The 72,089-nt window shown below is 42.4% G+C and overlaps 1 long non-coding RNA gene across 3 annotated transcripts; it reads left to right on the forward strand.

The window, feature by feature from the left end:
- The first annotated feature begins 21,224 nt into the window (after positions 1 to 21,224).
- Positions 21,225 to 30,834, forward strand: LOC109577997 (uncharacterized). 3 transcript variants are annotated; one of them, XR_011563835.1, is made up of 3 exons: positions 21,225 to 21,588; positions 22,386 to 22,515; positions 27,407 to 30,834. It is a non-coding gene; the product is annotated as an uncharacterized lncRNA (long non-coding RNA). The 3 variants fall into 3 exon arrangements; XR_002183641.2 differs by having other exon boundaries at positions 21,226 to 21,588; positions 22,425 to 22,515; XR_011563836.1 differs by lacking the exon at positions 21,225 to 21,588 and adding an exon at positions 21,595 to 22,197.
- The last annotated feature ends 41,255 nt before the right edge of the window (positions 30,835 to 72,089 follow it).

Below are 72,089 nucleotides of genomic sequence, written 5' to 3' on the forward strand. Positions count from 1 at the left end.
GTTAATACTTAGTAAATATAATCTTTTATAATCATTATCTTACTGTCATTATATTTAAGTCATGGATAAAAGAACAGTGAACAACTATTTGTTGTAGGATGAGAGAAAAATGATATGACCATTGGTCAAATGGATTATCAGTTCAGTTCAGATGCTCAGTTGTGTCCAACTCTTTGTGACCCCATGGATTGCAGCACACCAGGCTTCCCTGTCCATCACTAACTCCTCGAGCTTCCTCAAACTCAGGTCCATCAAGTCGGTGACGCCATCCAACCATCTCATCCTCTGTTGTCCCCTTCTCCTCCTGCCCTCAATCTTTCCCAGCATCAGGGTCTTTTCCAACGAGTTAGCTCTTCGCATCAGGTGGCCAAAGTGTTGGAGTTTCAGCTTCAGCATCAGTCCTTCCAATGAATATTCAGGACTGATTTCTTTTAGGATGGACTGGTTGGATCTCCTTGGTGTCTAAGGGACTCTCAAGAGTCTTCTCCAACACCAAAGTTCAAAAGCATCAATTCTTTGGTGCTCAGCTTTCCTTGTAGTCCTACTATCCCATCCATACATGACTACTGGAAAAACCATAGCTTTGACTAGATGGACTTTTCTTGGCAAAGTAATGTCTCTGCTTTTTAATATGTTGTCTACGTTGGTCATAGGTTTTCTTTCAAGGAGCAAGCATCTTTTAATTTCATGGCTGCAGTCACCATCTGCAGTGATTTTGGAGCCCAAGAAAATAAAGTCTCTCAATGTTTCCATTATTTCCCCATCTATTTGCCATGAAGTGGTGGGACTGGATGCCATGATCTTAGTTTTCTGAATGTTGAGCTTTAAGCCAACTTTGTCACTCTTCTCTTTCACTTTCATCAAGGGACTTTTTAGTTCTTCTTAACTTTCTGCCATAAGGGTGTTGTCATCTGCATATCTGAGGTTATTGATATTTCTCCTGGCAGTCTTGATTCTAGCTTGTGTTTCATCCAGCCTGGCATTTCACATGATATACTTTGCACATAAGTTAAATAAGAAGGGTGACAATATACAGCCTTGACATACTCCTTTCCCAATTTGGAACCGGTCTGTTGTTACATGTCCAGTTCTAACCGTAAATGCTTCTTGACCTGCATACAGATTTCTCAGGAGGCAGGTTAGGTGGTCTGGTATACTCATTTCTTAAAGAATTTTCCTCAGTTTGTTGTGATCCACACAGTCAGACTTTTATTTAGTCAATAAATAAAGCAGAAATAGATGTTTTTCTGGAATTCTTGTGCTTTTCTGATGATCCAGCGGATGTTGGCAATTTGATCTCTGGTTTCTCTGCCTTTTCTAAATCCAACTTGAACATCTGGAAGTTCATGTTTCATGTACTGTTGAAGCGGGGCTTGGAGAATTTTGAGCATTACTTTGCTAGTGTGTGAGATGAGTGCAATTGTGCAGTAGTTTGAACCTTCTTTGGCATTGCCTTTCTTTGGGATTGGAATGAAAACTGACCTTTTCCAGTCCTGTGGTCACTGATGAGTTTCCCAAATTTGTTGGCATATTGAGTGCAGCACTTTCACAGCATCATCTTTTAGGGTTTGAAATAGCTCAACTGGAATTCCATCACCTCCACTAGCTTTGTAGTGACGCTTCCTAAGGCCCACTTGACTTTGTATTCCAGGATGCATGGCTCTATGTGAGTGATCACACCATCTTGGTTATCTTGATCTTGAAGATCTTTTTTGTATAATTCTTCTGTGTATTCTTGCCAGCTCTTCTTAATATCTTCTGCTTCTGTTAGGTCCATACCATTTCTGTCCTTTATTGTGCCCATCTATGCATGAAATGTTCCCATGGTATCTCTAATTTTCTTAAAGAGATCTCTAATCTTTCCCATCCTATTGTTTTCCTCTATTTCTTTGCACTGATCACTGAGGAAGGCTTTCTTATCTCTCCTTGCTATTCTTTGAAACTCTGATTTCAAATGGGTATATATTCCCTTTTCTCCTTTGCCTTTCAGTTCAGTTCAGTCACTCAGTTATGTCCAACTCTTTGTGACCCCATGGACTACAGCATGCCAGGCTTCCCTGTCCATCATCAATTCCCGGAGTTTACTCAAACTCATCTCCATTGAGTCGGTGATGCCATCCAACCATCTTATCCTCTGTCATCCCCTTCTCCTCCTGCCTTCAATCTTTCCCAGCATCAGGGTCTTTTCCAGTGAGTCTGCTCTTTGCATCAGGTGGCCAAAGTATTGGAGTTTCAGCTTCAACATCAGTTCTTCCAGTGAACACTCAGGACTGATTTCCTTTAGCATAGACTGGTTGGATCTCCTTGGTGTCCAAGGGACTCTCAAGAGTCTTCTCCAACACCACAGTTAAAAAGCATCAGTTCTTCAATGCTCAGATTTCTTTATAGTCCAACTCTCACATCCATACATGACTACTGAAAAAACCATAGCCTTGATGAGACGGACCTTTGTTGGCAAACTAATGTCTCTGCTTTTTAATATACTGTCTAGGTTAGCTTCTCTTCTTTTCTCAGCTATCTGTAAGACCTCCTCAGACAACCATTTTTCCTTTTTGCATTTCTTTTTGTTGGGGATGGTCTTTATCACTGCCTCCTATACAATGTCATGAACCTCTGTCCATAGTTCATCAGGCACTCTGTCTATCAGATCTAATCCCTTGAATCTATTTGTCACTTCCACTGTATAATCGTAAGAGATTTGATTTAGGTCATACATGAATGGTCTAGTGGTTTTCCCTACTTTCTTCAATTTCAATCTGAATTTGGCAATAAGGAGTTCATGATCTGAGCCACAGTCAGCTCCCTGTATTTTTTGGTGACTGTATACAGCTTCTCCATCTCTGGATGCAAAGAATATAATCAATCTGATTTCGGTATTGACCATCTGGTGATGGCCATGTATAGTGTGTTCTCTTGTGTGTTGGAAGAGGGTGTTTGCTATGACCAGTATGTTCTCTTGTCAAAGCTCTGTTAGCCTTTGACCTACTTCATTCTTTACTCCAAGGCCAAATTTGCCTGTTACTCCAGGAATCTCTTAACTTGTTACTTTTGCATTCCAATCCCCTTTAATGAAAAGGATATCTTTTTGGGGTGTTAGTTCTAGAAGGTCTTGTAGGTCTTCATAGAACTCTTCAACTTCAGATTCTTCAGCATTACTGGTCAGGGCATAGACTTGGATTACTGTCATATTGAATGGTTTGCCTTGGAAACAAACAGAGATTATTCTGTCATTTTTGAGATTGCATTCCAATACTGCATTTTTAACTATTTTGTTGACTATGAGGGCTACTCCATTTCTTCTAAGGGATTTTTGCCCACAGTAGTAGATATAATGGTCATCTGAATTAAATTGATCCATTCCAGTCCATTTTAGTTCACTGATTCCTAAAATGTTGATGTTCACTCTTTCCATCGCTTGTTTGACCACTTCCAATTTGCCTTGATTCATGGACCTAACATTCCAGGTTCCTATGCAGTATTGTTCTTTACAGCATTGGACTTTACTTCCATCACTAGTCACATCCACAACTGGGTGTGTTTTTTTTGTTTGTTTTTTGCTTTGGCTCTGTCTCTTCATTCTTTCTGGAGTTATTTCTCCCCTGATCTCCAGTAGCATATTGGGCTGGGGAGTTCATACTGACCTGGGGAGTTCATCATTCACTGTTCATTTTGCTGTTCATTCACTGTTCATTCACATCATTCATTTTGCCTCTTCATACTGTTCATGGGGTTCTCAAGGCAAGAATACTGAAGTGGTTTGCCTTTCCCTTCTCCAGTGGACCACATTCTGTCAGACCTCTCTACCATGACCCATGTGTCTTGGGTGGCCCTACATAGCATGGCTCCTAGTTTCATTGAGTTAGACAAGGCTGTGGTCCATGTGATCAGTTTGATTAGTTTTCTGTGATTCTGTTGGCCCTCTGATGAATAAGGATCAGAAGCTTATCGAATCTTCCTGATGGGAGACACTGACTGAGGGGGAAACTGAGTCTTGTTCTTATGGGTGGGGCCATGCTCAGTAAATCTTTAGTCCAATTTTCTGTTGATGGGCGGGGCTGTGTTCCCTCCCTTTTGTTTGACCTGAGGTCAAACTATGGTGGAGGTAATGAAGATAATGGAGATAACGGTGACTTCCTTCAAAAGGTCCCATGCATGCACTGCTGCACTGAGTGCCCCCCGCCCTGTAGCAGGCCTCTGCATGCCTGCAGCTGACCCACGCCTCTGCTGGAGACTCCTGGACACTTACTGGCAAGTCTGGGTCAGTCTGGGTCGGTCTGTTTTGGGGTCACTTGGTTCTGGTGCGCACAGGGTTTTGTTTGTGCCCTCCAAGAGTCTGTTTCCTCAGTCCTGTGTAAGTTCTGTTGGCTCTATGGTGGGATTAATGGCAACCTCCTCCAAGAGAGCTTATGCCATATCCAGGTCTGCTGTACCCAAAGCCCCTGCCCCTGCAGCAGCCCACTGCTGATCCGCTCCTCCACAGGAGACACTCAAACACAGTTCTGTCTCAGTCTCTGTGGGGTCTCTGGGTCCTGGTGCGCACAAAGTTTGTTTGAGCCCTCTGAGTGTCTCTGGCGGGTATGGGGCTTGATTCTAAACACAATTTCATCCCTCCTACCATCTTGCTGGGTTGTTTGTTTCTTTTGCCCTTAGACGTGGGGTATCTTTTTTTGGTGGGATCCAACATTTTCCTGTTGATGGTTGTTCAGCAGAGAGTTGTAATTTTGGAGTTCTCACAGGAGTAGATGAGCGCATGTCCTTCTACTCCACCATCTTCCTCTGCCACTCTACGGACTATAAGAAGTTTTATAAATGGGGATATGCAAGGTGGATGGACAAGCTTGTGCTGACACAGTTGCAAGGAGCTTGTACCTCCAGAAATAGTCCTTGGCCACTAATAGTAATACCAAAGGGCTATGGCTCCTCCTGGTGGTTATTTCAAGGATGACACGCGTCGCTGTCCGACTCTCTGTCATGACTCTTAAGTCATGTCTGACTCTTTGCGACCCCATGGACTGCAGTACTCCAGGCTTCCCTGTCCTTCACTATCTCCTGGAGTTTGCTCAAACTCATGTCCTTTTTAGGATGAATCCCCCGATTATTTATTTATTAAATAACTTATGTAATTATTTATTCAGTGAAAAATAAGAATATTTTCAAGAGAAAAGAGAGAAGTATAATATTTATTATATAAAATATCATGAGACTTCCCTGGTGGTTCAGTGGTTAAGAATCTACCTGCCAATGCAGGGGATCCAGGTTTGGTCCCTGGTTGGGTGGGGAAGATCCCACATGCTGAGGGGCAACTAAGCCCTTGGGACACAACTACTGAGCCTGTAGAGCCCGTGTGCTGCAGCCACTGAACCCACATGCCACAACTGTTGAAGTTCACATACCCTGGAGTCTGTGCCCTACAACTAGAGAGTTGTCCCTGCTTGCTGCAACCAGAGAAAGCCCTTGTGCAGCACTAAAGACCCAGCACAGCCATAAATAAGTAAGGAATAATTTTTAAGTGATTTTTTAATTGGAAAAGTTGAAATGATTATTACTACAACTTAAAAAAAAATCATTTCTTATTAACTTCCATGACGTATTTGGACAATTCCTTATTTATATTTTAAAGGGAAATTTCAAGTATTGTGGAATTTTCTGTGACTCAATTTACTGATCCAGTGTTCCACAGCAGAATCATCAATGAGGCAATCCGTGAAGATTCCTTAAGAGCAGATTTTCCTGCTGTCTTTGGAATCCAGCACTGCATGTGTAATGGAACCAGTGGAATTCCCAGTCCTGTACAACAAGGCAATTTCCTCATAGAATGGCACATGGCTGTCAAGACAGAGTGGCAAAATCTTCTAGGGTGGGTCAATGGTTTTCTGAATTTTTTGTGTCTGTTGGTATACACGATCAGGAGCCAAGGAGGAACTTTGCCTCTTTTCTTTGTAGCAAAGAGCAGCTTTGATTGGTTATTAAGCTGGAATGATCAACTAAGGGTTGCCATTAGAGAAAAGATCCCCCTGCTGAATTATAGCATCATAGGAGAAGGCAATGGCACCCCACTCCAGTACTTTTGCCTGGAAAATCTCATGGATGGAGGAGCCTGGTAGGCTGCAGTCCATGGGGTTGCAAAGAGTCGGACACGACTGAGCGACTTCACTTTCACTTTTCACTTTCACGCACTGGAGAAGGAAATGGCAACCCAATCCAGTGTTCTTGCCTGGAGAATCCCAGGGACAGGGGAGCCTGGTGAGCTGCTGTCTATGGGGTCGCACAGAGTCGGACACAACTGAAGTGACTTAGCAGCAGCAGCAGCCTGGCATGAAAAGCAATGTGTTGTTTTCCTGGGGACAGAAATGTTTGAAATGCTGAGTTTCTTTTGAAAAGAAGAGCAAAGTTCAGTTGAAAAAGCTGACAGCCATATTTCTGAGAAGAAACCCTAAGGGTGTTCAAGGAAAAATATTACAGTGATGCAATCTCTCTCTAGATGCAATCTAGAAAACTGGCCTGACATATAGAAAGGAAGTCTCTAGAAAAGAACAACATGCATTGATGACATTAACTACAGGATGAATCCACATTTTTAGACCCCAAATATTTCAACAACCTCAGATATGCAGATGACACCACCCTTATGGCAGAAAGTGAAGAGGAACTAAAAGAGCCTCTTGATGAAGGTGAAATAGGAGAGTGAAAAAGCTGGCTTGAAACTCAACATTCAGAAAACTAAGATCATGGCATCTGGTCCCATCACTTCATGGCAAATAGATGGGGAAAAGTGGAAGCAGTGACAGATTTTATTTTCTTGGGCTCCCAAATCACTGCAGATGGTGCCTGCAGTCATGAAATTAGAAGACACTTGCTCCTTGGAAAGAAAGCTATGACACACCTGGACAGCATATTAAAAAGCAGAGACATCACTTTGCTGACAGAAGACCACATAGTCAAAGTTTTTGGTTTTTCCAGTAGTTATGTACTACGAATGTACATAATGTACATAAGAGCTGGACCAGAAAAAGGTTGAGTGCAGAAGAATTGATGCTTTTGAATTGTGGTGCTGGAAAAGACTCTAGAGAGTCCCTTGGACAGCAGGGAGATCCAACCAGTCAATCCTAAAGGAAATCAACCCTGAATATTCATTGGAAGGACTGATGCTGAAGCTGAAGCTCCAATATTTTGGCCACCTGATGCAAAGAGCCAAGTAATTGGAAAAGACCCTAATGATGGTAAAGATTGAGGGCAGGAGGAGAAGGGGATGAAAGAGGATGAGATGGTTAGATAGCATCACTAATTCAATGGACATGAATTTGAGCAAGCTCTGGGAGATAATGGAGGAAGAGGAGTCCATGGGGTCGCAAAGACTTGGACACAACTTAGTGACTGAACGATAACAACTTTGCGTGTGTGTATTAGTTGCTCAGTCGTGTCCAACTTTTTGGGACCCCATGGACTGTAGCCTGTCAGGCTCCTCTGTCCATGGACTTCTCCAGGCAAGAATACTGGAGTGGGTTGCCATTCCCTTCTCCAGGAGGTCTTCCCAACCCAGGGATTGACCTCGAATCTCCCACATTGCAGGCAGATTCTTTACCATCTGAGCTACCAGGGAAGCCCATAACAACTTAAACATACCCAAATCTATCCAGTTGAATATTAAGGGATATTTGAGCTGTTTCCAGCTTTGCTATTATGAAAATGGATGGAACGCAAATTGTTTAAAAAATAACCATTTTTTCAAAAAGTCAGCTCCCTCCTGATGAATCTCTCCCTGAGACACGGCATGTTTCTTGTGAAGTGGGTCTGTCCTGGCCTCTTTGTTCTGCTCCATGGTCTCTACTTCTTGTTCCCTGTACAATCCCACATCACCTTTAACATTATAGCTTGGGAATAAACTTTCTTTATCTTTTTTTCTTCTTTTTTAATCATTGAAAGAAAGTCTCTAATTTTCTATTTTTTTGTGGCACGAGCCTCATGGTATAAGTTAGGGAGTCTCTGCTGGAATTTACCCCTAAAGCAGTATGTAAAGTTTTAGATTTCCATATCCTCAGATGTAAGACAGCATATGAAGGGGTGGACCGAAGTTTCAGGGGGGCAGTATTTTAAAATGTCTGCTTGAGGATGCATTTTCTAGCCCCTTGGAAGTAGGAATATGTCAGAGATAAGTTGCAGAGACAAGGGGCAGGATGGGTGCCGTCTCTTGCTGAGATAATCCCTGTGTTCTATAAGCTTGGAGAAGGAAATGGCAGCCCACTCCAGTATCCTTGCCTGGGAAATCCCATGTTCGATCCCTGGGTTGGGAAGATCCCCTGGAGAAGGAAGTGGCGACCCACTCCAGTGTTCTTGCCTGGAGAGTTCCACAGACAGAGGAGCCTGGCGGGCTACAGTCCATGGGGCCGCAGAGTCAGACACGACTGAGCGACTTTCACTTCACTTCACTTCTGTAAGCTTTGGGCAGGCTCTCCATCTTTATGACTGAGTTGTTTCACTCTGATCCTCAGCGTGCACACTTGGCCCGGGTCAGTGTGGACCTGTCCAGGGCTCTTCTAGGTGGTCCTCTGAGGGGCGAGGCTGTGACCCGGCCCCCCAAGATGATGTGCACAAGCTGTGTGTATTAGATCTCACAAAAAGTGTGGGAAACCTTTCATGTTTTTCTCCCATTGCTGAGTTTCATGGGTTATCATCAGACTTTCCAGAAAGAGAGCCTATGTAATGATGTTTAATCTCAGATATTTTGCACTTGGAAAATAAAAATTTCCAGATGTTTTTCATTAAATCTAAAGCTACTGCCAATTAGTGTGCTTAAAAAAGATAAATATCCTTTGTTCTTGTTTTAATTTATTGTGAAACATTTTATTACAAAAACACCTTTGGATTTGATTTTAAAAAATAAAGAACAAGGAGAAAATTAGGAAGTCAAGTTGGTTAGAAAAGCTTTTGAGCTTTCTAAGTGATATTTCTCAGTATGTATATAACCTGATGAGGGAGAGAAAAAAACATCCACAGAGATGTGTAGCAAAGGTGCTTAATTACAAGAGGATGCAGACCATGGAGGCTGGGTCATGTGACATGGTAAGGGTGGGAGCCTAGGATGAATGGAATCCAAGTTGGGAAGGAAAGTGTCCATATAAAACCCACAGAGACAGGGGACTGTGCTGCAGGCAAGAACACAGCGTGCCCACCGTTTCCCCTGGTTCACGTCCCAGGCAAAGAAAGCAACCAGTTTTCTTACAAAATGACTAGATACTTTCCCTATTTGACAACAACATCACCACACAGAACCTCTTCACAAGTTTTTAAAAGAACAAATAATAGATATGCACTACAGTGGAAAAGGTTTAAATGAGACAGCAGCAGGAAATGCCACACTAACCCTGCTTCCAGCTGCAGCAGGTCTGGCTGTTCTGCTAAAACAGTTATAGCCCAAATGCTGAGTTTGGCAGATCTTAAGAAGATACCACTCATCACAAGGTAGGATGAAAAGCTTTGCAAAACCCAGTGAGCCAGCACTTGAATCAGATGGTGTTCTTTGTTTCATTTTTGAGCAGGTATTGTGAAGAAGTGTCCCACCAGGGAGGGTGTCCCTCCTCCTTGATGCGTGGGGAACACTGAAGGGCAGGTGCTGTTCTTTTCCAGCACTGGGTTGTCGGCTTGGTTCCGAATTTCATTCTTGGTTTCCAGCAAGTTCATCTTCTACTTTTTACTAGGTCTCATTAGTAGTATAATCACTCATTTACTGAGCCTCCATCCTTATTTCTGCCTAATGAGCTTTTCTACCTGTTCTAATTTCTGCCTTTTTTTTTCTTTCAGTTTTGTTTGTTTTGTCTACTTTGTGTATTTTGACTCCCCTCTGAAGCTGGTGTATTATTCCTGGAATTGAAATGCAGATAAAGATAAGTATACTTATAATGGAAGAAGTCACAGTTGAGCTAAAAGTTCATATTTTAATATTCTTGTCACAGAAACAAAGCTTGGTCACAGTTAGAGAAAACAGTTTCATATTATTTATGGTAAAGCTGCAGGAATATGGGCATCAGTGAGATTTGCTATCAGAAATCACCTCTTTCCTCTCTCTCATCACCCCTCTCTCTCATCTTCCTCTCTTGGTTCCTTCTTTCTTTCCTTCTTTCAATACAGTGGGATGTGGTTTGATTGCTAGATTTCCACTTTGGTCTTGTCATAATGATCAAGTCATGAGAAGATTGAACAAATCTGCCTAGTTTATTAAAGATTAATTCTGTTGAAGATTTTTCACAAAATTAAAGCCACATAACCAAACAAAATGCAAAATAAAACCATAGCTCTGGCATCACTGCTCTGTTTGTATCTATACTTAAAAAAAAAATCTTGTGACTAGAGCTCCTTTTGCAGCACACACCATCATCTATCTGTATATGTTGTTGCCATGTTAATGGGCTGTTGTGACGTTTATATAATAAGGGGCACAATTGGTGGATGGTTTTCTTAAACACAGGGAGAAATCTCCAAGTATTTTCCATCTGTTCCTGGAAATGTCTAATCTTCCTTGGTGACTGCTTTTATGTATCAGTTGTATGGATTTATTAATGTCAGCCTTCTACCAATAAAGGATCCTTTTTCATTTGTGGGCTGTCAAATTAGGTTAAGTGTGGAGGACCAGTTAACCCCATGACCAATTCCCAAAGGAAATGGATGCCATGCTATAAGTTACTTGTTGGTTGAGAGTATTCTTCTGTAACATGGAAAATAACATACAATTGGAATGGTCGTCTTTAGAAACCAACACTGTAATTGGAGAAAATTTCAGAACACCCTCAGACATTGTGATAATTGGAAGGTTGATTGTGGTTAGCTCCATAACACTTAGAGCATAGAAATTGGGTCAAGCATCATGTGAGCTAAAAAGTGCTCCTAGCTGACAGAGGAGCAAAATTTATTCATTGCTTATTCCTGAATTACTCTCAACATAGTTCAAAAGCACTAATAGTTCAAAAGCATTAATTTTTTGGTGCTCAGCCTTCTTTATGGTCCAACTTTCACATCTATACATGACTACTGGAAAAATAAACTTTGACTATATGGACCTTTGTCAGCAAAGTGATATCTCTACTTTTTAAAACACTGTCTATGTTTGTCATAGCTTTTCTTCCAAGGAGCAAGTGTCTTTTAATTCATGGCTTCAGTCACCATCTGCAGTGATTTTGGAACCCAGAAAAATAAAGTCTCTCACTGTTTTCATTGTTTCCCCATTTTTTTGCCATGAAGTGATGGGACTGGATGTCATGATCTTAGTTTTTTGAATGCTGAGTTTTAAGTCAGCTTTTCCATTCTCCTGTTTCACCTTCATCAAGAGGCTGTTTAGTTTCTCTTCACTTTCTGCCATTAGGGTGGTATCATCTGCATATCTGAGGTTATTGATTTTTCTCCCAGCAATCTTGATTCCAGCTTATGATTCATCCAGCCTGGCATTTTGCATGATGTACTCTGCATAGAAGTTAAATAAGCAGGGTGACAATATACAGCCTTGATGTACTCTTTTCCCAATTTTGAACCAGTCTGATGTTCCATGTCTGGTTCTAACTGTTGCTTCTTGACCTGCATACTGGTGTTTCAGGAGACATGTAAGGTGGTCTGGTATCCCCATCTCTTTCAGAATTTTCCACAGTTTATTGTGATCCACATAGTCAAAGGCTTTAGCATAGTCAATGAAGCAGAAGTAGATGTTTTTCTGAAATCTTGCTTTTTCTATGATCCAACAGATACTGGCAATTTGATCTCTGGTTCCTCTGCCTTTTTGAAATCCAGCTTGTACATCTGGAAGTTCTCAGTTCATGTACTATTGAAGCCTAGCTTGAAGGATTTTGAGATATTTAAAATCCTAAAAGATGGTGCTATTAAAATGCTGCATTCAATATGCCAGCAAATTTGGAAAACTCAGCAGTGGCCACAGGACTGGAAAAGGTCAGTTTTCATTCCAGTCCCAAGAATGGCAATGCCAAAGAATGCTTGAACTACCGCACAATTGTGCTCATTTCACATGCTAGCAAGATAATGCTCAAAATTCAAGACTAGACTTTTAAAAATGATACAGTCTAATAAAGAGGTGGATCATTCCCTTGTGGGTTTATCTTGCTTTCTTACTGATTCATCTCATGTTGGAGATGTTTTTCCATTTATTTTGCTTTTATAAAGGACCTAACACAAGCAGCAAACCTTTCTTCTCTATTACTCTTCTCTGAGTAACCCAGCTCTCTAGCTCCTCCTATGAATTGTCTAAGTAACCTTATAGTGGATTTGGGGGGTGGTATGAACCCCTGTTTCCTGCGTAGTCCAGATTTCCTAAACTTGTAAGAGCTATCTTTGCCCCTTCTGCCTTCCTCAAACACGAATTCTTTCTAGATGCCCAGAACCTGCTCATTGCTGGGGATAAAGTGGCCTATGGACACACGTGTTTATAAGTAACTGTCGTCTCCCGCGTTGTAGGCAGATGCTTTACCATCTGAGCCGCCAGGAAAGTCCATAAGTAACTGTAGGATTATGATATTGTGATTTTATAGTAATGAATGTATATTGGTTTTTCTTCACCTCCTGACGCAGGGCTCCTGAAATCCTTTTAATTTCCTGAGAGGAGCTTCTTTTGTTCTAATGAGATGACTCTGGGTAGGCTCCTGGATAACTCCAGGGTGAGGGCTGCTCACCAGAAAGCCTGACCTGGGATTAGAAGCTTGGGGTTTTCAGCCCCACCTCCACCCTCCAGGAAGTGGGAGAGGCTGGAGACTGGGTGAATGTCATGCCCACCTGAGGAAGCCTCCCCAACAGTCCCAACGGGGGTGGGGATGGGAGAGCTTCCTTGCTGTGGACACTTCCACGTGCTAGGAGGGGGACACCAGCTTCATGGGGACAGAGCTGCTGTCTTAGGACCCTCCCAGACCTCACCCTGGGGACACTGCTTCACCTGGACACTATATGCGTCCTTTATCACATCCTGTAACAGATCAGTAAACATTAAGTTGGCATTTCCCTGAATTCTGTGAGCTGTTCTAGCAAATAACTGAGTCCAAGGGGCAGGAGGGCATGGGAACTTCTGGTCTGCAGTCAAGTGGGGCAGAGTGTGGGTCACCTGGGGACCTCACAGTGATTACCACCTGAAGCGCGCTGTCTCATGGACCTGAGCCCTTACCCTGGAGGACACGGGCTCTCCAGAAGAGTGTCAAAACCGAGTTAAATGGTGGGATGCCGAGCTGGCATCACACGTCTGGTGTCGGGGGTGGTGGGGGGTGAGTGTGTTCACAGAGCAAAGGAGACTCAGTAGGGGGAAAAAACTGAGGATTTTTCTTTTTACAAGGATAGGGTGAAAAAATGCTTTTAAAAAGCTGTGAGAGCCACAAGAGCACGTGGCAACAGTTTCTCCAATGGATTTGTTAATGTCAGTGTTAAAAATAGGGACATTTGGAAATTAGCTCTGAGGTACTTAATTTTACTCAATAGAGAAACTGGCTAAAATAGTCTAGCTTTAGTAGCCTTTCAGATTTTTCAACAAGATCACTTTAGCCCTCGTTTGTTGGTTGGAAAATCCCACACTTTATAGGAAACTCAAAACAGAAAGCAGAATTTTCTCGCAGTAACATCCCTGTTGCATTTTGCAGAGAAACACTGGTGTGAATGTGCCTAAAGCCCAGTGAGTCCGAGATGGGAATGGCCGGCCCAGGTCCTCGTCCCTCTCGTCCCTTCAGCCCCATGCAGGCCCATGTTGGACCGCTCATCTCACCTCCCAAGGGCTGACTCAGTGTCACCGAAAAGGAAGTTTTGTGAGTATTCAGAATAGCAACAGAAAACCCATCTCCTCAGCCAGTGTGTTTTTTATTAACAACATGTCCTATAACAAATCACATTTTTAATGTTTTCTGCCTAAATCGTATATCATGATAGTATTTTGATAATATTTTGCCCTTTTCAGGAAGTGATAAAAGTTCACAATAATAAAAATAGTAGAGATACATCAAGTATTTTTCTTACGTGTCATACAAATTTAGAAAAGTGGAAGAAACGAAAACAAGAAAACCCAATCATTTATCACTCGCAGATAAACCCAAGGCTATCTTTCCATATATCCTGTTTATGTAAGACTGTATCTACATTTTTGTTAAAATAAAAATGGACAACATGTACTGTCTTAAAATACATGTTTAATATTTAGGATACTGGGTTCATCTTTCCATACCATCCCCAATCCTTCTGTAGAACCATTCTAGGCTGCCTCCCGTGCCCTTTGTCACCATTTATTAACTGAGCCTCTTACTGTTAACATGCTTTGTTTCTCATTATTCATTATTAGAAACAGTGATTCAGTTGCAAAAGAAACTTTTGTACTCTTGTGGCTTTTGAATTTGTAAAAGAAAATTAAGAAACTGACTAAAAAAACAGTTTCATAGCATCAAAGCAGTAGACTCATTTGTAGTTGGATTGAATAAAACAAAAATTTCAGTAGTTCATCAGAGCTCTGGTGAGAGTAAATAACATGAGGTATTAATTTTGTTCCAAAAGCCTGGAATATTATTACAGTTTACTTGTAGTTAAGAAAAGTAATTTAGAATAATAGTAGCATTATATCACAATAGCACATATAGTGCGAATCACATATCTAATGTACGTAATACTAGTGTAACTGGTATTTATGAATATCCTGGAAATTTGCTATAATGCCTTTTCGTATTGTCAGTCTTTAGGTTCAACAGCATCTAAATTCTCTCAGATTCAGTCTTGAAAAGAGATACAAAAGAGAGCAGTATGGTGCCTCTTTTCATGTGCCTGTTGTCTTCCTGTATATCTTCTTTGGAGAAACATTGGGTTGCTGTCTTTTGTTGTGGTGGTTATTGAGTTGTAGGAGCCGTTGTTGGTCACATCATTTGCAAATATCTTCTCTCAAACAGAAGATATTTTTGTGCTGGGACCACTGAATACCCACATGCAAAAGAATGAAGTGAGACTCTTACCTCACCCCATATTCAAGGTTAGCTTAAAATGGGCCCAAGGCCTATATATAAAAATCAACATTATAAAACTCGAGAAGAAAACATGAGAGTAGATCTTCATAACCTTGGATTTGGCCATGATTTCTTAGACCTGATGCCAAAAGCACCAGCAACAAAAGACAAAATAGGTAAATTGGACTTCCTCAAAACAAAAAATTGATGCTTTTGAACTGTGGTATTGGAGAAGACTCTTGAGAATCCCCTGGACTACAAGGAGATCCAACCAGTCAATTCTGAAGGAAATCAGTCCTGAATATTTTTTGGAAGGACTGATGCTGAAGCTGAAACTCGAATACTTTGGTCACCTGATGTAAAGAACTGACGCATTGGAAAAGACCCTGAAAGATTGAAGGCAGGAGGAGAAGGGGGCGACAGAGGATGAGATGGCTGGATGGTATCACCGACTCGATGGACATGAGTTTGAGCAGGCTCTGGGAGTTGGTGATGGACAGGGAAGCCTGGGGTACTGCAGTTCATGGGTCCTAAAGGGTCAGACATGACTGAGCAACTGAACTGAACTGAACTGATAAAAGGAGAAAGGAAAAAGATAATCTACCATCCAAAGTGGCAAGGCTGTTGCAAATCATATCTCTGACACAGGTCTATAGCCACCCAGCCCATGCCCCTGCTGGTGCAGTGGGGTGCCTGTGTGGCCCCTCCTGTCCCAGGTGATGAAGGGACTGCAGGTCCCATAGCACCCGAGGGATGGTCATCCTCCTCTGCACCCTTGGGGAGTGAGTGCTGGATTGCTTTGAGCCCAGATTCCTTCTCATCACTGCCCTCAAAGGCTGAGCACTTCAGTATGCCTCCAGAAGAACACAGAGTATTTATAGGTCTTTGAAAATAGTCTTCACTTTTCTTCATGATCTTACCATATGATCCAGTCCTTGAATTCCTTGGTATCAATGCTCAAATGAGTCAAATGCTTATATCTGCACATAAAGGTGCTCCTGGACACGTAGGGCAGATTTGTCCATCACCGGCAGAACTTGGAAGCAACCAAGATGTTTTTCAGAAGGTGGATGGGCATAGAGATTGGGCTCTATCCATTCAACCGAATGGTGCTGAAAGGCATGGAGTCTTGGCAAGACAAGTGGGGCACCTTAACATATTACTCATAGAAAGAGGCCAGTCTGGGAAAGGGGCAAAGCTTGGTTACCAATAACATATGACATTTGGTAAAAGGCAAACCATGGATAGGGTGCAAAATCAGTGCATAGCCAGGAGTTTGTGGCAGGGGTGAGGGGTTGGGGGTAGTAAATGGGTCAAGCATAGAGGAATTTTATGGCAGGGAACTGTAGGGTATGATACATTCATGGTGAGATACATTTGTCAAAACCCATAGAATGTATGACACTAGGAGTGATGTGTAAATGCTGGACTCTAGTGATCATGATGTATCCATGTGGATTCATGGATACATGAATGTTGGAGGATAGTTGGGATGGTTGAGCGCCTGTGTGGAGGGGGTGGGGTGGCAGGGTGGGAGAAGCAACGGCAGCGCTGGGGGCACACAGCCCCTTTCTGTTCTCTGTCCAGTTTCACTGTGAACGCAAAACTTCTTTAAAAAAGAAAAAAAAGCCTATTTAAACCAAAAAAAGTCCCAATAGTATTCCATGGCTGCTCCTCTTCAAGTCCTCAATTTGGCTGGGCCACTTGAGAGTTAAACTTCAGCAGATATTGTCATTTAAACCTGCACCCTTTCCAAGTTTCATCTGACATCTACTTTTTAATCTCACTGCACACTTTTCTGTTTTTTAAGATAGTACTTTTTCTTCTTTTTAAAATTTATTTTAAAAGTTAATTATTTTTTGGCTATACTACACATCTTGCAGGATCTTAATTCCTCAACCAAGGATTGAACTTAGTCCCTAGCAGTGAAAGCACCGAGTCCTAACTGCTGACTCACCAGGAGATTCCCTTTCTCTCCCCCTACCATTTAAAAAAAACTGCTTTATAATTGACGGGCAATATTATATTAATTTTCTGGTACACAACATAGTGCTTCTATGTTTTTATGCCTTATAAAGTGATCACCAAGATAAGTCTAGTTACCATTTGTCACCAAACAATGTTATTACGGGGTCATGGACTCTACTCCTGAGTCTGTACATTACATCCCTGTGACATTTGTTTTATAACTGGAGTTTGGTATCCCTTAACCTTTCTCACCCTTTGCACTCATGCCCCTATCCTTCTATCTTCTGTCGGCCACCAGCGTGTTCTTGGGATGAGTCCATTTCTGTTGTGTTTGTTCACTTGTTATATTTTGTAGTTTCTGTGTACAAGTGACATCATAAGGTTTCTCTTTCTCTGTCTGCTGTATCTCACTTAGCACGATACCCTCTAGGTCCATTCATGTTGTTGTGGTATCATTATTTTTTTGGTGACTGAGTCATAAACCATTGTGTATGTATATGAATACACACATACACATATATCTGTGTATATATATATATGAAACTTCTTTATCCATTTGTCAGTCGATGGACATTTTGGTGGCTTCCATGCCTTGGCTATTGTCAGTAAAGCTGCCATGAACATAGTGGTGTGTATATCTTTTTGAATTTGTGTTTTTGTTTCCCTCAGAAAGATATCCCAAGTGTGATTCCTGCATCATTTGGTAGTTTTAGTCTTAATTTCTTGAGGAACCTCTGTACTGTTTTCCATAGTGGCTGTACCAGTGAACATTCCCAACAAAATGCATGAGGGGCCTCCAAATCCTTGCTACTACTTGTTATTTGTTGTGTTTTGGATGGTAGCTGTTTTTTAAGGTGTGAGGTGATAATCTCATTGTTCTTTTGCTGAGCATTTCCCTAATGATAAGTGATATTGATGATAGTTTCATGTGTCTCTTGGCCAGCTGTTCATATTCTGGAAAAATGTTCAGTTCCAACTTTTAACTGGATTTTTGGTTTTTGGAGGCTCAGTTGCGTGAGTTCTTCATCTATTTTGGATATGAACCCCTTTTCAGATATATTGTTTGCAAATGTTTTGTCATGTTCAGTATGCTGCCTTTTCATTTTGTGGATGCTTTCCTTTGCCATTGAAAAGCTTTTCAATTGAATGGAGTCCCATTGGTTTATTCTTCTTTTGTTCCCCTTGCTTTGGGGGACAGAGCCAGAAAATATTGCTAAGACTGATGTCAGAGTGTACTGCCTATGTTTTCTTCTAGGAGTTTCATGGCTTCAGGCCTTACATTGAAGCGTTTGATTCATTTGAGGTTGCTTTTGTAGATGGTACGAGAAAGGATTCCAGGTTGATTCTTGTGTATGCAGCTGTTGGTTTTCCCAATACCGTTCATTGAAGAGGCTATCTTCCCCCCATTGTATAGTCTTACCTCCTTTGTCATAGATGAATATATGCATGTGTTTATTTATGGGCTTTCAATTACGTCCCATGAACCTAGACAATACTTTTGTCCCAATAGCATACTGTCGTTATTATTCTAGATTTGTAGTACAGTTTGCCATCAGGGAGCATGATATGTCCAACTTTGTGCTGCTTTTTGTATTGACCATTCAGGTTCTTTTGTGTTTTCTGTCACATTTTAGAATTGTTTGTTCTAGTTCTCCATAAAATTCTATTGATATTTTGACAGGAATGGCACCAAATCTCTAGATTGCTATGGGGTGTGGAATCATTTTAACAATACGAATTTTTTCAAATCCAGGAACACATTATATCTGTCCATTTGTTTGTGTTATTTCCAATTTCTTTCTTCAGTGTCTTCCAGTTTTCCAAGTATAGGTCTTTTACCTACTGGTTTAGATGTGTTCCTAGGTATTTAATTTTGTTAATGTCATTGTCAATAGGATTGTTTGTCTTAATTTCTCATTCTGATTGTTTGTTGCCAACGTATAGCCACGTAATCGATAAAAGCAGAGACATCACTTTTCCAACAAAGGTCCATATAGTCAAAGTTATGGTTTTTTCAATAGTCATGTATGGATGTGAGAGTTGGACCATAAAGAAGTCTGAGTGCCAAAAAACTGATACTTTCAAATTGTGGTGCTGCAGAAGACTCTTGAGAGTCCCTTGGACAGCAAGGAGATCAAACCAGTCAATCCTAAAGGAAATCAGTCCTGAATATTCATTGGAAGGACTGATGTTGAAGCTGAAGCTCCAATACTTTGACCACCTGATGTGAAGAGCCGACTAATTGAAAAAGACCCTGATGCTGGGAAAGATTAAAGCAGGAGGAGAAGGGGGCAACAGAAGATGAGATGATTGGATGGCATCATTTCAATGGACATGAATTTGAGCAAACTCCAGGAGATAGTAAAGGACAGGGAATCCTGATGTGCTACAGTCCATGGGGTTGCAAAGAGTAAGATATGACTTAGTGACTGAACAATAACTACTTTGTGTCTTGCAACTTAACTGAATTTTCCAATGAGTTGTATTTGCTTTGGGGAGTCTTCCTAAGGATTTTCTATATAAAGCATCTACAAACGGTGAGAGTTTTACTTTTTCCTTTGCCATTGGATTCTTTTTCTTATTTAGTTACTATGTCTAGGACTTCCTACATCATGTTGAATGAAAGTGGTGAGAATGGCCAGTCAGTGTTAGAGTTGGGTTTAAGCATAACTGGCCCTCTTTTTCTTCCTCCCTCTCCATCTCTCTGAGGCTTCCAGGAAGGACAGGACTGGTCCAGGGTCACACATGACTCAGCAAGGTGAACTGTACCATTATTCCTGTGCCCCCACCCCCCCAGGCTTGGGCATAGTTTTGTGTATCATGTATCTTCTTTGACCAGGTATCCACTTAGAGCTTTCCTATTTTTTTCTCTTTCTTTTTTATTTAAAAATTTTTTAAAGTGTGATAATACATTTATAGGAGACTTGGAAAATACAAAACAAAGTTACATATAGTTCAACTATATATTACAATTATTTTTTAAGTAGATAAATTCAGATTTTTAGTTGGAGTTTCAATATCAAACTCTCAAAAATTAATAGCATGAATATACAGAAAAGTAGAAGGGTATAGTAGACCTTAAAAGCACTATGAACCAACTCAACATAATTAAGATTTATAAAATTTTCACACAACAGCAGGGTACAAATTCTATTTAAGTTCCCATAAACTATAAACCAGGAGACATTGGAACATATCCAGGGCCACAAAACAAGGTACAAAAATTTCATGATTTTGTATTGAAATCATACAGAGTCTATCTCTTATCATTGTGGAATTATGTTAAAATCATTATCAAAAGATATTTGAAAATAACCACATATTTTCAAGTACAATGTTACAGTTACCAAGAGAGATCTTTGACTTAGCCATTGAATGCTGGGGCTAAGTCGCTTCAGTCGTGTCCGACTCTGTGAGACACCATGGACAGCAGCCCACCAGGCTTCTCTGTCCACGGGATTCCCTAGGCAAGAATACTGGAGTAGCCATTGAATAGAGCTTTCCTATTTTTAATGGGGTTGCTTGTGTTAGAGTTCTTTGTATATTTTGAGATATTTGTTTGCAAATATTATTTGATATTTTGTTTGCAAATATTTTTTCCCAGTTATATTGTGCTTTTGATTTTTTTGAACAAGGTCTTTCATACAGTAGCAATCTTTAATTTTAGTAAAGCCACAGAATCCCTTGTTTTACTTTCTGATTGCTTTTTTTGTGTTGTGTTTTAAAACTACAGAGCTTGTGATGTACATGACCAAACCCAAACTCATGTCAATTTTCTTTTATATTTTCTTCTAGAATTTTGAATAGTTTTGCATTTAAAATTTGTCTATGAATAATTTGGGGCTTCCCTGGTGGCTTGGTGGTAGAGAATCTGCCTGTCAGTGCAGGAGACGTGGGTTTGATTCCTGGGTTGGGAACATCCCCTGGAGGAGGAAATGGCAACTCACTCCAGAATTCTTGCCTGGAGAATCCCATGGACAGAGGGGCCTGGGGGCTGTAGTCTATGGGGTCACAAAAGAGTCAGCCATGTGTTAGTGACTAAACAACAACAACATGAATACTTTTGAGTGCATTTGGTGTAAGTTGTAAAGTTTGTACCTACATTTATTTCATCCCATATGGTTTCCAATTCATTGCTTTTAAGTTTTAGAAAAGTTTTGGGTTATTGTCTCCATTTCAGTTCGAATTTCCACAGTTTCAGGGATTCAGCAGTTCTACCTGCAGGAGGGCTGTCTCCCATGAAGTGTGAGGGAGGCATGGCCTGCACCTCCCACACTGACCACGGGGCGGCGCTGACCCACAGCGCTTCTGCTTTCCGGTGGATTTGGCTCCCAGCGCAGCTGAGAGGCGGAGAAGGCAATGGTAACCCGCTCCAATGATCTTGCCTGGAGAATCCCAGGGACAGGGGAACCTGGTGGGCTGCCGTCTATGGGGTCTCACAGAGTCGGACACGACTGAAGCGACTTAGCAGCAGCAGCAGCAGCTGAGAGGAGCTGTGTCTTCTGAGGCACCGCAGGGCTTCCATCTGGAACTCCCGGGTCAGCTTCTCTGCCGACAGGAGCTCAGTTCCCTTAGGACTCCCTGGGGTTTTGGCCTCAGGGAGGCCAACACGGGGCTGCGTCCACGCCGGGTCGTTTGTTGACGACCCAGGCAACCCGGGGAGGAAAAGGTGAGGAAAACGGAGAAGTTTGGAGAGACGTCTTTGTGTGAATGACTGCTGTTCTCAGTCGATCCAGAGAGACTTGGTGTGGAAAGCTGGGTTTTTCGTCAGTTTTGTGTGCAGCGTAGATGATGTCTAAGTTCTTTCTTTGGTATGTGGTGTCCAGTTTTCCCAGCACTGTTTATCCTTCCCCTTGGTGAGTCATTGGCCTCGTTGTCAAAGATTAACAGACCCATAGTGTGGGCTGAATTCTGGGCTGTCTGTCCTGTTCCTCTGGGTGGTGTGCCTCTTGTGCCAGCTGCTCACAATTTTGGTGACTGTAGCTTCACCAAATGCAGTGTGAAGTCTGGGAGGGAGATACCTCCTGCCTAGTCTCCTTTCTCAGGGTCCCCTTAGCTCTTTGGGATCCTTTGTGATTCCACACAAATTTTAGAAGGATTTGCTCTTTTTCTGTGAAAAATTTCATTGGAATTTTAGGAGGGCTTGCCTTCACTGTATACTTTGGGTAGAATGGACATTTTAACAATACTAATTCTTGCATTTCATGAGCAGGGGTATCTTTCCAGTGATTTGTGTCTTCTTCAATTTATTCATCATTGTAAAATTTTCAGTATGCAGGTATCTAACATCCTTTGTTAAATTTATTCCTTGGTATTTTGTTCTTTTTGATGCAGTTGTAAATAGTTTTGGTTTTTCTCTTTTTGATGGCTCAATATTAGTGTTTAGAAATGCAGTTGATTTGTATATATTGATTTTGCATCTTTACTGAATTCATTTCTAATTTTTTTGGTGGAATGATGTGGAAGATTGGAATTCCAAAACTCCACTGTTTCTACCACATCCAGGTCATCCACAACACAGAGAACAGCGGCTCCTAAAATGATTTTCCCACAGTGCCTCTAAATTCCATGTGGACTTCGGGTGAGCTGGATCTGGGTATGTCTTGGTCTCTATCTGGAGGTTTGATGTGGTTTTTCTGGAATGGTTTTGACATGGTGTTTTGAAAAGTAATTTACTAGTAATTTCAAATGTACAGACAACTTTACAAACATAAAAGCAAATTTTGTACTTGATTAAATATATTCCTAAATATATATGTTGACATTATTTAAAGTGGAATTGCTTTCATAAATTCTTTTTCAGATTATTTATTACTATGTACATGTATAAGATAAATGTTTATGAATTGATATTTTTTCCTGTAACTTTGCTGAATTAGTTGATTAGTCAAATAATTTTTTGTTGTTTTAGGAAGTTTTATCTGTAAGATGGTGTGATCTGTATTCTGTGAATTGATATAGTTTTAATTTTTCCATTCACACATTGAAAATTTTGTTTCTTTCCTTAAAACTCTAGGTTGAACTTCCAGGACCCTATTGAGTAACAGTGGTGAAGGTCAGCTTCCTGGCCTTGTTCTGATTTCAGGAGTAAATCTTTCAGTTTTTAACACTGAGCATGAAGTTTGCTACAGCTTTGTATATTATTCTTTTTAATATTGCACAAGTATTCTTTTATTCCTACTTTCTTGAGTGTTTGTGTCATGAGATAGCATTAGGGTTTGATTATAGTTTCTTCTGCAATAATTGATATGATAGTCTGTTTTTACATTGTGCCCTTACAGTGGTTCACTGCATTGCTTAGTTTTAATATGTGAAACAACCTGACATTTGTGGTGTCGAGATACTTGATTATGGCATCATCCATGCAATGTTCTGTTGGTTTCATGTTGCTCCAGTTTTGTGGAGGATTTTTGTGTTCATCAAGTATGCTGGTGTGGTTTTAGTTTTCTGAAGTATTTGTGTGATTTGATTAGATTTTTCTTGGTGTTGGTTTGGAGGGTTGACATCAGGGCTGGGAGTGGCGTGAGAGCTGGGTTATGGGTTATGGTTGCCGTTATGTGACCCTGCACATAGCCACCAAGGCTGCCTTCCTGTGACATACCTGTCCTGCCAGCTCCTGCCCAGCCCTCTAGAGACTCCTCACTCCCCAGAGGGCAAGGGTGACCACCCCCATTGGCATGCCTCTTGCCTCTGCCTGTCCATCCATCCTCCCTGAGTCAGGACACCACTTCCTCCATGAGGCTCCTGGATTCCGGCCTTGGAGCATCCTTCCCTCCCCCACATGTCCCCACAAGCTGTGTTGACCCCCAGGGTTTGTTGCCTCAAGAGGCCCCAGGATCACGGACTCCGCTGGGTTGAGATGAGGTCACTGACCTGTGTGTGAGGAGGGAGCAGAACTCACGGAGGAGAAGGCAAGATGAGAGCAAGAGACAGAGACAGGCAGGGAGAGACCGGGGGCTGATTGACCACAGAACCTTCAAGAGGAGCCGGTGCCCAACACCTGGATCTCGGGCTCCAGACCTGAGAACAAGCATCCCTTGTTCCAATACCCACTTCCCCCAGGGTCTGGTATGTGTCATGGGGGCTCAAGAAACAGATATCTGGTCTGTGGGGGAGGGACGCTGTGCTTGTTGAAACCCAGGACGGTCACTGGCCGCTTCCCCTCTAGACATAACCCGCACTCTTCCTGGGGGAGGAACCCAGGGTCCAAGAACCTCCTACTCATCCCTGTTATGGCTACCTCTCCCCCAACCCCTGCCGCCGGGCATCTCAGGCCTCAGCAAGGAGCCACAGCATTGCAGTGACTGCAGCAGTTGGCTGCAGGCCACCCCATCCCACCTCCTGACCTGAGTGTGGCCATCTGAGTCGCTCCCTGCGACCCAGGTGCCTAGTTTCACAGGACAGGTCCTTTCCTGGAGGGGGGCATCCAGTGGGCAGTGGTGACTGAAGCCTGTGAATCTGGCCAGAAAGGTCCTCCCCAAGAGCCCAGGCGCAGCTGGGCCCGAACAGATCCATCCCTCCCCTTCCGTACCCCTCGGAGTGAGGATAAGGCCCTAGTGACCCCCAAGAAGAGACATGACACCCAGAGGACTCGACCATCCACAGACCAGGGACTGAGTGTCCACCTCACTCCCTCAGAGAGAGCAGTGTCTTCACGAGGGCTGCCAGACTGGCCCGTGTCCCCACAAACATCCAGCTTCAGGGAACCAGGCAGCCAGAAAACCGCCTTGGGCAGGGGGCGGGGGTAGGATGGGCTGTGTTCATAGATCCCGCCTTCGGGAAGGAGGGCCGGCCTCAGGGAGGACGGACGGGCTCCCTTGCCGAGCACTCACTGACCGTCCCACTGGCGTCACCCTGACCCTCTCCCGCTCCCTGTGACCTCACCGCCTCTTTTGGAAACCCTCCTCTGTAGGCTCCAAGTGCCCACACTTACCACCTCAACCCCATCTCTCTCCATCTGCCCTTTTCCCGCACCGGGTGAAGAGGAGTGGGAACACCTACACTGTTGGGTTCAGCAGTGTGGACGGGCTTCCCTTCTCTTCCTGGCTCGCGTCTAGCTGGACTCCGCGTGGTTCCCAGGGGTGCGGGGCTGGGTGCCTCCCAGCAGGGAGCAGCCCTGGCACTTGTGCCTGCAGCGCCACCTGCTGGTGTCTCCATCCTCCCGTTGGGCACAGTCTTCCCCCTCCCTCTCTACCTGGGATTATCTATCTCCTCGCCGTTGAGGGATCAGTTTCTTGCCCCCACCCCCTTCACCTCCAGCTCCACACCCCTCGTCCAGAATCAGGGATGACCCAGGACCCTCCCTGGGCTCCCCTTCCTGCCCACCCTTGGTCGTGTCCTCAGTCACCTGTGCTTAAGGGTGAGGGTTCCCTCCAGATGCTCCTAAACGCTTCACCCCAACATCCTCCCGGGGATTGGCCCCGGGTCATGTAGGGTCGGTCCACCCTCACCAGGCTCCGACTGCATGAGGAGGGCAGGCATCAGGCCTGCTGCATGCACTGCTGTGCCTCCCTCTGTATACGCAGTCATGACCCTGCCGCAGGACATGGGAAAGGCAGCCCTCCCCTTTGTGGGGAGATGTGACTGACCACAGGGTGGATGTCAGCTCTCGGCTCAGGGCAAGGGCAGCCGGGTGCTCGCTCCTGGGACCCTTTCCAACCCAACCTGACCCTGAGCAGGCTTTGTTCCCTTCCTGTTGTCCCTCTGTTGGCCTCGCTCTGTGAGCAGAGCAGGGCAATGTGGTCAGGGGTCACAGGCTGAGGCACATGGACTCTGGCTGACCCATGTGCTCCCCTGCTGGCCACATGGATCGGGCGCTGCACTGGGGCCTGTTTGGTGTGGGGTCATCTGCCTGCAGAGAGGCCATGCCTCTGCTCTTGGCTCCAGAGTTCACCTTGAGTCTGACAGGCGTGTCCCCGGCTCCCTGGGCCTTGCTCCAGGCTGCTCTGTGCTGATGGCGTGGTGTATGGTGGGGCTTCCTGAGTCTCCCGTGGGGGTTGGAGGCCAAGGTTGGGCACGTCGTGGCCCCACGTTGCTGTGACAGACCCCAATAAATCCCACACCTCAGGACTCAGGTGATCTTCCTGAGCTGCCACAGCCAAGGAGGATGGACCCTGCTCCACACCTCTGTCCTCACTGAGTTTAACCTGCATCCTTCATCATAACTAACCCCAAGTATAACAGCTTCAGAGACTTTTGGGAGCCTCTAAGAAAAGCAGCTGGGAGGGGGTCTCTGGGACCTTGACTCTGCAACTGGGGTCAGAAGTGGGGGGTCTTGGGTCCCTGGAATCTGAAGAGCCCCTCTACCAGGGGAGGGCCAGGAGACCCCAGGTGGTAGTTAGCTGAGTCCAAGGCCCTCCTGGGTATGAGGCATCCTAGCCCCTTGCATCACCAAGAGGCTGGCTCCCTTCTCCCCCCAGCCCACAGGCCTGGTCCTTGCTTCTGAGAAATTTCCTAGGGTGGGGTCCTGGTGCTGCAGGTGCCCCCATGCTGTGGCCTCCTGAGTCTCCAGGGAGGATAAGGAGTGAGAGAAGGCTTGTCCACAGAAAGGGAGCTTCTGTCAGAACAGAGCCTGGGGCTGCCGCACCCCCACCTCCAGAAGCCCTGGGTGCATGGGGCAGGATCATGAGAGTGAGGCTCCTTCCCCTCCTGAGACATGCAGGACACATGGGACGCTGTTCACTGGACTCAGGGTTAAAACCTCCCGTGCAGGCCTGTTGGGTGAGAGACACCATTTAAAGACTGTTAATGGGGTGGAGTGGGCTGGGGGGGTGAAGCTGGGGTGGGGCAAGTTGGAAAGTCACCCGAGGACACGCTGTCCCTGCAGCGACCCCCCAGGTAAGCCCAGGTGGAGGTGGACCCTTCTAGTCAGACACCTCACAGGTCTGGGCCCTTGGGGGACAAGTATCCAAGCATCCCCAGTTCTTGTCTACACCTGCTGCAGTCAGGGCCAGCTCTGTCTTCATCTTCTTTTTTATTAATATTTTATTTGCATTTTTGGAGAAGATTTAGTGTCGTAAGAAACAGTGATTTTTTTTTTTCCCACACAAAAGTTTTAAAAATAGAGAATCTATTATCTTGGAAGAATAGAAGAAGTCTCTTTGCAAGCAAGGAGCAATTCAGATTGGAGGAACTAGTGAGGCAAGTTGTATGCAGGAAGTTCTGATTAATCCAGTTGTAGGAATAAGATGAATGTCTTCTTGTCTAGTTGTGTAAAGCTCCTAATGGGCTGTTTCAGCTCGACACTGGTAACACAACCAAGCCTCTAGGGTCCCATGTGTTGTGGACACAGGGCTGACTCACTCTCCAGAAGGCTGCGTCTGTTCACAGAAGCCACAAGCAGCTCCCAGGCGCCCCAGTCCTGTCGTGACTCTTGAGGGCACAGACCTCTGCTCTCTGTCTGCTTCTGCTCCTGCTGGGCGGAACTCTGCTTGGTCTCTCCACTCTGCTGACCGGCTCCTTAACTCTGGGTTTTTGTTTATGTGCAGGTGGATCCACGGCTTGGCTTCTGTAGACTTCTTAGCGCTGACCTGGATGGGACAGAAGACGGTTGATCTCCAGGCCTGGAGTCCGAGCCCGCCACTGCCCTGTCTTCTTCATGGCCAAGTTCTCACCCCTCCCTCTTGGGGGCCAATGGGATGGGGTGTCCACGGCAGGAGCAGGAGTCCATGACTAGATGCGGGTGCCCACACCAGGACTGGAGGGTCTGTCGGGAGCTGGAGGCCCCGGGGCAGGCAGGAGGGCTCCCACCGATCTTGTGGGTCCACACATCACAGATGTAGGCCCGCACACGGAGCACCAGGCTATTGATGGGACCAGTCCAGCCTGTGCAGGTGCCTGACCACCAAGTGGTCAGTACAGAATGTGCACAGGGCGCTCTGGCAAAGCTCCCACACTCCCGGGAGGACACTCAGCATGGTCCCTGGAATCACTGGGAGGTCAGCCTACAGGGTCCCCCACCCAGCCTAAGTTACAGTAAGAAACAAAAGACGCCTCCGTGCAGGAAGACAGAATGTCAACAGACTGAACAGTGTCCTGAGGAAGGCAGGCTGGTGTCTGGGAACTGGGTGCTATAGTGGGGGTGAATGGGGGGGCTCCCAAATGCTATGTCCATGACATGACCCCAGAATCTGTGAATGGAACCTTATTTGGAAGTAGATCTTTGCAGGTATAATTGATTATAGATGTGGAAATGAGGTCATCCTGGATGGGGGTGGCCCTAAATCAAAGAGGGCATCCTTCTAACAGATGTAGACACAGAGGAGACACCAGGTGAAGATGGAGCCAGAGATGGGAGGGAGGTGGTCATAAGCCCAGGGACGCCTGGAGCCCAAAAAACTGGAAGAGGCAGGAAGGACCCTTCCCTGGAGCCTCTGGAGGGAGCGCAGCACTGGGGTACCCTGACCTCAGACGTCTGGTCTCCAGGACTGAGAGAGGACAGGCTTCTTTTGTTCTGAGCCTCTGTGTGTGCTCATTTGTCACAGCTGCCCCAGGAAGCTCATGGAGCTGGTGAGAAGTGCCCTGCCCTGATCTAAAGCCTCCTTCCCATTAGGGGCAGCCCTCTGCACCTATGCTGTTTGCACTAAACACGAGGTTCACAGTTCACACTGAGCCTCAGCTCTGCTTCTGGGCACTGGCATTTGGAGGGTGAGGGCAGACACCACCACGTGACGAGCCCCCGCTGGGTGCCAAGTCTCTAGTGAGCTTGCCTGGGGGACAGGGGTCGGGGGTGACTGTCAGGGTTCTGCCCTTCATCACTGGGGGAAGAGATACCCTAGACACCCTCGAGGGAGGAGGGGCATGAAGGGTCGTGAGTGACTGGCTCAGGGCCCCTCCCAGCCATGCATCCCCACTGTGCCCTGAGGCCTGTCTCAGCTGTGAGCACACCAGCCTGGAGCCTCCCAGCAAGTCCCCGAGGTGAGGTAGCCCAGCAGACCCACCCCCTTCCTCCATGTCTAGCAGGAGGGACATCCCTTCTCCTTGCAACTCCAGGAGCCAATCTGCAAGTGGTTCTCGGGTTTGCAGGCTGAGCCCCTATTGCTGTGCTCCCCACATGAGCACCCAGAGCAAACTGTCTGTCCTGCTGCCTGAATGCCCCCCTCCCTCCACTCAGTATTGTCAGGAATGGATCAGGTGTTCTGTAGCAGCGTCTGAACCCTCCTATATTAGGGGTGTCCTTGTTCACAACCTGTCTCATTGTAAGTTGATTTTACTGTATTATTGATGTAGGAGATAGATGGGCTCCAGATTAGACATTTATAACTGGCCTCCTGTTTGCATGTCACGGCACACAAAGAAGTGGGCTTCAGGGTGAATACTTAACAACTGTTAGCTTTTCTGAGAGGAGAGAGGTGGGCTTCAGTCTAGGTATTTACAATCAGCCTCCTGGTTGCCCTCCGAAATGGAAGTAACAACAGAGAGTAAATAGCCATTGTTTGTCTCTTGTAAACACCTTACGGTAATAGTCAAGGTAAGGACAGAGAAGGGACAAAATCCTGTATGTGTAAAGGATTCAGGGATCTCTGCCCCTCACTCTTTTGGGACAAGGGAGACACTACACACGCACAGAAAGGCTTCTTGTGGCTCAAAACTCAAGAGATAATGCCAGGCCATGAGGAGTCTTGCTCCTCCCAGAAATCTTCACTTCAAGATCCATCTTGGCTGAGGGGTGAGTGTGCACCCAGGGGTAGGTCCCAGGGTAGGTCAGGTGTGGGAAAAGAAACCAGGTAGTTGGCCTGAAGGAAGACAAAGACCCGGAAGAAGTTCCTGCTCACTAGGGGGTTTGCCCACACCCTTTCTCTGCTGTGCTTCTCTCTTAACAAACCATTTCTCTATGTGCTGTCCCACTTGTTGTTTTTCTACGTCTCTAATAATTTTATACCTGCATTTACAGTTTCTGCCTCTGTGATAAATATATCTTTCACTGGGGGCAAAGATCCAGGGAAAAGTAGCTTCTAGCCTTTAGCCCTTGTTGGTCTGGTGGCTAGGATTCCTGGTTCCCATCCAGGCTTTCCAGGTTCAATTCCTGGGCAGGGAATTTAAGATCTCACTTCATATCACCGCTTGCTGCTAACTCAGTCATTAAGAGACACACCTCCTGGTGGCCATGACCCAACATGAAAAAAAGTGAAAGTGGAGTCGCTCAGTCACGTCCGACTCTTTGTAACCCCATGGACTAGCCTGTACCAGGCTTGTCCGTCCATGGGATTTTCCAGGCAAGAGTACCAGAGTGGGTTGCCATTTCCTTCTCCAGGGGATTTTCCTGAACCAGCAATCCTGCCTTGCAGGCAGACGCTTTACCCTCTGAGCCACCAGGGAAGCTTCATAATCCAACATGAAGAACCAAAAAAGGTAAAAAGGAGGTGGCACCCCACTAACTTGGAAAAACCCTGCCCTTCCCTCAGACGTACCTGCCTCTTCAGCATTAGTCTCACTCCTCTTCCCTTTGTCTTTACTGTTTAAAATCAAACCACTTTCTCCAGGTGGGCAAGAAGTTAAGCTGGGAACTTAGTTCCTGCTTCTCTGTTCTTTGGCCACTGAATAAAGCCTGTGCTGTGTTTGTCTCAGCCTTGATTTCATAATCACCTACTTGAGCCTGAATGGAAAAAGGAAACCCTCCCTGTCGAGACAGAGACCCCCTAGCCAGGGTAGGGCCTGAGCAGGGTCCCTAGGACTTAACTTGGTGACAGCCTGTGAGGGGACGGTGGTATCTGCCTGGGGTGAGTGGAGGGCACCCACAGCTGCAGCACTGGCTCCATTTACAGTCTGACTTGGTGACACTGGCTGCGCGTGTCCAGTCAGGAGGGACCCAGAAGCAGCACTTGGAGCCAGATCAGACATGCCTTTTCACAGGCTGTGGACGTACTGGGTTTTAAGACTCTGTATCTAGAAAATAAACTGAGCTGCTAGAAGCTGATGTGTGTTCTGGACTTGAAATCCACGTGCAGGGCAAAAGTTCCCACTGGATCTTGACTTGGAAGCTTCTGCACAGGTGATGTCTGCATCAGTGCTTCTTTGCCAAGTCCTCCAGGCCTCCTTGGTGGGCACAGTGGGACCCACACTCCATGGGATCCCCAACCCAGAGCCTGAAGGGCCAGTGCTGGCAGGGCCTGGGGACGAGAGTGGTCACTCCACCAACACTGCTCAATTCCTCCTCCCCGGGGACCCAGGAGAGGCAAGGCCGATAGCACAGGCCAAGCTTGATGCACTTCTCCAAGGGGGCCCCCAGGCCCTGCTCTGCTTACTCAGGCCCACTGTCTGCCCCTCCTGGTGCCCAAGTCCCACAGATTCACATTCCTCGTGTGGACATCCAAGTATACATACAGGTTGCCCCATGTCCCCTTCCCACACGGGACAACCCCCCTGCTCCCCCCGGCCCTGCTTCTCCCTAATGACGGCCTTCTCCTCGCTTGTTCTGGGTGGGAAGAGGGCCGAGGGGGAGGCTGATTTGTCCTGACTGCTTCCTAGGGGCCCAGAAACAGGACTCGGGGAACACGAGGGGCTGCTGGGCCTTGAGGTCTGGATGCTTCTGGGTGTGGGATGAACCACCACTGCCCCCTGGAGCCTGCTCCCTCTCAAATTCAGGAAACAGGAGGACCCACCAAACTGACCCTATCCCGGGCTCTGCTGCAAGTCTGCTCACATTTGCTCTCTGGATCCTGAAGACAGACCTGTGAGAAAAGGCCTGTGAGTCCCATACTGATGGTGTTCTGTGGAATTTCCACGAGACCTTTTTCTGCCCTGTTCTGAGCAAATTACTCATCAATCCATGCTACCATCACCCCACAAGCAGACTGGGAGGCTGAGGCTCTGAGAAGCCAAGTAACCCACCCAGGACAGACTGAGGCCACAGAGTGGGGTGTGTGCCCATTGCCCACCCAGGTGACTGTCCATTCACAGCACATTCACATTTCTCACTTCTGGGGCCCAGCTCTCTGAGCCTCCTTTAGGGGGATTCACTTACTTCCTTTTACCAGGGCTTGTCTCACATCCTGTCTCTGGGATCATCCATGAGGCTTGTCACTCTGAAGCAGGGTTGAGTGCTGGCCCGAGGTCACAGGTGGGAGGCCTTACACCAAGGCCATGGAAAAGGATCCCAGAACCAAGGTCACCTCTGAAGCTGGCTGAGCCCCTTTGTAACTGTTGGCAAAAGCCCCTGATCATCACTAAGAAGCTTCCTGACTTCCAACTAGGCAGATGTCCACTCCAGTAAACAGCCTATAGTGCCCCAGCCAATCACCTAACGCCAACCTTCCAGCAGGAATTTTCTTTGTCTTGAGACTATGAAAATTGGATACTAACCCACAAAAATTGTCAGCTTTCCCTGGTCTGTCAGGTCAGCCCGCTGCGCTCTTAGTGCCCGCTTTATCTCTGCTCTCTGTTCTTAATAAAAACTTACTCCCTTCTGAAATGCTCTATGTCTGGAAATTCTTTTCCAACTCACCCTCAGACTGCTTCAACAAGTCTTACGTCACCAGGGCCACTTTCCTGGATCATACTCAGCACCTGTTTGTCCACTCCCAGTTCAGGCCAGAAAGGTCCGCTTGGGCCCTGAGCCCCCGGCTCTGCCTGGAGCCCTCTCCCCTCTGGTCTGGCCCTTCCCAATCATGTCCCCTGCAGGGTCACCAGGAGCTCCCAACCACCCCTGGGCAGGCTGTCTGCTGTGTCCTGGGGAGGCCTCTCTGGTGTCAGGTGGAAGGAACAAGAGGTACCCGTGAGGCCACCCACACCAGCACAGGAACCAGCACGCACCTACTGACTTCTTCACTCTGGATGGGCCCACGTGGAGTTCAGGGGCACCCCAGCATGTCCTTGCTCTCATCCCAGTGCTGCCCATGGGGGAGTCGCTAAGCTAACTCTGTGCTGGGTACACAGAGGGGATGCTCATTCACACACTCTTCCCAGGAGCACGGGGTTCTCATGGGCAGACTCCTCTAAGGATATGGGGCTTACCTGGGCAGGTACCCCTGCAGGGCTCAGCACCCAGGAACCATGCACAGAGCCCTCATTGCAGAGCACCCCCAGCTTACCTGTTGGACAGATCTGATCTTGAGCCCCTCAGAGCAGGACCTGAGGTAACAAAGAGCGGCTTCTGGACAGGTCTGTGACCCCGGGCTTCACTGTGTGCGGCCTCCTTCCAGCGGGTCTTCCAGAGGCTTCCATAGCACCTGGGCACTGGGCCTCTATCTCCACCCACCACCCCTCCACTCCCTGACCCCTAGGTTCCTCTCATTAAGAGACGGTCTTCTTGAAATTCTCTCCCACTTGTGGGCCAGATAAAATGATTAGAAAACAAGCCAGAGCTGTGTCCCTGTGTCCATCCTGACCCATAGGACCCACACCTGTTCCTGGAAACTTGGCCGGCACACAGAGGCCCATTTTCTGAAACCACGAGCCTGGATGGGCAATGATTGGCTTACCTGGCCAGCCCGCCCTTTACACATGTGCCTGAGTTGAGGTTTATATATACCCCCTCGAGGCAGCAAGAGTGCCTGCAGCTGTACTCGACGCCATCTTCTCTGCCATCAGAAGCTGCGGGGCTGGCCTGGCGAGAGAGAGAGTGAGAGGCTATGACGTTTCGGGGGGTCCTGTCTGCGTAGGGCTCTGCTGGACCTTCCACAGGAGTTGCTAGGCTGCCACTTGCTAAGGAAGAGGATGTGTCGCCTGTACCTGCTGTTGGAAGTCTTCCCAGGCAGAGGTGAGGAAGCAAGAAAACAGGAGGGGTAACTCAGGTAGAAAAATGGAAAGCTTCCAGAAGAGCATCCAGGCCAGGACTGTCCTGCCTGGCCTGCAGGAGCCAACTCGGCAAGGGTGCTGTCGCTGGGGCAGCTCCAAGCCCTTTCCTCCAGCCTTTGAGGTCTTTGCACATATTCGAGTGTTTTACCTGGGAAGGGTGGAGGAGGTTCAGAAGCAGCTAGCCTGGGGGTCAGCCAGCATTTACTTAGAGATGCCTTTGTGGGGTCTCCCAGCTTCCCACTGAGGACATTCCTTGGGAGTGGGGAGGGTGAAGCGGGGGTGGGAGGGTGAAGGAGGGGGTGGGGAGGGGCTGGCTGCTCATGAGTAAGTCCCCATCCCTGACCCTCTTCAAAATTTTTATCGGTGTAGCAAGCGTCCTAACTGGGTTTTCACCTGTGTAACTGGTGGGTTCTTATTGAGCAATGTGAACAGTGACATTAAATGTCCTCAGTCAGGACTGAGATGTTATACCACATGCACGGATGTAAGAACCTGGGGAGGCGTGTGCAGCCAATGCCCCTAGGGACAGGCTTCAGACTTGACTGCTCAACATTCTGGCGTCCAGCCACTGCTTTAGGATTTTGGTGGGAGCCCGGTGCTGACTCCAGGTGTGTTGTATTCTGGCCTCCTCCTGCCTTTAGTGAGACCCACACTTCTAGGATCCTACAGAGCAGGGTCTGTGTGACTGCTCTGTGGCTTCTCTAACAAATGACCACAGTCTTGGTGATTTGAAACGGTAGGAGTTCATCCTCCCTGAGTCCTGGACACCAGACGTCTGAGATCATGGTGGTGCAGGGTTGAGGTCCCTCTACAGGCTCCAGGATAGAATCCTTTCCACCTTTTCCAGCTTCTGGGGCTCCAGGAGTCTCTGGGCTTGTGGCCCCCTCCCTCCCATCTCTGCCTCCATCTTCACCAGGCCTCTCCTCTGTGTCCTCTTTTGTTGCTTATAAGGACTCTTTTAATTGGATTAAAGGTCACCCTAACCCTAGATCTTTACTTGACCTTAACTTGAGATCCTTAACTACATCTCCAAAGACCCTTTTCCCAGATAAGGCCCTGTTCACGTGTTCTGGACGGGGGCACACCTTTTGGGGCCACCATTCACCCCATTCTCTGTGTATAAAATAATGCTCATTTTAGGAGACCACCAGAGTCCCATATAGACTGGCACAGACAGTTGGGAAGATCCCCTGGAGAAGGGAAGGGCTACCCACTCCAGTATTCTGGCCTGGAGAGTTTCACAGACTCTCTAGTCCATGGGTCTCAAAGAGTCAGACATGACTGAGTGACTTTCACTTTCACTGAAGAGAATGAGGACCTTGGAATCACCTGGAACAGATCAAGGCCTGGCTTATCAGGGGAGGGGAATCACAGGGAGGAGAGGGTCATGGTCTTGTTTAGGCTTCAAAAAGACCATGTTGGGGTGGGATGTGAGATGCATCGGGGCAGGGACCTTTGTCAGGGCCTGATGGAGGGATTAGGCTTGGGCCAGGTCTTTGCATGTAGAGGGGAACTGGTGTGGAGGTTGGCCATATGCTCTGGAGGAGGAGCTGACAGTCACTGGGGCACAAGGAACTGGGAGCCTGGGAGGCCTCCATGTTACTGAACCAAACTTGAGTCTACATGCCTGAGTGCAGTAAAGCCAGTCTCCTGACACAAGTTGGGGTGAAGGAAAGTGCAGCATTAATTGTAAAGGCACCAGTACGTGGAGGACAGATGGCTCATGCTCTAAACCCTGAACTCTCCCAAAGGTTTCAGCAAAGCAGTTGTACAGGCCATATGAGGGAGGTGATTACAGAGTATGTGATCTGCTGGTGCACAGTTCTCTGGTTGGTCAGGTAACAGGTGGCTAAAGTCAAAAATTCTCAGGCACTGGAAGCTCTGGGGACTACATGTTCGTGCTCGTCAAGTAGTTAACTTCTTACGTTTGGTGGGGGTTTTAGCATCTATAAAACAACTCAGGGTGTGTGCATCAGATACTGTTACCTCTGTACTTCAGAGAGGAGCTGCAGCAGAGGATACGGAATGGGGTCTGTCCTGGGAGGGCTCCACAGGCTCCTGCTCGGTTATACCAGGTGTCTGGGCTCAGCAGATGGGGAAGGTGGGGATGCCTCCTGAGTGTGGGGTGCAGCAGGATCACAGTCCTCTGAGGGGCCTGTTAGCCCCCACGGTGAGATGGGGAGGCAGTGGATGGACAGGTGCATCTGGCCTGGGGGAGGGATCCAGGCTGGAAATGTCACTGGAATCATCGCAGGGAGGAAGAGGAAAGGCCAGGAGGGGGCAGGTGGGTTATAGCACTGATGTGCAGGTGATGGTGGTCCTGTTGGAAGCAACTCAGAGCCAGAAAGAGTGGCGGTCAGGGGCTCAGCTCCATTCCCTTGTTTTTTTGCTTATCTGTAACTTCCCAGTCCTACATGAGGAGCCTGGCCCCCACCATCTGCTGTTTGTCAGTTCATTTCTCCTCTTCAGATTGCATGTACAGTGGTCTCAGAAATGCTAGCTACCACACTCTGGAAAGAACTCCATAAAATGAAGCCCACTGTTTATGTGCAGGCCATTTTGCCTTTTGTGTATAGATTGCATTCATTTCCAAAGTCAGCACATTTTGCCCCATCTCCTACAGTGAGATTTTTTTCTGAGCGTTTCTAATACAGTTGGGTTCTGTTGCATAGTGTATTCCATCCTGTGACACGCCTACACTTTAAATAACTAAACTTGAATAGATTATGACTGATTCCTTGGGCTATACAAATCGATGAGCATAGATAAAGGCATAGTGACAGGTGTCCATCCTAAAGCATCACAGCGAGTACTTCAACCCCCTTCAGCAGATGATCTTATCATCTATGTAGCTTAGCTTTTCCTAGAATGTCATAAATGGGGTCATACTGTGTGCTGTCTCTTCAGACTGGATTCTTTCACTAAGCAATATGCATGTGAGATTTAACCATTTCTTTCAAGGGTTAGCATATTAGCATATTCAAGGGTTGGTGATTCATTCCTTTCTACTGCTGAGTAATACTTCACTGCATGTGTATGGGAGGAAAAACAATTTTCATTCTGCTCTTCCATAATAAAAGGGCTTCCCTGATAGCTCAGTTGGTAAAGAATCTGCCTGCAGTGCAGGAGACCCTGTTTGATTCCTGGCTCAGGAAGATCCATTGGAGAAGGGATAGGCTACTCATTCCAGTATTCTTGGGTTTCCCTTGTGGCTTAGCTGGTAAAGAATCTGCCTGCAATGTGGGAGCCCTGGGTTCAATCCCTGGACTTGGAAGATCCCCTGGAGAAGGGAAAGGCTATCCACTCCAGTATTCTGGCCTGGAGAATTCCATGGACTGTATATTCCATGGGTCACAAAGAATCGGACACGACTGAGCAACTTTCACTTTCCATAATAAAAGACAAATTACCAGGAGAAAAAACAGAATCATACGTGCTGTATGCTTCTCTGGTGGCTTAGTAGTAAAGAATCAGCCTGCAATACAGGAGACATGGATTTGATCCCTGGGTTGGGAAGATCCCCTGGAGAAGGAAATGGCAACCCACTCCAGTATTCTTGCCTGGGGAATCCGATGGACAGAGGAGCCTAGTGGGCTACAGTCCATGTGCTCGCAGAGTTGAACATGACTTAGTGACTACAACAACAACAAATACCTCCTGTATACAAGGGAGCTACCAAAGAAAATTGAGTCATTCCCTGAAATGTCCTAAGCCATCACCTTAAATACCATCTTCAGCTAAAAACTGAAGTAAGACCTTATGGGATAAGCCAGTTATGGAAGATTTTCATGAAAAATACAGTAAAGAAGGGTATGATTGTTTGCAAATTTAAGCCAGGACCTCTTCATTGATAAGTTGAGTCCTTTTATTTCTGGTGCAAATAGGGACAACCCTTAAATGCAGAGATTTCTCTGTAGATGTCCTTCACAAAAGGCAATTGCTATTTAGATTCCTGAGATTCCTCCCCGGTACCCGCTGCCCCCCAACCAGCAGACCTAAGAAATCCTCACACCAGAGAGGCATATTTTGGGATGGCATATTCTACTTGCCTTGACATGGATATACCCCAATTTACTTATGCATTCATCTATTGAAGGATGTCCTGATTTCTTCAAATTTTTAACTGTTATGGATAGTGCTGCTGTGTGTAAGTCCATCTTTGTTTGCATTCGGGCATAGATTTTTCAAAGGCATTCCCTAAATACTGGAAGTATGATTGTTGGATCCCAAGGTCAGGTTTGTTTAGCTTTGGAGAAAACTTCCCATTTATGTTACAAAGTAGCTGTCATACATCCCACCAACAGTGAGGGAGTGTTCCTGTTGTTCCTTACCCTCCAGCAATTGGTATTGTCTTATATTTAGAGCTTAGTCCTAATTTGTGTGGTGTGATATCTCATGATTTTAATTTGTAATTCCTAATGGTGTATGATGTTGAGCATGTTTTTATTTTTTACTATCTGTATATCTTTTTTTTTGGCTGGGTATCTGTTCAGATCTTTGCTCATTTTCTATGGGATTTTCCAAGAGGTCTTTGTCTATTTTGAGTCCAAATCCTTTATCGTATATAAATTTTGCAAATACTTCTCTACCAGTTTGTGGCTTGTCTTTTGATTTTCTGAATAAGGTCTTTTAGGATTGACATCTTTAATTTTATAAAGTCTACAATATTTTTCTTCTATGGACTAAAGCTCGTGTGTTAAAACTCAAAGCTTATGATATACAGGTCAAACCCATGATCATGTAGGTTTTCTGTTTATGTCTACAATTTTGATAGTTTTGAATTTTAAATGTCTATTAATAAATCTGAGTGATATTTATAGGGCATTTCATCCCAAAACAATGAATTTCACCTTTTTCTCAAGAGCACACAGAACCTTCTCCAGAATAGATCACATCCTGGGCCATAAATCTAGCCTTGGTAAATTAAAAAAAAATTGAAATCATTCCAAGCATCTTTTCTGACCACAATGCAGTAAGATTAGATCTTAATTACAGGAGAAAAACTATTAAAAATTCCAACATATGGAGCCTGAACAACACGCTGCTGAATAACCAATAAATCACAGAAGAAATCAAAAAAGAAATCAAAATTTGCATAGAAATGAATGAAAATGAAAACACAACCACCCACAACCTGTAGGACACTGTAAAAGCAGTCCTAAGGGGAAAGTTCATAGCAATACAGGCATACCTCAAGAAACAAGAAAAAAGTCAAATAAATAACCTAACTCTACACCTAAAGCAACTAGAAAAGGAAGAAATGAAGAACCCCAGGGTTAGTAGAAGGAAAGAAATCTTAAAAATTAGGGCAGAAATAAATGCAAAAGAAACAAAAGATACCATGGCAAAAATCAACAAAGCCAAAAGCTGGTTCTTTGAAAGGATAAACAAAATTGACAAACCATTAGCCAGACTTATCAAGAAACAAAGGGAGAAAAATCAAATCAATAAAATTAGAAATGGAGAGATCACAACAGACAACACAGAAATACAAAGGATCATAAGAGACTACTATCAACAATTAGATGCCAATAAAATGGACAACGTGGAAGAAATGGACAAATTCTTAGAAAAGTACGACTTTCCAAAACTCGACCAGGAAGAAATAGAAAATCTTAACAGACCCATCACAAGCACGGAAATTGAAACTGTAATCAAAAATCTTCCAGCAAACAAAAGTCCAGGTCCAGACGGCTTCACAGCTGAATTCTACCAAAAATTTAGAGAAGAGCTAACACCTATCCTGCTCAAACTCTTCCAGAAAATTGCAGAGGAAGGTACACTTCCAAACTCATTCTATGAGGCCACCATCACCCTAATACCAAAACCTGACAAAGATCCCACAAAAAAAGAAAACTACAGGCCAATATCACTGATGAACATAGATGCAAAAATCCTTAACAAAATTCTAGCAATCAGAATCCAACAACACATTGAAAAGATCATACACTATGAGCAAGTGGGCTTTATTCCAGGGATGCAAGGATTCTTCAATATCTGCAAATCAATCAATGTAATATACCACATTAACAAATTGAAAAATAAAAACCATATGATTATCTCAATAGATGCAGAGAAAGCCTTTGACAAAATTCAACATCCATTTATGATTAAAAAAAACTCTCCAGAAAGCAGGAATAGAAGGAACATACCTCAACATAATAAAAGCTATATATGACAAACCCACAGCAAACATTATCCTCAATGGTGAAAAGTTGAAAGCATTTCCTCTAAAGTCAGGAACAAGACAAGGGTGCCCACTTTCACCATTACTATTCAACATAGTTTTGGAAGTTTTGGCCACAGCAATCAGAGCAGAAAAAGAAATAAAAGGAATCCAAATTAGAAAAGAAGAAGTAAAACTCTCACTGTTTGCAGATGACATGATCCTCTACATAGAAAACCCTAAAGACTCCACCAGAAAATTACTAGAACTAATCAATGATTATAGTAAAGTTGCAGGATATAAAATCGACACACAGAAATCCCTTGCATTCCTATACACTAATAATGAGAAAACAGAAATTAAGGAAACAATTCCATTCACCATTGCAACGGAAAGAATAAAATACTTAGGAATATATCTACCTAAAGAAACTAAAGACCTATATATAGAAAACTATAAAACACTGGTGAAAGAACTCAAAGAGGACACTAATAGATGGAGAAATATACCATGTTCATGGATTGGAAGAATCAATATAGTGAAAATGAGTATACTACCCAAAGCAATTTATAGATTCAATGCAATCCCTATCAAGCTACCAACAGTATTCTTCACAGAGCTAGAACAAATAATTTCACAATTTGTATGGAAATACAAAAAACCTCGAATAGCCAAAGCGATCTTGAGAAAGAAGAATGGAACTGGAGGAATCAACCTACCTGACTTCAGGCTCTACTACAAAGCCACAGTTATTAAGACAGTATGGTACTGGCACAAAGACAGAAATATAGATCAATGGAACAAAATAGAAAGCCCAGAGATAAATCCACGCACCTCTGGACACCTTATCTTTGACAAAGGAGGCAAGAATATACAATGGATTAAAGACAATCTCTTTAACAAGTGGTGCTGGGAAAACTGGTCAACTACTTGTAAAAGAATGAAACTAGAACACTTTCTAACACCATACACAAAAATAAACTCAAAATGGATTAAAGATCTCAACGTAAGACCAGAAACTATAAAACTCCTAGAGGAGAACATAGGCAAAACACTCTCTGACATACATCACAGCAGGATCCTCTATGACCCACCTCTCAGAATACTGGAAATAAAAGCAAAAATAAACAAATGGGACCTAATTAAACTTAAAAACTTCTGCAAAACAAAGGAAACTATAAGCAAGGTGAAAAGATAGCCTTCAGAATGGGAGAAAATAATAGCAAATGAAGCAACTGACAAACAACTAATCTCAAAAATATACAAGCAACTCCTGCAGCTCAATTCCAGAAAAATGAATGACCCAATCAAAAAATGGGCCAAAGAACTAAATAGACGTTTCTCCAAAGAAGACATACAGATGGCTAACAAACACATGAAAAGATGCTCAACATCACTCATTATCAGAGAAATTCAAATCAAAACCACTCTGAGGTACCATTTCACGCCAACCAGAATGGCTGCGATCCAAAAGTCTACAAGTAATAAATGCTGGAGAGGGTGTGGAGAAAAGGGAACCCTCTTACACTGTTGGTGGGAATGCAAACTAGTACAGCCACTATGGAGAACAGTGTGGAGATTCCTTAAAAAACTGGAAATAGAACTGCCTTATGATCCAGCAATCCCACTGCTGGGCATACACACTGAGGAAACCAGAAGGGAAAGAGACACGTGTACCCCAATGTTCATTGCAGCACTGTTTATAATAGCCAGGACATGGAAGCAACCTAGATGTCCATCAGCAGATGAATGGATAAGAAAGCTGTGGTACATATACACAATGGAGTATTACTCAGCCATTAAAAAGAATACATTTGAATCAGTTCTAATGAGGTGGATGAAACTGGAGTCTATCATACAGAGTGAAGTAAGCCAGAAAGAAAAACACCAATACAGTATACTAATGCATATATATGGAATTTAGAAAGATGGTAACAATAACCCTGTATACGAGACAGCAAAAGAGACACAGAACAGTCTTTTGGTTCTGTGGGAGAGGGAGAGGGAGAGGGTGGGATGATTTGGGAGAATGGCATGAAACACATATAATATCATATATGAAACGAGTTGCCAGTCCAGGTTCGATGCACGATACTGGATGCTTGGGGTTGGTGTACTGGGATGACCCAGAGGGATGGTATGGGGAGCGAGGAGGATTCAGGATGGGGAACACATGTATACCTGTGGTGGATTCATTTCGATATTTGGCAAAACCAATACAATATTGTAACGTTTAAAAATAAAATTTGAAAAAGAAAAAAAAATAAATCTGAGTTTGGTGTCTACATTTCATTCTCTGTTTCAAGTTAATTGTTCCTTAACATTCATTCTCTACTGTTTCAAGTTAATTGTCTCCACTAAGCTGTGCATGCCTGAGTGAGGGAGGCTTGATCTCCAGTTCTCATTGGCTGGCAGGGAACAGGAGCCCGCCTCCCTGACCTTCCCCGACTCCAATGGGAATTCCCTCTCTGACAGAGCACCTGGCTGGGTGTGGCCACTGACAGGACTATGGTCTCCTCAGGACCCACTGGGGTTTCATCTTTGGGACATTGTGGGGTTCAGTTCAGGCTGACAGGAGTCTGGTTTCCTCAGGACTTACTGGGATTTCAGCTTTGTGGAATTTGTGGGGTTCAGTTCAGGCTGACAGGAGCCTGGTTTCCTCAGGACCTGCTGGGGATTCAGCTTTGGGATATTGTGGGGATCATTTCAGGCTGATGGAGTCTGGTCTCCTCAGGACCTGCAGGGAGATGGTGCCCTTGAAGGAAAAGGTGAGTAAAATTGGGGAGGAGGTTTCTGTGTGTGTCTGTTGTGGAGTGTGTCTGTCTTCAGAGGACCCAGGACCGTCAGGGCTTTATGTGGAAAGTCATGGGCTTAGTCAGTTTTTGTGATATACGACAGTGTCCAGTGTTGTTCTTTGGTGTGTGGTGTCCATTTTCCCCAGCATGGCTTATTGAGGGGACTGTCCTTTTCCTTCAATAAAAGGGAGTGTATGTACTTGGCTCCTTTCTTGTGAATTAACTGACCATGTGCCTGTAGGTTTATTTCTGGGCTCTCTTATCTCTGTGCCTATTTCTGTGCCAATTCTACACATCTTGTGGTGCCTTTAAGTGCGTAATGTAGATTGAAGTCAAGGAAGGAGATGACACTAGCTTGTTCTCCTTTCTCAGGGTCACTTTGGCTCTTCTGGGTCCTCTGTGGCTATACACAGATGTTAAGGTTGTTTCTGTTTCTGTGAAAAATGTCATTGAAATGTTGGTAGTGATTGCATGAATGTGTATGTTGTTTGGTTAGAATGGATATTTTAATGGTATTTTCACCCACAAGCATGGGAGATGTTTTTGTGTCTGTTCAGTTTAATACATAAATGTCTTGTAGTTTTTAGCTTCAGGTCTTTCAAATCCTTGGTTTAATTCCCAGTTTTGCGGGGAGATGTAGTTGTAAGTGGGATTATTTTCTTGATTTTTCTGAATAAGATCTTTCAGAATAGATCTCTTTACTTTTACAAAGTCCACAATATTTTTCTCTTGTGGACTGACAGCTTGTGTGTTAAAACTCAAAAGTCATGATATATAGACCAAACCCAAGGTCATGTATATTTTCCGTGTTTATGTCTACAATTTGACAGTTTTGAATTTTAAATGCTTGTTAATAAATCTGAGTGATTTTGGTGTCTACATTTCATTCTCTAATGTTTCAAGTTGATTGTTAAGTATTTGGGAGAAGTTTTCAATACTTAGCTCTATTTCAGTTTGAATTTCCATAGTTTAACGGAGCTAGCAGAACTGCCCTCAGGGGGCGGACTCCACTAGGCTGTGAGGGAGACTTGCTATCCATGTTCTCATTGGCTGGCAGAAGAAGAGGAGCCTGCCTCCCTGACCCTACCCTGACCCGCAGGGGAAATTCCCGCTCTGACCAAGCTCCTGGCTCTGGGTGGCTGCTATCAGGAGTCTGGTCTCTTCAGGACCCATTAGGGCGTCAGCTTTGGGACATTGTGGGGTTCATGCTAATGAGAATCTGGTCTCCTCAGGACTTGCAGGGAGGTGGTGCAGCTGAAGGAAAAGGTGAGTAAAATTGGGGAGAAGATTCCTGTGGGTGGCTGATGATGAGGGTGTCTGTCTTCAGAGGACCCAGGACTGTTAGGGCTTGATATTGAAACTTGCGGCTTTTAGTCAGTTTTTATCTGTGGTAAAGGATGGTGTCCAAGTTGTTCCTTGGTGTGTGGTGTCCATTTTTCTTAGCACGGTTTATTGAGGGGATGTCCTTTCCTGGGTGTATGTTCTTTGCTCCTTTCTTATGAATTAACTGACCATGCTCCTATAGGTTTACTTCTGGGCTCTCTATCTCTATGCCTGTTTTTGGGCCAATTCCACACTTTGTGGTGCTTTTAGCTGTGTTATGTAGATTGAAGTGAGGGAGGAAGATGTGTCCAGGCTTTCTCCTTTCTCTCGGTCACTTGTGGCTCCACACAGATGTTGATTGTTTTTGTTTCTGTGAAAAATGTCATTGAAACGTTGGTAGTGATTGCATGAATGTGTCTGTTGTTTTGGTTAGAATGGACATTTTAACGGCATTTTTACCCATGAGCCTAGGATATCTTTTTGTGTCTGTTCACTTTAATTGATGAAGTCTTGCAGTTTTTAGCTTGTGGGTCTTTCAAGTCCTTGCTTAAATTCCTTGTTTTGCAGGTGATGCAATTGTAAGTGGGATTATTTTCTTAATTTCTCTTTCTGGTAGTTCATTATTAATATAGAGAATCACAAATGATCTTGCAATTTTACTGATTTTTTTTTTTTTTTTTTTGGCCATGTGACTTGACTATGGGATCTTAGTGCCCTGACCAAGGATCAAACCCATATCCTCTGCAGTGGAAATCCAATCTTAACCACTGGACTTCCAGGGACTCCCTGAATTCATGTTTTAGTTCTGACAGTTGTTTTGGTAGTTTTATGTGGAAAACTAGAATTCAGAAATCTCATGATTTTGGCTCTATCAGGGTCACATAGCACCCAAAACTTGGTGGCTACTAATATACCCTTCCTATGGTGACTTAAGGAAATGGCAATCCACTCCAGTATTCTTGCCTGGAAAATCCCATGGACAGAGGAGCCTGGTGGGCTACAGTCCATGGGGTCGCAAAGAGTCGGACACGACTTAGTGACTAAACCACCATGGTGACTTATAATACCATGTGGACTCCTACAAGGCAGTTAGCATCACCACTTCAGTTGAATTTGGTCTGGTTAAGTCTTGGCCTCTATTGCAGTGTTTGATGTCATCTCTGATTTTCTGACATGTGACTTACATGGTTTATTGAAAGGTAATTTACTTTTTAGCAAATTTCAAATGTTTCAGCTTTAAATAGCAGTACAAATTTTCTGCATTCACACTAAAACTGCAGTGTTTAACCCAAAACAAGGGTCACTTTCCCAGGTAACCAACATGTAACCCCTAAATGGGAGATAATTATGGTTTCCACATTACAATCCTAACCACAGGACCACTTCAACTTTCACCAGCTGCCTAAGCTTTGTGCAAATATCTTTCTCTATTCTAATGCAGTTTTCTTTTTCTGGAACCATCGCTGGGGCTTTCCCACATGTTAAAAATCTTCATGGATTTAAAGTGTGACCTGGGTGGCTTTTTCTGTATGGTTTCTTTCACTGAGGATGTTTTCAGTGCTTTTCCATGTTGTCACATGTATCATTTTTGTTGTGATTAAAAACATAGACCATTTATCATTTGAATCATTTTATGTATGCACCTCTGTAGCATTAACTGCATTCACATTGTTGTAAAAATGTCCTCACCATTCATCTCCAGAATCTTTTCATTTTCCCCAAGTGACTCTGTAACCGTTAAACACTAACTAATAACATAATGGGTATTATGCTAGCTGAGGTGAAATGTGGGTTGAGGATTATCAGGGTTGCCATAATAAATAAGGATAGTTTTCCTTCTAAGCATAATAGTGAAGTGAACCCGCTCAGTCGTGTCCGACTCTTTGCGACCCTGTGAACTGTAGCCCGCCAGGCTCCTCTATCCATGGGATTCTCCAGGCAAGAATACTGGAGTGGGTTGCCATTTCCTTCTCCAGGGGATCTTCCCAAACCAGGGATCAAACCCCTGGATCAAACCCGAGTCTCCCGCATGGCAGGCCGATGCTTTATCCTCTGAGCTGGGATTGGTATATTAGTAATCCTAATACCTTTATTAGGATTGTAAATTCTATGATAATATTTATATAGACTAAAGACACTTGGGCATTATGAATTTAATCATATAATGAGTCAAAATCATTTTGTTTTAAACTAAACATCATTCAGTTCATTCTAACCCTTTTTGGGTTCATTCATAGGCTAGGCTTACTGCTAATAATAGAATTAGGAAGAGGGCTATGATAAGTATGGTGTTTATATTATTTGTGATGGCCAAGGACGAGGTAAAAGAAGTGCAATTTCTAGATAGAAGAGGAGGAATGTGATGGCTAGGAAACTTTTATGGAGAAGGGAAGATGGGCTGATCCTATGGGGTCAAATCCACATTCATAGTGGCTTGTTTTTTCTGAGTAAACAGTTGGGGGAGTCAAAATGCAATAATAACAATTAATGTGGCTACAGTTAGATATGTCAATAGTGTTAATATTAAATTAATTATTTTGTTTTTGGTTGTACCAAAACTAACTGACTGGAAGTCAAAGGTATTGTTTAATCCTAAAAGAATATGAGCCTCAGAAACAGATAGATACATAAAGGAATAATCATACCACATTTATGAAATAACAGTATCAGCAGATTCAAAGTCAAAATGGTTAGATGTAAAGTGAAATTTTAATTGGCATAAGCAAATGACAAAGGTTGATCCAATAAATACATGTAATCCATGAAATCATGTGGCTATGAAGAAAGTCAAGCCATATACTCAATCTGAAATGGTAAATGATGTTTTGTAGTACTCTGAGGCTTGCAGAGGTGTGAGATAAATGTCAGGATGATTGTGATTTAAAAAAAAAAAAAGCTTGAAGTATATGCTTTTCATTTCCTTCTGTGAGGCTGTCATGGACTCAGATGATTGATACCCCAGAGGCTAATATTACAGAGGTATTCAAAAGTGGGACTTCTAAGAGATTGAGAGGGCAAATTCCTGTAGGTGGTCAACACCTGCCTAGTTCAGGTGTTGAAGTGAGGCTTGAGTGATAAAAAGCCCAAAAGAAGCCTGTAAAAATTCGACTTCTGAAATAATGAAAAGAACTATTCCATATCAAAGTCCTTTTTGAATAATTGGTGTGTGATGACCTTGAAAAGTACTTTCTTGAATGATATCTCATCATCAATAATATATTGTAAGAATATTAGTTAATAGGTCAAGTAGGAGTAATGTTGTTGAGTTAAAATGAAATCATATTAGACCCGATGTTATTAGAAGGGCTGAGAAGTCCTTGTAAGTGGTCAAGGGCTAGGGTTTACTATGTGATAGGCATAGGTTTGGTGGATCATGATGTGTTATCAAGTAAATAAAGGCTTACTAACAGTATAAACACATAGGCTTGAATTATAGCAACAGCAAATTCAAGAATGGTGAATAAAGCAAGGATAATAAATGAAATGAGGGTGGTGCTGATGCTTATTAGTGTCAGAGTAGTTCCTCCAATTAGGTGAATTAGCAAGTGTCCTGGTATAATGTTGGCTGTTAGTCGAACAGCTAAGGATACTTATTGGATAAATAGGCTAATTGTTTTGATACTAACTAGTATAGGGATTAAGGAGATTGGAGTCCCTTGAGGTAAAAAGTGGGCTAATGATGCTTTAGTTTTATTGCAAAATCTCATGACTGCAGTTCCTGCTCGTATGTCTAGATTTATTGATAATTTCGTAGTTGGTGTAAATGAGTGTGGTAACAATCCTAGTAAATTTATTGACCCAGTAAATGCGATTAATATTAGTGCTCAAGTTTGTTCTTTATGATTATGAATGTTTATTATTTGCTTTGATGTAAGTTGGACTAACCACTGTTGAAAAGATATCAGATGATTATTAATTTGTTGGTTAGATGTTTGGAAAAACATGCTCAGAAATATAATGATTAGGATGACAATAGGGAGTCCTATAATTGTTGGGGTAATGAAAGAGGCAAATAAATTTTCATTCATTTTACTTCTCGAGGGGTGTTTTGTTTTTGTGTTTTTGTAGATGTAACTTCTGGGTTTGAGTAATTGTATTTTGAAAATTTTAATTGAAGTATAATAAATAGGATGAGGAACATTGATAAAATAGTAATAAATCATGTTGATGTATCTAACTATATGGCATACCATTAAGGGGACTATTATTTCTCAATCTCCAACCTAAAAGGTTAGTGCTAGCTTAGCTTCTTAATGAATCTATAGTATTGTTGCAGATCATTTTTCGAAGTGTTTTAGCAGTACCAATTCGAGGAAAATTGGTATAAAACTATGATTTGACCCACAATTTTCTGAACATTGTCCATAATACAGGCCTGATCGGGTTAAGAGTTGCTTGATTTAGATGCCCTGGGATTGCATCTGTTTTTAGTCCTAGAGAAGGCACATCTCATGAGTATAGCACATCTTCTGAGAAAATTAACATTCGGGTAGCTATCTCTTTAGATAAAACGACTACTTCTGATAGTCACAATTCTCCTGGCTTTAACTCTGATATTGGAATTATATTGGAGTCAAAATTCAAGTCTTCATAATCTGTATATGCGTAGCTTCAGTATCATTGGTGACCTATAGTTTTTACTGTAAGGGATGGATTGTTAATTTTGTCTATTACGTATAAACTTTGTAAGGATAGTAGAGCAATTAAGATTAAGATAATAGCTTGTAAGATTGTTCAGATAGTCTCTAATTCTTGTGTGTCTATTGTGCTAGTGTGTGTGAGTTTTGTTGTCAGCAAAAGTGAGATAATATAAAGTACTAATGAACTGGTTAAGAAAACAATTACTAATATGTTTTCATGAAAGTGTAACAATTCTTCTATGGTGGCTGGTGTTGCATACATCCTTTATAAAAATTAACTTAAAATGGACCTAGGCCTAAGTGTAAAATACAGAGCCAGAAAACTCTTAGAAGGTAACATAGGAGAAAATCTAGAAGACCTGGGGTTTGGCAATGACTCTTTAGGTACAGCGCCAAAAGCACAATCCAAGAAATATATACTATATAGGTTGAGCTTCATTCAAATTAAAACACTTTGTTCTGTAGAAGACACTTTTGAGAGATGAGATGACGAGTCACAGACTGGGAGAAAGTATTTGCAAAAACATATCTGACAAGAACTATATCCTGAATATCTTTGCCCGTTTGCTGTTGTCAGTATTCTAGAGTTTGACTTTCTAATAGGTGTGGAGTGGTATCTCATTATGTAAATTTACACATTTCTGATGATATATAACTTTGAGTTTCCTTTCATATGCATATTTTTCATCTGTATGTAGCCTTTGGTGTGGTGTTTGTTCAGATCTTTTGTCCATTCTAAAAACTAGATTGTTTCATTATTTTGGGGATCTAAGAGTTCTTAGTTTTTAGAATAGACAAAAGATCTGAATAAACACCTCACCAAAGGCTACATACAGATGAAAAAGATGCATATGAAAGGAAACTCAAAGTTATATATCATCAGAAATGTGTAAATTTACATAATGAGATACCATGCCACGCCTATTTGAAAGTCAAAATCTAGAATACTGACAACAGCAGACTGGCAAAGATGTGGAGCAACAGGAACTCTCATTTTTTGCTGTCCTATTTTTCCTGAGAACAAGAAACATGCTTCTCTTTCTTTCTTCTTATTGTAAAGAGGTAGTCCCTGATGGCTCAGATGGTTAAGAATCTGCCTACAATGCAGGAGACCCAGGCATGATCCCTGGGTAGGGAAGACCCCCTGAAGATGGGAATGGCTACCCACTCTAGTATTCTTGCCTGGAGAATTCCATGGACAGAGGAGCCTGGCAAGCTACAGTCCACGGGCTCACAAATAGTAGAACCCCATGGTTGTTCGACTATTTGAGTGACTAACATTTTCACACTAAAATATAGTATAGTGCTTAAACAAAAGAACTTGGGGGTCAAATTACATAGATTTGAATGCCAACTTGAGCACTCCTTAACTGCATTATGTTTGGCAAGTCATTTAACTTTTCTCCTCATCTGACAGATGAGGACAATAAAATCTAAAGCAGAAAGTTGTTGAGAAAAGTAAGAGTTATAATAAATACCTTAGCTTTATTATTGCATCCCTGCAGTTGGCCAGTGTTACCTCCCCAGGAAGACTTAGAAAGTAATTTTTCTTTCTTGGAAAAGGAAAGGTCTTGTCTTCTGATTAAAAAAAGATTATACACATGTGATAAGAAGCATTTGTAGGGTAAAATGTTGTCTTGTAGCCTTGAAGTCATATTAGAGTGAAGAATTTTGCTACCTTCTTTTCTAACTCTGAAACTTTGCTCTCTCCTGAAGATTTGAAAACATTAAAGTCCTCATAATCTAGTGTGTTCTTCCCAACCCCAAAATTGTTCAAATTTTTTCTTAATGATCTGCTCTTGCAGAGAAAAAAATCACATGTTTAGATTTCATCGAGTGGATAGATATGGTTGTTCTTAGCTATGACTGATAGAAGTAAGAAAATAGTGGATTATGAAAGGAAACTTTGAAGTCATAAACAGATGGAGGTATTTTATAAAAAACCATGTACTTCCTGTTTCCAAACTCCAGGACACTAATTTAGATCTCAGGTGGCTGTGGGCAGATATGATAGGGAGAAATATGATCCTAGAGATAGAACTTAGCAGAAAGGACCAGGACAGGGAATGAGGAGGCTCAGACACCAGTGTAGCTTATGCTCTGCATTAATCAAGTGGTCTCAAGCAACTCATGTCAGTTCTCTGAGTCAGAGATACATTAAGGCTGGATTTCTGGGAGGATTAAATCATAATGTAATGCACATAGACATGACTTGAAAACTGTACAGAAAAAATTTAAGGCAATATTATTTTTTCTTTAAGAACCTATTTCTTCCTATCTAAAAAATGGGCAGAGGTAATTTTTTTTTTTAACAGAATATGCCTTCTCTGTGTGAGACTAAACTACTATTACTACTATTATAACAGTTATAATTCTTGTTTTCTAACTTTCAGATTCCTTTTCTATATGTTCACTCATTCTGCACATGTCCTACATGCTTTCTGGCCCCCTAGCCATCACACATATAGCAGGAAGTTAGTTATCTGTTTAGTTATCTGGCTTCCCTGGTGGCTCAGAGGTTAAAATGTCTGCCTGCAATGCAGGAGACCTGGGTTCGATCCATGGGTCGGGAAGATCCCCTGGAGAAGGAAATGGCAACCCACTCCAGTATTCTTGCCTGGAAAATCCCATGGATGGAGGATCCTGGTGGGCTACAGTCCATGGGGTCGCAAAGAGTCAGACACGCCTGAGTGACTTCAATTAGTTATATCATCTAATTATGTTTAGAACATCTTCAAAGGGAAGATTTACATAGAACCACTAACTTTTAATCTACTCCAATCTCTTTGCATCATTACCCTCCAAATCCTGAAAGATGATGCTGTGAAAGTGCTGCACTCAATATGCCAGCAAATTTGGAAAACTCAGCAGTGGCCACAGGACTGGAAAAGGTCAGTTTTCATTCCAATCCCAAAGAAAGGCAATGCCAAAGAATGCTCAAACTATTGCACAATTGCACTCATCTCACACGCTAGTAAAGTAATGCTCAAAATTCTCCAAGCCAGGCTTCAGCAATATGTGAACCGTGAACTTCCAGATGTTCAAGCTGGTTTTAGAAAAGGCAGAGGAACCAGAGATCAAATTGCCAACATCCGCTGGATCATGGAAAAAGCAAGAGAGCTCCAGAAAAACATCTATTTCTGCTTTATTGACTATGCCAAAGCCTTTGACTGTGTGGATCACAATAAACTGTGGCAAGTTCTGAAAGAGATGGGAATACCAGACCACCTGATCTGCCTCTTGAGAAATTTGTATGCAGGTCAGGAAGCAACAGTTAGAACTGGACATGGAACAACAGACTGGTTCCAAATAGGAAAAGGAGTTCGTCAAGGCTGTATATTGTCACCCTGCTTATTTAACTTATATGCAGAGTACATCATGAGAAACGCTGGACTGGAAGAAACACAAGCTGGAATCAAGACTGCGGGGAGAAATATCAATAACCTCAGATATGTGGATGACACCACCCTTATGGCAGAAAGTGAAGAGGAACTCAAAAGCCTCTTGATGAAAGTGGAAGTGGAGAGTGAAAAAGTTGGCTTAAAGCTCAACATTCAGAAAACGAAGATCATGGCATCCGGTCCCACCACTTCATGGGAAATAGATGGGGAAACGGTGGAAACAGTGTCAGACTTTATTTTTCTGGGCTCGAAAATCACTGCAGATGGTGATTGCAGCCATGAAATTAAAAGCCGCTTACTCCTTGGAAGGAAAGTTATGACCAACCTAGGTAGCATATTCAAAAGCAGAGACATTACTTTGCCAACAAAGGTTCGTCTAGTCAAGGCTATGGTTTCTCCAGTGTCATGTATGGATGTGAGAGTTGGACTGTGAAGAAGGCTGAGCACCGAAGAATTGATGCTTTTGAACTGTGGTGTTGGAGAAGACTCTTGAGAGTCCCTTGGACTGCAAGGAGATCCAACCAGTCCATTCTGAAGGAGACCAGCCCTGGGATTTCTTTGGAGGGAATGATGCTAAAGCTGAAACTCCAGTACTTTGGCCACCTCATGTGAAGAGTTGACTCATTGGAAAAGACTCTGATGCTGGGAGGGATTGGGGGCAGGAGGAGAAGGGGACGACAGAGGATGAGATGGCTGGATGGCATCACTGACTCGATGGACGTGAGTCTGGGTGAACTCCGGGAGTTGGTGATGGACAGGGAGGCCTGGCATGCTGCGATTCATGGGGTCGCAAAGAGTCGGACACAACTGAGTGAGTGATCTGATCTGATATTCCCCTAGTCTCAGTATTAAGCTTCCCTTGTGGCTCAGCTGGTAAAGAATTTGCTTGCAATATGGAAGACCTGGGTTCGATCCCTGGGTTGAGAAGATATGCTGGAGAAGGGAAAGGCTACTAGAGAATTCCATGAGCTGTATAGTCCATGGGTTCCCAAAGAGTTGGACATGACTGAGTGACTTTCACTTTGGAGAATCCCAGGGATGGCGGAGCCTGGTGGGCTGCCATCTATGGGTTCGCACAGAGTCGGACATGACTGAAGCCACTTAGCAGCAGCAGCAGCAGTAGTAGCAGCTCAGACAGTAAAGCACCTGCCTGCAATGCAGAAGACCTGGCTTTGATCCCTGGGTCAGAAAGATCCCCTGGAGAAGGAAATGGCAACCCACTCCAGTATTCTTGTCTGGAGAATTCCAAGGACAGAGGAGCCTGGCAGGCTATAGTCCATGGGGTTGCAAAGAGTTGGACACGACTGAGCGACTAACACACAAACACACAATCTCAGTCTGCTGCCTGGAGACAACTTGGAGACATCTAACCAATGATTTTGCCTGTCAAAAAAATATTTGTGTAGCTGGATTGGTTGGTAACTCTGGATGCTTCTAATGTTCTAATATTCTGGGTGCCAGAATTGTGTCAGGCCTGAAAAGTCGCACCAGAAGAAGCCTGCTCCCCCAATGCTGTGCAAGATTTCTTTGCTTAAGTCCCCAAACAGCTCTTCTTCTGCCTGAATCTCACAGATTTTATCTTGAACAGATCCCACTATCCTTCTCTCCACTGTCTTTTCATGGAAAACAAAGCTTAAAAAACTGATAGAGAATAGACATTTTATTTCCTCTTAGTTTTGCTTTTTCTTTACATTTCTATACTCTGCCAATTTTTTAAACATAACATACCCCATGCATATTAAGGAAAACAGACACTTGAGAACAGAACTGCTTTGGGAGAAAAGTATATTGTTACACTAATAGTAGAAAAGCCCAAAATATTTTGTTATAAACATGTATATCATAGATACAAATATACATACACAATTATACTCAAGAAAGGTGATTTTATTATTATTTTTTTCTTTAACTGGTGTAATCTCCCTCACAAGCCCCTTCCTTCAATCCTCACTCCACTTAACCAGTCTTCAAGTCAGCTTGAATTTGTTCATTAATGATATTCAAATTAACCCTGGATTAAATGATTTATTTGTTAAAATATTCAATGAATTCAGAATTCTTTTCTTACTCATAGCTTGTTTATTGTTTAATATTGTTTCTTTTTGTTTGATCAGTGCTCAACCTTTTGGATTCTTCTGCTTTCTCTATTTTTCAAGATGGCAACTGGATATATGAGAAAGTCAGGTACCGTTCCCGCACCCCCACCACCACCCCCCAGGCAAGATGAAACCACAGGTCTGGGTGTTTCCTGAATCATTTATGGTATTTGTGTTGCACCTGGTCTAGTCCTGTTCCTATTGAGATGACAAGGTACAATTAATTGTTTTGGTCTTTAGAGGTGTTATACTCAGTTCAGCAAACACAACCATTCAGTGGTAATCACTTATCAATTTCTTTGTTAAGGATGTTTTCTCTGAATATAGAATTCTGATTGACAGGTTTTGGCATTTAAAATTATTTCAGATATTATTTCATTGTCTTTCTTTCATTTATTTTATTCTTCCTTTTTTTCTCTCCTTTATTTCCTCTCTTTTTCTTTCTGCCTACACCACCTTGCCCAAGATATCTTTATATTTTTATAAAGATCACCATGCTGCTGCTGCTGCTGCTAAGTTGCTTCAGTTGAGTCTGACTCTGTGCAACCCCATAGACGGCAGCCCACCAGGCTCCCCTGTCCCTGGGATTCTCCAGGCAAGAACACTGGAGTGGGTTGCCATTTCCTTCTCCAATGCATGAAAGTGAAAAGTGAAAGTGAAGTTGCTTAGTCGTGTCTGACTCCTAGCGACACCATGGACTGCAGCCTACCAGGCTCCTCCGTCCATGGGATTTGCCAGGCAAGCGTACTGGAGTGCCATTGCCTTCTCCAAAAGATCCCCATATTATCGTGGAAAATGCAAAGTCAGCACTGGGAAGTATGTTTGGAGAAAAAAAGAATAGAAGAAAAATTGAAAAGATCAATTTTTCACTGGAGAAAATAGTTCAAATGGAAATACTTGGTTTGGTATAGGTAGCAAGAGTAAACTTAAGGTGGGATTTTCATTTTGCACCAATTCCATTAGAGTTTATGAATTCCAAGTCAGCCTTAATTCCAAAATGTGAACTCATTTGCCTCCAATAGACTTCTGAATATCATGGTTATTGGATGAAAAATGAGGAGGCCAAGAATATTCTGACTACAGTCTTGTTTTATTTTTACTCCCCACACTTCAGAATTTTGATTCTTTAATCTCTTTGCAATAATCTTTTTCCAATATGGAATTTCTTATGAAAAGTGAATGGACATAAATTGCATAATGCATCATTTTTTTCTGGCTGTTTTCAAGATTTTATTTTCTTATTTTTGGATCCCAATAACTTGATTATGTTATATCAAGGTATGATGTTCTATATGCTTATCCTGGTTTAATTTGATGAGCCTCTCAAATCTATATATTTATGTCAATGCCAAAATCTGGGAAATTTTTGGTCCTTATTTCATCAGGTATTTTTCTGTCTCCTCCTCTCTATTTAATTCTGAAAAAGTGAAAGTGTTAGTTGCTCAGTTGTGTCTGACTCTTGGCGACCCCATGGACTGTAGCCCGCCAGGCTCCTCTGTCCATGGAATTCTCTAGGCAAGAATACTACAGTGGGTAGCCATTCCCTTCTCCAGGGAATCTTTCTAACCCAGGAATAGAACTTGAGTGTTCTGCACTGCAGCAGGATTCTTTACCATCTGAGCCACAAGGGAAGCCCATCAATGCAGAAGACCTGGGTTCCATCTCCTGGGTTGGGAAGATGGCCTGAATCTGACATAACTGAATGATTAATACATGTTTTCTGAAGTGCCTCTGAATACATGCATTTTAAATCTTTTTATATTATTTCATGAGCTCTTGAAAAGATTTTTCTTTTTTTGAACAGTTTTTTTCTCTGTTCCCTATACTAAGATATTTGAGTTCATTCATCATCAGATTAAAAAACTCAGGAAGGAAATCTTTTTCCTTCTTCTCTTCTGAGTTCTTTGGCTGATCTAGTAATTAAATTGACATAAAATAGATTAGTAGGAGAAAAACAAATTTAATTTTGTGTTTATGAAATTCTGATGGATATGAAATCAAAGAGGTGGCCAAGGCAGGTAGACTTCATACCTTTTAGACAGAGAAACATTTATTTATGAAGATTTAACAGAACAAAGGAGTTTGGGGCTGCAAACTAATAAAGAAGTAACAAAATTTCTTTATATGGCCTTCTTGGCCTTGAAATCCCTCTCTGGTGATAAGAATGCTTTCTACTTTCCAGGTATAGGGAGGATGCTATCACATGTGAAATTTATTTCTTCCTTTCAAGGGACAAAAAAGGGTCAGAGTATCCTTGCCAGTTGTTTCTTAAGTAATTCTGATTCAAAATAATCAGTGTGCCAAATTGGTAGCCTTTCACGTGGGCTATGCTGCTCTCCTTCAGTGTCCATGTCATTCATGTGTCAGACGTCAGCAAGAGATCTGGAAAGAATGTACACAAAATTTGGAGATTGCGCTCTCTGGTTATCCCCTTTCCTGGATTTCCAACAGCAATTTCTGTTGGCTGTTGCTACCTTTTATTTTATTCTTTGTGTTACACACCAGAACAACTGTATTTTCTGAGTTTTATTTACTTCATATGGTGCAAACTGAGCCTACTCTCACTGTAAAAACTATGAAACTATAAAATTTATCCAGTGTGTAGCCCTCGTGCATTATTTGGCTGTTTTTGGTAACTCTTTCGTGTTTCAAGTAGGTTTTGTTTTATGTGTGTGTATTTTTCTTCCAGATTTTACAGTTGTCAACAAGACATTTGGACCTATAAAAGCCATTTATTTATATTGGGAAAAATATACTAACTTAGTATTTCAACTATTCCTTATCATCTTATAATGTCCTCTAATGCTGTTGTTTTTTTATTATTTTTCCTGTGGTTATTCTTTCAGTTTAATTAAAATACATATTCTGTATTTAATTTTACACATTACATATTCTGTATTTAAAATACATAACTGTGTTTAATTAAAATACAGTTTAAATAAAATGCGTGCGTAAAATACGTATTTATCCCATCTAGCGGTCTTTGAAAGTTTGGATTCAGATTCTTTGACTTGAGTTTTTGCACTGACCTTTTTTTTTTTGTTCTATTAACATGATATGTGCTTTTATTTAATTCTCATATTCATTTTTTTCCCCTAAAACATTTGGATGGTTGCCATGCTCTTGCTTTATTTTTTCAAAATTTGTTTGGGTAATCCAAGATAATATCCTTAACTTTAGGAAATCTTTGTATTATGTCCCAAGCTTTAAATTGAGGTCTGGAATAATTTTGTTCACTCTAAACTTTTAAACCTGAGAATGAAAAAAAAAAAAAAAAAATGAGAGGTACATTCCACTAGGGCAGTGTGCAGCCTTTGTCATAGAGCCTGGCGTGTGCTCTCTCTCTCTCTCTCTTTTTTTTTTTGGGTTCTCTTCTCAAGTTTGTCAATGTTTTTACTGGGATTCATCCAATGAGGTGTAGAGTAAGAAGAATATCATCTAATGGGATGGGACAATCCGATCTTGTAGATTATTCCACAACTTTACTGTAAAACACTGAAAAATGGAGAGTCCTAAAAGATTTTACTACTTCTGATAAGATCACAGGAAGTATAAGTGAAACAATTCTACTCATTCCACTGACTGTGTCAACACATCCATTCTACTTAATTTCAATTTGGGAATTATTCATGAGCGGTCTCAGGATTTTCTTGATTTCTTCAGTACTTTTTCATGGGGATAGAGGGAGTAGGTATAAGATGCATAGTTGTCTAAGCTGCACCTGAATTTTCTATTTCCTAGGCTGACACTTTTAAAAGTGAGTTGTATGAGGTATGATGTTATTTGGTTATGTAGGGAAATATAACTTGCCACTGCAGAGTGAGTCTTTTTGGCTTGAGAAATATTTTGGATTGATTGTTTCTAAGAAACAGCACACTCGGGAGGTCTTTCTATTACCTCCTCCTTAACTGCCTTAAATAATTTAGATATAGGATCTGTTCCAGGAAGAGCACTATGGGATAAGGGTAGTAGGGGGAACTCAGCAGGGCCTGGAGACCAAAGTGCATCCTGTACCCCACTGTCTCTGTATGGCATAGTAAACATTTGTTTACCAAACATTTGTTTTTCATCTCCATGTAAATTTCCTTTCTCTTCTTTGAAGTCTCAAACCCCTACCTCCTCTCCTCTAAGGTAGCACATAGCCTCAATTGCCAAACTTGTCCTTGGGATTCATATTCTTGTGGAGCTCTCATACATATGTAACTAATTTTTTTTTTTTCCCAGTTAATCTGACTCATGTCAGTCTAACCTAGAAAGGATAGAGGAAAAGTTTTTTTCTACTCCCACAGTTGCTTTTGACAATTTTTTTCCTGATTTAAATTTTTGTTATTTTGGTTGTCAATCTGATAAGATATTGAAGGTAAGGGAAGAGGAAATTGTGGGTTTTCTATCTGCTTTCTTATCCATAAACATTTTACCATGAAATATTAACTTGACTTTCTATCTTGAGATTTTTTCTCTCCTTGAGTAAAATCCTCCAATGTTTTATCTAAGGGATTCTAATCAGTTCAGTTCAGTCGCTCAGTCGTGTCCAACTCTTTGCGACCCCATGAATCGCAGCACGCCAGGCCTCCCTGTCCATCACCAACTCCCGGAGTTCACTCAGACTCATGTCCATCGAGTAGGTGATACCATCCAGCCATCTCATCCTCTGTCGTCCCCTTCTCCTCCTGCCTCCAGTCCCTCCCAGCATCAGAGTCTTTTCCAATGAGTCAACTCTTTGCATGAGGTGGCCAAAGTACTGGAGTTTCAGCTTTAGTACCAGTCAGTCCTTCCAAAGAACACCCAGGACTGATCTCCTTTAGAATGGACTGGTTGGATCTCCTTGCAGTCCAAGGGACTCTCAAGAGTCTTCTCCAACACCACAGTTCAAAAGCATCAATCCTTCGGTGCTCAGCTTTCTTCACAGTCCAACACTCACATCCGTACATGACTACTGGAAAAACCATAGCCTTGACTAGACAGACCTTTGCTGGTAAAATAATGTCTCTGCCTTTGAATATGCTACCTAGGTTGGTCATAACTTTCCTTCCAAGGAGTAAGCGGCTTTTAATTTCATGGCTGCAATCACCATCTGCAGTGATTTTGGAGCCCCCCCCAAATAAAGTCTGACACTCTTTCCACTGTTTCCCCATCTATTTGCCATGAAGTGATAGGACCAGATGCCAGGATTTTCGTTTTCTGGATGTTGAGCTTTAAGCCAACTTTTTCACTCTCCTCTTTCACTTTCATCAAGAGGCTTTCTGCCACAAGGGTGGTGTCATCTGCATATCTGAGGTTATTGATATTTCTCCCAGCAATCTTGATTCCAGCTTGTGCTCTTCCAGCCCCGCGTTTCTTATGATGTACTCTGCATATAAGTTAAATAAGCAGGGTGACAGTGTACAGCCTTGACGTACTCCTTTTCCTATTTGGAACCAGTCTGTAGTTCCATGTCCAGTTCTAACTGTTGCTTCCTGACCTGCATATAGGTTTCTCAAGAGGCAGGTCAGGTGGTCTGGTATTCCCATCTCTTTCAGAATTTTCCACAGTTTATTGTGATCCACACAGTCAAAGGCTTTGGCATAGTCAATAAAGCAGAAATAGATGTTTTTCTGGAGCTCTCTTGCTTTTTCCATAATCCAGGGGATGTTGGCAATTTGATCTCTGGTTCCTCTGCCTTTTCTAAAACCAGCTTCATGGATTCTACTATGCATGTTTAATTTTATCACTGTGTGTTCTCAGTTGCTTAGTCGTGTCCAACTCTTTGCCAACCCATGGACTGTAGCCAGCCAGGCTCCTTTGTCCTTGGAATTTTCCAGGCAAGAATACTGGAATGAGTTGCCATTTCCTTCTCCAGGAGATCTTTCTGACCCAGGGATCAAACATGTTATTTGCATGAGTATTGTTGATTCACAACTACTATTAAGTGACACCTAATGAAAGATGGCCTATTAAATATCATAAATAAAACTTTTAAAGAAAGTGTCATTCTTTCCATGTATTAATAGAAACCTAGACTATGTGCACTAAACCAACTAACAGCCATGTTTATTGACATATATTAAAAACAAAAACAAAAACACGGGATATACTGAAGATACAGATACAAAGAAAGAATTCTGAAAAGATTTGGGTCTCTGAATGGGAGCATCCTATAAAACCAGCTGGCCCTGTTAGGTTGTCATTTGGTTCCATGAGTTAATAAATGAGCTCTGCACATAAGCTATTTATATTCAAGTTTCCTTTATTTGCAACCAGAGTGACTACCTTTGACTACTTCTCTGATGATATACTTACAAACTTCCAATGTTATTGCACTATATTATCATTCTGTTTGTCATAGTTTGATAATGAATCTATTAAGAATATGTCCTCCTTTTCCAATTTGTATTCCTTTTATTTCTATTTTTTCTCTGATTGCTGTGACTAGGACTTTCAGAACTACACTGAGTAAAAGTAACAAGAGTGGGCATTCTTATGTTGTTCCTGATCTTAGAAGAAATGCATTTGATTTTTCACCATTGAGCATGATGTTAGCTGTGGGTTTGTCATATATGGCCTTTTTATTATGTTGATGTATATTCGCTCTATGCCCACTTTCTAAAAAGTTTATTTTTTTTTATCATAAATATGTGTTGAATTTTATTGAAAGCTTTTTCAGTATCTATTGAGATGATCACATGGTTTTTACCCTTCAATTTGTAAATGTGGTGTATCACATTGATTGATTTGTGGATATTGCAAATGATGCTACTGGCAAGGAACTAATTTCCAAAATAACAAACGGTTCATACAACTTAATATTGAAAAACAAACAACCCAACCAAAAAATAGGCAGAACACCTAAGTGGACATTTCTCCAAAAGAAGATATACAGATGGCCATCAGGCACATGAAAAGATGCACAATATTGTGAATTACTAGAAAAATGCACATCAAAACTAAAATAGAGTATCACCTCACACCATTTTTTAATGGTCACCATTAAAAACTCTATAAATAATAAATACTAGAGAACTTGTATAGAAAAGGGAAGCCTCCTGCACTGGGTTGGTGGTAATGTGAATTGATCTAGCCATTATGGAAAAAGAATATGGAGATTTCTTCCTTTAAACAATTAAAAATAGAGCCTCCATATGATCCAGCAGTTTGACTCCTGGACATATATCTGGAGAAAAACATGGTTCAAAAGGATGTAAGATGGAATATTTTTCAGTCATAAAAGAATGAATAATTGTTTTGCAGCAACATAGATGGACCTAGAGATTATTAAGTGAAGCAAATCAGACAAAGGCAAGTATCATATGATATTACATGTATATGGAAACTAAAAAAATGACAGAAACTTATTTACAAAACAGAAATAGACTCACACACATAGAAAACAAAAACATAGCTACCAAAGCAAAAAGGGGATGGGGGAGAAATAAACTAGGATTTGGGAATTAGCATATACATGGTACTATATAAAAAAGAGATAAATAAACAGGACCTATTGTGTAGACAGGAATATGTATTCAGTATCTTATAATCTACAATGAAAATCTGAAAAAGAATCTGAATCACCTTGCTGCACACCTGAAATTAATACATTGTTAATTAACTATACATCAAAAATCTAAGACAAAAGCAAAATGAAACAACAATAAACAACAGGTCTTTGCTTCATTCATATTAATTTCTCCAGAATTTAACACATTAAATTGAATTTCCAAAATAGTCTCTAGCCTTTAAAATTGTTACTGTTTTTCTCAGCTGGTAAACTGTATTCATGCAGTTTAGTTCAGTTCAAAATATATTTTTATTATATATGTGCTTAGTCTGCCATATGGGTGGTGTCATCTACATATCTGAGGTTATTGATATTTCTCTCACCAATCTTGATTCCAGTTTGTGCTTCATCCAGCCTGGCATTTTGAATGATGTACTCTGCATGTAAGTTAAATAAACTGGTTGACAATATACAACCTTGACGTACTCCTTTCCCAATTTGGAACCAGTCTGTTGTTCCATGTCTGGTTCTAACTGTTGCTTCTTGACCTGAGTACAGTTCTCTCAGGAGGAAGGTAAGTGGTCTGGTATTCCCCATCACTTTTAAGAATCTTCCAGAGTTTGTTGTGACCCACACATTCAAAGGTTTAGCATAGTCAATGAAGCAGAAGTAGATGTTTTTCTGGAATTCTTTTGCTTTTTCTATGATCCAACAGATGTTGGCAATTTGATCTCTGGTTCCTCTGCCTTTTCTAAATCCAGCTTGTACATCTGGTGATCTATAATAAGACAGTGAAGTTATCTTGTTAGTTCATCATATGGATTTTTTCAACTAAGGGAGAATGAAGCAGGAAAAAGAAACTAGCTCTCTGAGATGAAAAGCGGCATGAGAATTAGACATAATTGTATTAAAGGTAAATTTCCTTACGTTCAGAGTTTCCCCTTAGAAAGTATTATGTCAACAGTGATATTTTCTGTCAAAAGGCCTTAGAAGAGCACATTCCAGCACATTGGAAGCTCACCACCCAATAATAGCAGCTGCTATTTGGTGAGTGCACAGAGTGTGCCTGTCTTTGCTATTCATCCAAGGACAGACTTGCAGTTAATGAGAGATAACTCTCATTAACTCTATAAGGAAGGAATTATTATTACCCTCATCTCTTTGATGATGAAGCTGAGTCACAAAAGTGTTAGATAACTTAACTCAGGTTTATATACCCGGAAGAATACGGAGCTGGAATTTGAGTTTAGAAAGTCAAAGACTGTTAAGAAATTCTCTAATTTAGTTAATCTTAGTAATTCTCGCAAATACATTCATACAATCACCATCCAAAGGGGGAAAAACTTAGCTAAGTTAAATACTTATGAATGAAGAGAAAGGGTTTTCATACAGTAAGATATTTAAAACTGGAACATATTGAAGACATACTCAGGTATGAATGGACTTCAGAAAAGATGAATTTTTGAATGAGGCCTGAAAATGAAAGTAAGTCATTAGATATGAAGGGATCAAGAACACAAAGTACAGTTCCATTAATTTGAACCGCTAATCTTCCACTTGAGATGTTTTCTCCCCATCTCTCTATTTTTCAAAATTTGGTTCATTTGTCAAGGTCCAATTTGAGAATGTGGCTACAAACCCCACAATCAGTTTGCTGGTGATGTTAACCAAGTCAAAGAACATAGGTGTTCCCAGTTACAGAAGGATTTGTGGTTAGGAGTAGAGGAGCAGACACTCTCAACTGATAAACCAACATCACTGCTTCCTGGCAAATAGAGTCCCACTTTTGTCCAGGGATATAAGATACACAGTACTAGCGGAGACAATTTACTTTCCCAGATGCCTTAGTGTTAAGGATGGTCATGTGGCCAAGTTATAGCCAATAAGATATAAGAAAGCATCTACTGCTTGTTCTGGATATATTTTTTGCTTTTTTATTGTGGCAGAGAGAAAAAGACACTTGGACCTGACATTACTATTTTCCTCTTTTCTTGTCCTCAAGACAGTTGCTATACCAGAGATGCAGCAGGCATATTTTGACAGTTAGGCAAGAAAAAGTTCCCAATATATTAACAATTGCAAAAGTAAAACAAAAATCTTGCATTGTTGATGGAACTGTTGAACATTTGAATTAATTCCAGCAATTTTCCCGGCTTATTTGTAATGGAGACATACTACTACCCTTGTACAGCTTTTTAGGCCTTGTTTAATATTAGTATTAACTGAAGCATTTCCAGCTTTATTTTCAGAGGTCTTAAAATTAGACTGAGGAAAAGTCTGGGGCTGCAGAAAGTTGTACCAAGAATGCTATGAGGGATAGGTGAAGTGTAAAATTGTGGGGCACTGAGAATCGTAACTAAAGAGCCTCTTGATCAAAGTGAAAGAGGAGAGTGAAAAAGTTGGCTTAAAGCTCAACATTCAGAAAACGAAGATCATGGCATCTGGTCCCATCACTTCATGGGAAATAGATGGAGAAACTGGAAAGAGTGGCTGACTTTATTTTCCTGGGCTCCAAAATCACTGCAGATGGTGATTGTAGCCATGAAATTAAGACACTTACTCCTTAGAAGGAAAGTTATGACCAACGTAGACAGCACATTAAAAAGCAGAGACATTACCTTGTCAACAAAGGTCCATCTAGTCAAGGCTGTGGTTTTTCCAGTGGTCATGTATGGATGTGAGATTTGGACTATAAAGAAAGCTGAGCGCTGAAGAATTGATGCTTTTGAACTGTGGTGTTGGAGAAGACTCTTGAGAGTCCCTTGAACTGCAAGGAGATCAGTCTTGAGTGTTCATTGGAAGGACTGATGTTGAAGCTGAAACTCCAATACTTTGGCCACCTGATGCAAAGAGCTGACAAATTGGAAAAGACCCTGATGCTGGGAAAGATTGAGGGCAGGAGGAGAAGGGGACAACAGAGGATGAGATGATTGGATGGCATCATCGACTCAATGGAGAAGAGTTTGAGTAAACTCCAGGAGTTGGTGATGGATAGAGGGGCCTGGCTGGAGAAGGCAATGGCAACCCACTCCAGTACTCTTGCCTGGAAAATCCCATGGACAGAGGAGCCTGGTAGGCTGCAGTCCATGGGGTCGCTAGGAATCAGACACGACTGATCGACTTCACTTTCACTTTTCACTTTCATGCATTGGAGAAGGATATGGCAACCCACTCCAGTATTCTTGCCTGGAGAATCCCAGGGATGGGGGAGCCTGGTGGGCTGCCATCTCTGGGGTCGCACAGAGTCGGACACGACTGAAGCGACTTAGCAGCAGCAGCAGCAGGGAGGCCTGGCATGCTGCGGTTCATGGGGTTGCAAAAAGTTGGACATGACTGAACGACTGAACTGAGAATCATACTGTTTACCCTAACTTCATCCATTTGTAACAGTTACATGTTAAGTTTCTAATTATGAGTTTAAAGACAAATTTCACATAGTAGAAAAAATTTAAAAGCTTTTATCTGGTTGATTTCTAACTTCCCTTTCAGTTTTAAAATACCAATTTCTGAATTCTTTCCTGAAAATTTCCCTAATAACTCAAAATGATACTTATTTTTGACAAGTCAGGGTTCTTATTTTCTATATTATCTTTTGACAGCTTACTCGGGCAATTTACAATTTACATTACACATAATGCCTAGGAAACTTTTATTTGTTTCAGTTTTGTCTGTAGGTATTATCAGCTATAGAGTTTGAAATACCTCTAAGAATGTGGTAGAAGTCCTGTACATATACATGCATAGCAGGGGTCTGATACATGTGCATTCAGTTGGATTATATGCCATCAGACAATCTCTGATTCTTGTTACCTCCACCTCAGAGATTTCAGGTTACACTATTCATCACATTCAAAGTACAGTGAATGAAAATTTCAAACATTTGAGGGGTACATTTTCCATCATAAAGACCTTATCATAAAGTTAGAAGGGGCTTCTTTTTGATGAAAAGCACTTCTTTACATTCATCTTCATGTAAGCTTCTCTCTACCATTAGTCTAATCTTGCATTTATTTCTGAAATGAAGTTGAAGCATGTAGTTGCTAGGATTATTCCAGCCTACTGTTTTTTTTTTTTTTTTCCAGATTGCAGAATTAGTATGTCATTTTTCTTCATAGCTTCTGATTTAATTTCTGTTAATGTTGCTGATCATTGGTTTCACAATGAAATTCATTTCAGTGAGTTAGTGGGTTTCCACCTTTACACTGATAGCACAGAGTATCTGCAAGAAGCAAATAAGCAAAGAAATTGATATGCTATGTAAATAGCTTTCACACAGCATTTTATTTTTTATTACTGAGTTGATACAAGCACAACTTTGTGTGGGTCAACCTGTTCATGCTCAGTTGCTCAGTTACTCAGTCACGTCCAACTCAGCAACCCATGGACTGTAGCCTGCCAGGCTCCTCCATCCATGGGATTTCCTAGGCAAGAATATTGGAGTGGGTTGCCATTTCCTTCCAGGGATCAAACCCATGTCTCCTGCAGCTCCTCCATTGGCATGAGGATTCACAGTAGAGATAATCAATGATACAATTTTGCAAAAGATGCCCAACCAGTAGCAGGAGAGGCTTCTGATTTTAGAATTCAAGCTTTCACTCATTTGTGTATTTGAAGATTGTTTATGGAAAAAAGAAAAACTTTGCATGGCGCAGAGAAGATAGAGGTTTACAAGATAGTTCCTGACCTCCAGAAACATACAAAGAAAAAGAAAAATAATAAAAGTAATCTGTGTTTAGCACAGTTATGACCCAAGGGGGAGGTTCAATAAAGATGAGCTAAAATGGTTATTAGGGGCAAGAAGAGGTACCCTTCCACCCAGCCACTGAAATCCACAGATGCTCTCAAGCCTTCTTTCCAAGTACTTGTATGTGTGTGTTAAGTTGCTTCAGTTGTGTCCAACTCTTTGCAACCCTATGGACTGTAGCCCACCAGGCTCCTCTGGGATTCTCCAGGCAAGAAGACTGGAGTGGGTTGCCATGCTCTCTTCCGGGGATCTCCTGACCCAGGGACTGAACCTGTGTCTCTTATGTCTCCTGCATTGGCAAAGTGGGTTCTTTACCACTAAAACCACCTGGGAAGCCCCTTTCAAAATATAAGTGCTCATTATTTCAAAAGCAGCTCTGACAAGTATGTAACTTGTTTCTTATATTTTTAGAAAATTAGAAGAGGCTAATTAAACAGAAGCAGAGACATTACTTTGCCAACAAAGGTCCGTCTAGTCAAGGCTATGGTTTTTCCAGTGGTCATGTATGAATGTGAGAGTTGGACTGTGAAGAAAGCTGAGTGCCGAAGAATTGATGCTTTTGAACTGTGGTGTTGGAGAAGACTCTTGAGAGTCCCTTGGACTGCAAGGAGATCCAACCAGTCCATTCTAAAGGAGATTAGCCCTGGGATTTCTTTGGAAGGAATGATGCTGAAGCTGAAACTCCAGTACTTTGGCCACCTCATGCGAAGAGTTGACTCATTGGAAAAGACTCTGATAGTGGTAGGGATTGGGGGCAGGAGGAGAAGGGGATGACAGAGGATGAGATGGCTGGATGGCATCACTGACTCGATGGACCTGAGTCTGAGTGAACTCCGAGAGTTGGTAATGGACAGGGAGGCCTGGCGTTCTGTGATTCATGGGGTCGCAAAGAGTCGGACATGACTGAGCAACTGAACTGAATTAAACAGAAAGGGGAGAGTGAACAAGCACACAGAAAAATAAGAAAGGGGAAAAAAATGAAAGACTGACGGAAACTGTCAAAAATTATAAAAGTGCACATACAATAATGATGGACATATACAAAACCCCATATTATTCAGAAGTTTCTTAGTGTGAAGCATGAAGAATGCATAGCTTAGGAGCCTGCACAGTAGAATGTAAGAGGCATACAGAATAGACAAGAGTCAAGTAGCATTTGAGCACTAGGTTTTCTTCACATGTTTATGTCACTCACTCTTTACAAAGACCCTGCTGAAGTAGCTTGTTCTTGTTAACAAATGAAGAGAGAAAGGATTCAAGTAATCAGGAAGCATATTCAACATAAATCATGTATCTGAAGTTCAAGATGTTAATTTAAATATGTAATTTTGATTACATCTTTGAGTTTTAGAGCTGGTTTGGAACGAATTCATTGAGGGTATATATGCTTGTAAATCTGTAAATAGAATTTAAAAGTATCCTAATGCTCTAATCTTCAGGTCAGTTCAGTAATTCAGATGTGTCTGACTCTTTGCAACTCCATGAACCGCAGCACGCCAGGCCTCCCTGTCCATCACCAACTCCCGGAGTCCATCCAAACCCATGTCCATTGAGATGGTGATGCCATCCAACTATCTCATCCTCTCTCATCCCCTTCTCCTCCTGCCCTCAATCTTTCTCAGCATCAGGGTCTTTTCCAATGAGTCAGCTCTTTGCATCAGGTGGCCAAAGTATTGGAGTTTTAGCTTCAACATCAATCCTTCCAATGAACACCCAGGACTGATCTCCTTTAGGATGGACTGGTTGGATCTCCTTGCAGTCCAAGGGACTCTCAAGAGTCTTCTCCAACACCACAGTTCAAAAGCATCAATTCTTCAGTGCTCAGCTTTCTTTATAGTCCAAATCTCACATCCATACATGACCACTGGAAAAACCATAGCCTTGACTAGATGGACCTTTGTTGGCAAAGTAATGTCTTTGCTTTTTAATGTGCTGTCTAGGTTGGTCATAACTTTCCTTCCAAGGAGTAAGCATCTTTTAATTTCGTGGCTACAATCACCATCTGCAGTGATTTTGGAGCCCAGAAAATAAAGTCAGCCACTGTTTCCCCATCTATTTGCCATGAAGTGATGGGACCAGATGCCATGATCTTAGTTTTCTGAATGTTGAGCTTTAAGCCAACTTTCTCACTCTCCTCTTTCACTTTCATCAAGAGGCTTTCTGCCATAAGGGTGGTGTCATCTGCATATCTGAGGTTATTGATATTTCTCCCGGCAATCTTGATTCCAGCTTATGCTTCCTCTAGCCCAGCGTTTCTCATGATGTACTCTGCATATAAGTTAAATAAGCAGGGTGACAATATACAGCCTTGATGTTCTCCTTTTCCTATTTGGAACCAGTCTGTTGTTCCATGTCCGGTTCTAACTGTTGCTTCTTGACCCGCATATAGGCTTCTCAAGAGGCAGGTCAGGTGGTCTGGTATTCCCATCTCTTTCACAATTGTCCACAGTTTATTGTGATCCACACAGTCAAAGGCTTTGGCTTAGTCAATAAAGCAGAAATAGATGTTTTTCTGAAACTCTCTTGCTTTTTTGATGATCCAGCAGATGTTGGCAATTTGATCTCTGGTTCCTCTGCCTTTTCTAAAACCAGCTTGAACATCTGAAAGTTCACTGTTCATGTATTGCTGAAGTCTGGCTTGGAGAATTTTGAGCATTACTTTACTAGCATGTAAGATGAGTGCAATTGTGTGGTAGTTTGAGCATTGTTTGGCATTGCCTTTCTTTGGGGTTGGAATGAAAACTGCCCTTTTCCAGTCCTGTGACCACTGCTGAGTTTTCCAAATTTGCTGGCATATACTTCTAATCTTACTAGAGGTAAATAGTCCTAGAGAACAATTATTATGGCCACATTTAAATACCTAAATGTGTATTTAAATTCAATATATTTGTTTAAATACATAAAGAAACCAAAACTTTTCTTCAAGGTTAGTATGTCAAATGTGCTACTGATGATTCAAGAATAGAAAATCCTGCTAATTTCATTCCTAGATCCTTAGGACTCAGTAGAATTCCAAATAACAGCTTAATATTCAATAAGCATGATTTAGAAATGGTTGATTTTACATTCTTTTTTTTTCCTTTGGTTTGTTTGTTGCCATACCCACTTGTTAAGGTAATGAAAAGTGATCTCAGTAGACTCTTTCTCTCTGTTCTGCTCAACTACTTCTTCTTCTCTTTTCTCCTCAGACAGATCATTATAATATTCTTTCTCCATGTCCTATTCATCAGTTTGGTCATAAACAAACACTTTCTGTTCCAATGACTTTTCTGTATCAGAATTCCTCAATATGATGAAATTAGAGTCAAGACATCCTCCACATTTCTGATATGCATGGTAAATAATATAACCCTTAGTTATTCTCTTTGTACCCATTCCTTTGATAAAGTTTACCCAAAATAATTTATCTCAGTGTTTTTAGCATGATATAACAAAATGGCTCTTTTTACATAATATGCTTTTAATGGTCCAATTTTATTAGACATTGAAATTCAAGGTTACTGTGTTTTGATCTCCTTTATTTTCATATTTTATCTAATTTATTTCTGAGTATCTTGCAGTGGTATTTGGACTGCTTGTACTTCATATATACATCTTAAAAGCCCCTAGAAGGAGTCAGGGACACCCTATCTTCATGTATTTGTTGTTACAGTATTTTAATATGTATTTACAGCATGTGTTATGGTCATTAAGGTAAGCTGTACTATTTATAAATTTAATACCTTGGACAATTTCCTTGGCATTTCCAAGTCTCAGGATTTTCATTTATGGAAAGGGAATAATAATACTTACCTCATGGCCGGTCATAAGATTACATGGCATAAGTTATTTAAAACAGATACTGAACTCTCAATAAAAGAGTATAGTAAGTACCCTACATGCAAACAAGCTCCATTCCTAGAGAGCATTTGTAAGTCCAATTTATTCTGTAAGTTCAACAAAATTAGCCTAGGCACCCAGCTAACACAATTGGCTATATTGTAATAGGTTTATAATACTTTTCACACAAATAATACATAAAAAAAACAAAAAAATAAAACATTTAAAAATCTTAGAGTACAGTACCCTGAAAAGTACAGTAGTACAGTTCATCAGCTGGTATACAGGAGCTGGCATTGAGTGAATAGGCAAGAAGAGTTACTGATTGGAAGAGGGACAGGAGGAGGGAGAAGTAGAGCTGAAGAGTCATCAGCAATAGGAGATGGGGAGAGCAAGCTACAATTTTATTCACACCTGACATTGATGGAATGTGGGCTCACATCTTTGAAAGTTTGCAACTTGAAGGTTCATATTAGGGGACTTACTGAAAACATTAATTTTGTAACAGTTTTTGTTATGTTTGAAAGGTTGTTGTTGAATCATGGAAAGACGCTGGGATTCTTGGCCTCCGGAGGAGAAGAATTCAATCCGGGGCCAGAGACGAGGCTTGATCGCTCAGAGTTTTTGTGTAATAAAGTTTTATGAAAGTATTAAAGGAGATAGAGAAGCTTCTGACATAGACATCATAAGGGGGTAGAAAAAGTACCCACTTGCTACTGTTAGCAATGGAGTTATATACTCTCCAATGAATCCAAAGAGTGTCTGGAGGTTATAAAGACCTCACTAGACCTACTCCCATAATTTACATTTTAAGATAACAGAATTAGCCAGAATGTTTAGTCCAGAGACTGCCTTCAGGCAGGATACATTATTGTTAGTTCAGTTCAGTCGCTCAGTCATGTCCGACTCTTCGCGACCCCATGAATTGCAGCATGCCAGGCCTCCCTGTCCATCACCATCTTCTGGAGTTCACTCAAACTCATGTCCATCGAGTCTGTGATGCCATCCAGCCATCTCATCCTCTGTCGTCCCTGTCTCCTCCTGCCCCCAATCCCTCCCAGCATCAGAGTCTTTTCCAGTGAGTCAACTCTTCGCATGAGGTGGCCAAAGTATTGGAGTTTCAGCTTTAACATCGTTCCTTCCAAAGAACACCCAGGACTGATCTCCTTTAGAATGGACAGGTTGGATCTCCTTGCAGTCCAAGGGACTCTCAAGAGTCTTCTCCAACACCACAGTTCAAAAGCATCAATTCTTCGGCGCTCAGCTTTCTTCACAGTCCAACTCTCACATCCATACATGACCACTGGAAAAACCATAGCCTTGACTAGATGGACCTTTGTTGGCAAAGTAATGTCTCTGCTTTTCAATATGCTGTCTAGGTTGGTCATAACTTTCCTTCTAAGGAGTAAGCGTCTTTTAATTTCATGGCTGCACTCACCATCTGCAGTGATTTTGGAGCCCCCCCAAATAAAGTCTGACACTCTTTCCACTGTTTCCCCATCTATTTCCCATGAAGTGATGGGACCAGATGCCATGATCTTAGTTTTCTGAATGCTGAGCTTTAAGCCAACTTTTTCACTCTCCTCTTTCACTTTCATCAAGAGGCTTTTTAGTTCCTCTTCACTTTCTGCCATAATGGTGGTGTCATCTGCATATCTGAGGTTATTGATGTTTCTCCTGGCAATCTTGATTCCAGCTTGTGCTTCTTCCAGCCCAGCGTTTCTCATGATGTACTCTGCATAGAAGTTAAATAAACAGGGTGACAATATACAGCCTTGACGTACTCCGTTTCCTATTTGGAACCAATCTGTTCTAACTGTTCTAACTGTTGCTTCCTGACCTGCATACAGGTTTCTCAAGAGGCAGGTCAGGTGGTCTGGTATTCCCATCTCTTTCAGAATTGTCCACAGTTTATTGTGATCCACACAGTCAAAGGCTTTGGCACAGTCAATAAAGCAGAAATAGATGTTTTTCTGGA

The sequence above is a fragment of the Bos indicus genome, chromosome 24 (genome assembly GCF_029378745.1).
Source record: "Bos indicus isolate NIAB-ARS_2022 breed Sahiwal x Tharparkar chromosome 24, NIAB-ARS_B.indTharparkar_mat_pri_1.0, whole genome shotgun sequence".
NCBI classification, from domain to species: domain Eukaryota; kingdom Metazoa; phylum Chordata; class Mammalia; order Artiodactyla; family Bovidae; genus Bos; species Bos indicus.